Genomic DNA, 71,428 nt, shown 5'->3' with positions numbered 1-71,428 from the left:
AGGAGATGCTGTGGAGCAGATGTGGGTCTGATCTATGGGGCAGGAGCTGCTGTGGGGCAGATGTGGGTCAGATCTATGAGGCAGGAGCTGCTGTGGGGAAGATGTGGGTCAGATCTATGGGGCAGGAGCTGCTGTGGGGCTGACGTTGGTCAGATCTTTGGGGCAGCAGCTGCTGTGGAGCAGATCTGGGTAAGATCTATGTCGCAGGAGCTGCTGTGGGGCAGACGTGGCACATATCTATGGGGCAAAATCTGCTGTGGGGCTCATGAGGGTCAGATCTATGGGGCAGGAGATGCTGTGTGGCAGATGTGGGTCAGATCTATGGGGCAGGAGCTGCTGTGGGTCAGATGTGGGTCAGATCTATAGGTCAGGAGCTGCTGTGGCTGATGTGGGCCAGTTCTATGGGGCAGGAGATGCTGTGAGTCAGATGTATGAGGCAGGAGCTGCTGTGGGGCAGATGCGGGTCAGATCTATGGGGCAGGAGATGCTGTGTAGCAGATGTGGGTCAGATCTATGGGGCAGGAGCTGCTGTGGGGCAGATGTGGGTGAGATCTATGGGCAGGAGCTGCTGTGCTGCACATGTTGGTAGGGTCTATGGGGCAGGAGCTGCTGTGGGGCAGATGTGGGTCAGATCTATGGGGCAGGGGCTGCTGTGGGGCTGATGTTGGTCAGATCTTTGGGGCAGCACCTGCTGTGGAGCAGATCTGGGTAAGATCTATGTCGCAGGAGCTGCTGTGGGGCAGACGTGGCACATATCTATGGGGCAAAATCTGCTGTGGGGCTGATGTGGGTCAGATCTATGGGGCAGGAGATGCTCTGGGGCAGATGTGGGTCAGATCTATGGGGCAAAGGCTGCTGTGTGGCAGATGTGGGTCAGATCTATGGGGCAGGAGCTGCTGTGGGTCAGATGTGGGTCAGATCTATGGGGCAGGAGATGCTGTGGGGCAGATGTGGGTCAGATCTATGGGGCAGGAGCTGCTGTGGAGCAGATCTGGGTAAGATCTATGTCGCAGGAGCTGCTGTGGGGCAGACGTGGCACATATCTATGGGGCAAAATCTGCTGTGGGGCTGATGTGGGTCAGATCTATGGGCAGGAGCTGATGTAGGGAAGATTTGGGTCTAATCGATGGGGCAGGAACTGCTGTGGTTCAGATCTATGGGGCAGGAGCAGCTGTGAGGCACATTTGGGTCAGATCTATGGTTTAGGTGCTGCTTTGGGGAAAATGTGGGTCAGATCTATGTGGCAGGAGATGCTCTGGGTCTGATGTGGGTCAGATCTATGGGGCAGGAGATGCTGTGAGTCAGATCTATGAGGCAGGAGCTGCTGTGGGGCTGATGTGTGTCAGGTCTATGTGGCAGGACCTGCTGTGTGGCTGATGCGGGTCAGATCTATGGGCAGGAGCTGCAGTGGAGATGATGTAGGTCAGATCTGTGGTGTAGGAGCAGCAGTGGGGCAGATGTGTGTCAGATCTTTTGGGAGGATCTGCTGTGGGTCTGATGTGGGTCAGATCTATGGGGCAGGAGCTGTTGTGGCGCAGATGTGGGTCAGATCTATGTTGCAGGAGCTGATGTGGGGCAGATGTAGGGCATATCTATGGGGAGGAGCTGCTGTGGTGCAGATGTGGGTTAGATCTATGGGCAGGAGCTGCTGTGCTGCACATGTTGGTAGGGTCTATGGGGCAGGAGCTGCTGTGGGGCAGATGTGGGTCAGATCTATGGGGCAGGAGCTGCTGTGGGGCTGATGTTGGTCAGATCTTTGGGGCAGCAGCTGCTGTGGGGCACATGTGGGTCAGATCTATGGGGCAGGAGATGCTGTGGGGCAGATGTGGGTCAGATCTATGGGGCAAAGGCTGCTGTGTGGCAGACGTGGCACATATCTATGGGGTAAAATATGCTGTGGGGCTGATGTGGGTCAGATCTATAGGTCAGGAGCTGCTGTGGCTGATGTGGGCCAGTTCTGTGGGGCAGGAGATGCTGTGAGTCAGATGTATGAGGCAGGAGCTGCTGTGGGGCAGATGCGGGTCAGATCTATGGGGCAGGAGATGCTGTGGAGCAGATGTGGGTCTGATCTATGGGGCAGGAGCTGCTGTGGGGCAGATGTGGGTCAGATCTATGGGGCAGGAGCTGCTGTGGGGAAGATGTGGGTCAGATCTATGGGGCAGGAGCTGCTGTGGGGCTGACGTTGGTCAGATCTTTGGGGCAGCAGCTGCTGTGGAGCAGATCTGGGTAAGATCTATGTCGCAGGAGCTGCTGTGGGGCAGACGTGGCACATATCTATGGGGCAAAATCTGCTGTGGGGCTCATGAGGGTCAGATCTATGGGGCAGGAGATGCTGTGTGGCAGATGTGGGTCAGATCTATGGGGCAGGAGCTGCTGTGGGTCAGATGTGGGTCAGATCTATAGGTCAGGAGCTGCTGTGGCTGATGTGGGCCAGTTCTATGGGGCAGGAGATGCTGTGATTCAGATGTATGAGGCAGGAGCTGCTGTGGGGCAGATGCGGGTCAGATCTATGGGGCAGGAGATGCTGTGTAGCAGATGTGGGTCAGATCTATGGGGCAGGAGCTGCTGTGGGGCAGATGTGGGTGAGATCTATGGGCAGGAGCTGCTGTGCTGCACATGTTGGTAGGGTCTATGGGGCAGGAGCTGCTGTGGGGCAGATGTGGGTCAGATCTATGGGGCAGGGGCTGCTGTGGGGCTGATGTTGGTCAGATCTTTGGGGCAGCACCTGCTGTGGAGCAGATCTGGGTAAGATCTATGTCGCAGGAGCTGCTGTGGGGCAGACGTGGCACATATCTATGGGGCAAAATCTGCTGTGGGGCTGATGTGGGTCAGATCTATGGGGCAGGAGATGCTCTGGGGCAGATGTGGGTCAGATCTATGGGGCAAAGGCTGCTGTGTGGCAGATGTGGGTCAGATCTATGGGGCAGGAGCTGCTGTGGGTCAGATGTGGGTCAGATCTATGGGGCAGGAGATGCTGTGGGGCAGATGTGGGTCAGATCTATGGGGCAGGAGCTGCTGTGGAGCAGATCTGGGTAAGATCTATGTCGCAGGAGCTGCTGTGGGGCAGACGTGGCACATATCTATGGGGCAAAATCTGCTGTGGGGCTGATGTGGGTCAGATCTATGGGCAGGAGCTGATGTAGGGAAGATTTGGGTCTAATCGATGGGGCAGGAACTGCTGTGGTTCAGATCTATGGGGCAGGAGCAGCTGTGAGGCACATTTGGGTCAGATCTATGGTTTAGGTGCTGCTTTGGGGAAAATGTGGGTCAGATCTATGTGGCAGGAGATGCTCTGGGTCTGATGTGGGTCAGATCTATGGGGCAGGAGATGCTGTGAGTCAGATCTATGAGGCAGGAGCTGCTGTGGGGCTGATGTGTGTCAGGTCTATGTGGCAGGACCTGCTGTGTGGCTGATGCGGGTCAGATCTATGGGCAGGAGCTGCAGTGGAGATGATGTAGGTCAGATCTGTGGTGTAGGAGCAGCAGTGGGGCAGATGTGTGTCAGATCTTTTGGGAGGATCTGCTGTGGGTCTGATGTGGGTCAGATCTATGGGGCAGGAGCTGTTGTGGCGCAGATGTGGGTCAGATCTATGTTGCAGGAGCTGATGTGGGGCAGATGTAGGGCATATCTATGGGGAGGAGCTGCTGTGGTGCAGATGTGGGTTAGATCTATGGGCAGGAGCTGCTGTGCTGCACATGTTGGTAGGGTCTATGGGGCAGGAGCTGCTGTGGGGCAGATGTGGGTCAGATCTATGGGGCAGGAGCTGCTGTGGGGCTGATGTTGGTCAGATCTTTGGGGCAGCAGCTGCTGTGGAGCAGCTCTGGGTAAGATCTATGTCGCAAGCTGCTGTGGGGCAGACGTGGCACATATCTATGGGGCAAAATCTGCTGTGGGGCTGATGTGGGTCAGATCTATGGGGCAGGAGATGCTGTGAGTCAGATGTATGAGGTAGGAGCTGCTGTGGGGCAGATGGGGGTCAGATCTATGGGGCAGGAGATGCTGTGGAGCAGATGTGGGTCAGATCTATGGGGCAGGAGCTGCTGTGGGGCAGATGTGGGTTAGATCTATGAGACAGGAGCTGCTGTGGTTCAGATCTATGGGGCAGGAGCAGCTCTGGGGCACATGTGGGTCAGATCTATGTGTTAGGAGCTGCTGTGGGGCAGATGTGGGTCAGATCTATGGGGCAGGAGATGCTGTGGGGCAGATGTGGGTCAGATCTATGGGGCAAAGGCTGCTGTGTGGCAGATGTGGGTCAGATCTATGGGGCAGAAGCTGCTGTGGTTCAGATGTGGGTCAGATCTATGGGGCAGGAGCTGCTGTGGCTGATGTGGGCCAGTTCTATGGGGCAGGAGAGCCTGTGAGTCAGATGTATGAGGCAGGAGCTGCTGTGGGGCAAATGGGGGTCAGATCTATGGGGCAGGAGATGCTGTGGAGCAGATGTGGGTCAGATCTATGGGGCAGGAGCTGCTGTGGGGCAGATGTGGGTTAGATCTATGGCCAGGAGCTGCTGTACTGCACATGTTGGTAGGGTCTATGGGGCAGGAGCTGCTGTGGGGCAGATGTGGGTCAGATCTATGGGGCAGGAGCTGCTGTGGGGCTGATGTTGGTCAGACCTTTGGGGCAGAAGCTGCTGTGGAGCAGCTCTGGGTAAGATCTATGTCGCAAGCTGCTGTGGGGCAGACGTGGCACATATCTATGGGGCAAAATCTGCTGTGGGGCTGATGTGGGTCAGATCTATGAGACAGGAGCTGCTGTGGTTCAGATCTATGGGGCAGGAGCAGCTCTGGGGCACATGTGGGTCAGATCTATGTGTTAGGAGCTGCTGTGGGGCACATGTGGGTCAGATCTATGGGGCAGGAGCTGCTGTCGAGATGATGTGGGTCAGATCTTTGGGTAGGAGCTGCTGTGGGGCAGATGGGGGTCAGATCTATGGGGCAGGAGATGCTGTGGAGCAGATGTGGGTCAGATCTATGGGGCAGGAGCTGCTGTGGGGCAGATGTGGGTTAAATCTATGTGACAGGAGCTGCTGTGGTTCAGATCTATGGGGCAGGAGCAACTCTGGGGCACATGTGGGTCAGATCTATGTGTTAGGAGCTGCTGTGGGGCACATGTGGGTCAGATCTATGGGGCAGGAGCTGCTGTCGAGATGATATGGGTGAGATCTTTGGGTGGGAGCTGCTGTGGGGCAGATCTGGGTAAGATGTATGGGGCAGGAGCTGCTGTGGGTCAGATGTGGGTCAGATCTATGGGGCAGGAGCTGCTGTGGGGCAGATGTGGGTCAGATCTATGGGGCAGGATATGCTGTGGGGCAGATCTGGGTCAGATCTATGGGGTAAAGGCTGCTGTGTGGCAGATGTGGGTCAGATCTATGGGGCAGGAGCTGCTGTGGGGCAGATGTGGGTTAAATCTATGTGACAGGAGCTGCTGTGGTTCAGATCTATGGGGCAGGAGCAACTCTGGGGCACATGTGGGTCAGATCTATGTGTTAGGAGCTGCTGTGGGGCACATGTGGGTCAGATCTATGGGGCAGAAGCTGCTGTCGAGATGATGTGGGTCAGATCTTTGGGTGGGAGCTGCTGTGGGGCAGATCTGGGTAAGATGTATGGGGCAGGAGCTGCTGTGGGTCAGATGTGGGTCAGATCTATGGGGCAGGAGCTGCTGTGGGTCAGATGTGGGTCAGATCTATGGGGCAGGATATGCTGTGGTGCAGATCCGGGTCAGATCTATGGGGTAAAGGCTGCTGTGTGGCAGATGTGGGTCAGATCTATGGGGCAGGAGCTGCTGTGGGTCTGATTTGGGTCAGATCTATAGGTCAGGAGCTGCTGTGGCTGATGTGCGCCAGTTCTATGGGGCAGGAGATGCTGTGAGTCAGATGTATGAGGCAGGAGCTGCTGTGGGGCAGATGTGGGTCAGATCTATGGGGCAGGAGCTGCTGTGGGGCAGATGTGGGTTAGATCTATGGGCAGGAGCTGCTGTGCTGCACATGTTGGTAGGGTCTATGGGGCAGGAGCTGCTGTGGGGCTGATGTTGGTCAGATCTTTGGGGCAGCAGCTGCTGTGGAGCAGATCTGGGTAAGATCTAGGTCTCAGGAGCTGATGTGGGGCAGATGTAGGGCATATATATGGGGTGGAGCTGCTGTGGTGCAGATGTGGGTCACATCTATGGGGCGGGAGATGCTGTGTGGCTGATGTGGGTCAAATCTATGGGGCAGGAGCTGCTTTGGGGCTGATGGTGGTTAGATCTATGGGGCAGGAGCTGCTGTGAGGCGCTTGTGGGTCAGACCTATGGGGCAGGAGCTGCTGTTGGGCAGATGTGCGACATAACTATGGGGCAAAATCTGCTGTGGGGCTGATGTGGGTAAGATCTATGAGACAGGAGCTGCTGTGGTTCAGATCTATGGGGCAGGAGCAGCTCTGGGGCACATGTGGGTTAGATCTATGTGTTAGGAGCTGCTGTGGGGCACATGTGGGCCAGATCTATGGGGCAGGAGATGCTGTGGGGCACATGTGGGTCAGATCTATGGGGCAGGAGCTGCTGTCGAGATGATGTGGGTCAGATCTTTTGGTAGGAGCTGCTGTGGTGCAGATCTGGGTAAGATGTAAGGTGCAGGAGCTGCTGTGGGGCAGATTTGGGTCAGATCTATGGGGCAGGAGCTGCTTTGGCTGATGTGGGCCAGTTCTATGGGGCAGGAGATGCTGTGAGTCAGATGTATGAGACAGGAGCTGCTGTGGGGCAGATGGGGGTCAGATCTATGGGGCAGGAGATGCTGTGGAGCAGATGTGGGTCATATCTATGGGGCAGGAGCTGCTGAGGTGCAGATCTGGGTAAGATGTAAGGTGCAGGAGCTGCTGTGGGGCAGATGTGGGTCAGATCTATGTTGCAGGAGCTGATGTGGGGCAGATGGGGGTCATATCTATAAGGCAGGAGCTACTGTGGGGCAGAGGTGGGTCACATCTATGGGGCGGGAGATGCTGTGGGTCAGATGTGGGTCAGATCTATGGGGCAGGAGTTGCTGTGGCTGATGTGGGCCAGTTCTATGGGGCAGGAGATGCTGTGAGTCAGATGTATGAGGCAGGAGCTGCTGTGGGGCAGATGTGGGTCAGATCTATGGGGCAGGAGATACTGTGGAGCAGATGTGGGTCAGATCTATGGGGCAGGAGCTGCTGTGGGGCAGATGTGGGTTAGATCTATGGGACAGGAGCTGCTGTGGTTCAGATCTATGGGGCAGGAGCAGCTCTGGGTCAATGTGGGTCAGATCTATGTGTTAGGAGCTGCTGTGGGGCGCATGTGGGTCAGATCTATGGGGCAGGAGCTGCTGTCGAGATGATGTGGGTCAGATCTTTGGGTAGGAGCTGCTGTGGGGCAGATCTGGGTAAGATGTATGGGGCAGGAGCTGCTGTGGGTCAGATGTGGGTCTGATCTATGGGGCAGGAGCTGCTGTGGGGCACATGTGGGTCAGATCTATGGGGCAGGAGAAGCTGTGGGGCAGATGTGGGTCAGATCTATGGGGCAAAGGCTGCTGTGTGGCAGACGTGGCACATATCTATGGGGCAAAATATGCTGTGGGGCTGATGTGGGTCAGATCTATAGGTCAGGAGCTGCTGTGGCTGATGTGGGCCAGTTCTGTGGGGCAGGAGATGCTGTGAATCAGATGTATGAGGCAGGAGCTGCTGTGGGGCAGATGCGGGTCAGATCTATGGGGCAGGAGATGCTGTGGAGCAGATGTGGGTCTGATCTATGGGGCAGGAGCTGCTGTGGGGCAGATGTGGGTCAGATCTATGGGGCAGGAGCTGCTGTGGGGAAGATGTGGGTCAGATCTATGGGGCAGGAGCTGCTGTGGGGCTGATGTTGGTCAGATCTTTGGGGCAGCAGCTGCTGTGGAGCAGATCTGGGTAAGATCTATGTCGCAGGAGCTGCTGTGGGGCAGACGTGGCACATATCTATGGGGCAAAATCTGCTGTGGGGCTGATGTTTGTCAGATCTATGGGGTAGGAGCTGCTGTGGGGCTGATGTGGGTCAGATCTATGGGCAGGAGCTGATGTAGGGAAGATTTGGGTCTAATCGATGGGGCAGGAACTGCTGTGGTTCAGATCTATGGGGCAGGAGCAGCTGTGAGGCACATTTGGGTCAGATCTATGGTTTAGGTGCTGCTTTGGGGAAAATGTGGGTCAGATCTATGTGGCAGGAGATGCTCTGGGTCTGATGTGGGTCAGATCTATGGGGCAGGAGATGCTGTGAGTCAGATCTATGAGGCAGGAGCTGCTGTGGGGCTGATGTGTGTCAGGTCTATGGGGCAGGACCTGCTGTGTGGCTGATGCGGGTCAGATCTATGGGCAGGAGCTGCAGTGGAGATGATGTAGGTCAGATCTGTGGTGTAGGAGCAGCAGTGGGGCAGATGTGTGTCAGATCTTTGGGGAGGATCTGCTGTGGGTCTGATGTGGGTCAGATCTATGGGGCAGGAGCTGTTGTGGCGCAGATGTGGGTCAGATCTATGTTGCAGGAGCTGATGTGGGGCAGATGTAGGGCATATCTATGGGGACGAGCTGCTGTGGTGCAGATGTGGGTTAGATCTATGGGCAGGAGCTGCTGTGCTGCACATGTTGGTAGGGTCTATGGGGCAGGAGCTGCTGTGGGGCAGATGTGGGTCAGATCTATGGGGCAGGAGCTGCTGTGGGGCTGATGTTGGTCAGATCTTTGGGGCAGCAGCTGCTGTGGAGCAGCTCTGGGTAAGATCTATGTCGCAAGTTGCTGTGGGGCAGACGTGGCACATATCTTTGGGGCAAAATCTGCTGTGGGGCTGATGTGGGTCAGATCTATAGGTCAGGAGCTGCTGTGGCTGATGTGGGCCAGTTCTATGGGGCAGGAGATGCTGTGAGTCAGATGTATGAGGTAGGAGCTGCTGTGGGGCAGATGGGGGTCAGATCTATGGGGCAGGAGATGCTGTGGAGCAGATGTGGGTCAGATCTATGGGGCAGGAGCTGCTGTGGGGCAGATGTGGGTTAGATCTATGAGACAGGAGCTGCTGTGGTTCAGATCTATGGGGCAGGAGCAGCTCTGGGGCACATGTGGGTCAGATCTATGTGTTAGGAGCTGCTGTGGGGCACATGTGGGTCAGATCTATGGGGCAGGAGCTGCTGTCGAGATGATGTGGGTCAGATCTTTGGGGCAGGAGATGCTGTGGGGCAGATGTGGGTCAGATCTATGTTGCAGGAGCTGCTGTGGGGCAGATGTGGGTCAGATCTATGGGGCAGGAGATGCTGTGGGTCAGATGTGGGTCAGATCTATAGGTCAGGAGCTGCTGTGGCTGATGTGGGCCAGTTCTATGGGGCAGGAGATGCTGTGATTCAGATGTATGAGGCAGGAGCTGCTGTGGGGCAGATGCGGGTCAGATCTATGGGGCAGGAGATGCTGTGGAGCAGATGTGGGTCAGATCTATGGGGCAGGAGCTGCTGTGGGGCAGATGTGGGTGAGATCTATGGGCAGGAGCTGCTGTGCTGCACATGTTGGTAGGGTCTATGGGGCAGGAGCTGCTGTGGGGCAGATGTGGGTCAGATCTTTGGGTAGGAGCTGCTGTGGGGCAGATGTGGGTTAGATCTATGGGACAGGAGCTGCTGTGGTTCAGATCTATGGGGCAGGAGCAGCTCTGGGGCAAATGTGGGTCAGATCTATGTGTTAGGAGCTGCTGTGGGGCGCATGTGGGTCAGATCTATGGGGCAGGAGCTGCTGTCGAGATGATGTGGGTCAGATCTTTGGGTAGGAGCTGCTGTGGGGCAGATCTGGGTAAGATGTATGGGGCAGGAGCTGCTGTGGGTCAGATGTGGGTCAGATCTATGGGGCAGGAGCTGCTGTGGGGCACATGAGGGTCAGATCTATGGGGCAGGAGATGCTGTGGGGCAGATGTGGGTCAGATCTATGGGGCAAAGTCTGCTGTGTGGCAGACGTGGCACATATCTATGGGGCAAAATATGCTGTGGGGCTGATGTGGGTCAGATCTATGGGGCAGGAGATGCTGTGGAGCAGATGTGGGTCAGATGTATGGGGCAGGAGATGCTGTGGGGCAGATGTTTGTCAGATCTATGGGGTAGGAGCTGCTGTGGGGCTGATGTGGGTCAGATCTATGGGCAGGAGCTGATGTAGGGAAGATTTGGGTCTGATCTATGGGGCAGGAACTGCTGTTGTTCAGATCTATGGGGCAGGAGCAGCTGTGAGGCACATTTGGTTCAGATCTATGGTTTAGTTGCTGCTTTGGGGAAAATGTGGGTCAGATCTATGTGGCAGGAGATGCTCTGGGTCTGATGTGGGTCAGATCTATGGGGCAGGAGATGCTGTGAGTCAGATCTATGAGGCAGGAGCTGCTGTGGGGCTGATGTGTGTCAGGTCTATGGGGCAGGACCTGCTGTGTGGCTGATGCGGGTCAGATCTATGGGCAGGAGCTGCAGTGGAGATGATGTAGGTCAGATCTGTGGTGTAGGAGCAGCAGTGGGGCAGATGTGTGTCAGATCTTTGGGGAGGATCTGCTGTGGGTCTGATGTGGGTCAGATCTATGGGGCAGGAGCTGTTGTGGCGCAGATGTGGGTCAGATCTATGTTGCAGGAGCTGATGTGGGGCAGATGTAGGGCATATCTATGGGGAGGAGCTGCTGTGGTGCAGATGTGGGTTAGATCTATGGGCAGGAGCTGCTGTGCTGCACATGTTGGTAGGGTCTATGGGGCAGGAGCTGCTGTGGGGCAGATGTGGGTCAGATCTATGGGGCAGGAGCTGCTGTGGGGCTGATGTTGGTCAGATCTTTGGGGCAGCAGCTGCTGTGGAGCAGCTCTGGGTAAGATCTATGTCGCAAGCTGCTGTGGGGCAGACGTGGCACATATCTATGGGGCAAAATCTGCTGTGGGGCTGATGTGGGTCAGATCTATAGGTCAGGAGCTGCTGTGGCTGATGTGGGCCAGTTCTATGGGGCAGGAGATGCTGTGAGTCAGATGTATGAGGTAGGAGCTGCTGTGGGGCAGATGGGGGTCAGATCTATGGGGCAGGAGATGCTGTGGAGCAGATGTGGGTCAGATCTATGGGGCAGGAGCTGCTGTGGGGCAGATGTGGGTTAGATCTATGAGACAGGAGCTGCTGTGGTTCAGATCTATGGGGCAGGAGCAGCTCTGGGGCACATGTGGGTCAGATCTATGTGTTAGGAGCTGCTGTGGGGCACATGTGGGTCAGATCTATGGGGCAGGAGCTGCTGTCGAGATGATGTGGGTCAGATCTTTGGGTAGGAGCTGCTGTGGGGCAGATGTGGGTCAGATCTATGTTGCAGGAGCTGCTGTGGGGCAGCTGTGGGTCAGATCTATGGGGCAGGAGATGCTGTGGGGCAGATGTGGGTCAGATCTATGGGGCAAAGGCTGCTGTGTGGCAGATGTGGGTCAGATCTATGGGGCAGGAGCTGCTGTGGGTCATATGTGGGTCAGATCTATGGGGCAGGAGCTGCTGTGGCTGATGTGGGCCAGTTCTATGGGGCTGGAGATCCTGTGAGTCAGATGTATGAGGCAGGAGCTGCTGTGGGGCAGATGGGGGTCAGATCTATGGGGCAGGAGATGCTGTGGAGCAGATGTGGGTGAGATCTATGGGGCAGGAGCTGCTCTGGGGCACATGTGGGTCAGATCTATGTGTTAGGAGCTGCTGTGGGGCACATGTGGGTCAGATCTATGGGGCAGGAGCTGCTGTCGAGATGTTGTGGGTCAGATATTTGGGTAGGAGCTGCTGTGGGGCAGATGGGGGTCAGATCTATGGGGCAGGAGATGCTGTGGAGCAGATGTGGGTCAGATCTATGGGGCAGGAGCTGCTGTGGGGCAGATGTGGGTTAGATCTATGTGACAGGAGCTGCTGTGGTTCAGATCTATGGGGCAGGAGCAACTCTGGGGCACATGTGGGTCAGATCTATGTGTTAGGAGCTGCTGTGGGGCACATGTGGGTCAGATCTATGGGGCAGGAGCTGCTGTCGAGATGATGTGTGTCAGATCATTGGGTAGGAGCTGCTGTGGAGCAGATCTGGGTAAGATCTATGTCGCAGGAGCTGCTGTGGGTCAGATGTGGGTCAGATCTATGGGGCAGGAGCTGCTGTGGGGCAGATGTGGGTCAGATCTATGGGGCAGGATATGCTGTGGGGCAGATGTGGGTCAGATCTATGGGGTAAAGGCTGCTGTGTGGCAGATGTGGGTCAGATCTATGGGGCAGGAGCTGCTGTGGGTCTGATTTGGGTCAGATCTATAGGTCAGGAGCTGCTGTGGCTGATGTGGGCCAGTTCTATGGGGCAGGAGATGCTGTGAGTCAGATGTATGAGGCAGGAGCTGCTGTGGGGCAGATGTGGGTCAGATCTATGGGGCAGGAGCTGCTGTGGTTCAGATCTATGGGGCAGGAGCAGCTGTGAGGCACATGTGGGTCAGATCTATGGTTTAGGTGCTGCTTTGGGGAAAATGTGGGTCAGATCTATGTGGCAGGAGATACTCTGGGTCTGATGTGGGTCAGATCTATGGGGCAGGAGATGCTGTGAGTCAGATCTATGAGGCAGGAGCTGCTGTGGGGCTGATGTGTGTCAGGTCTATGGGGCAGGACCTGCTGTGTGGCTGATGCGGATCAGATCTATGGGCAGGAGCTGCAGTGGAGATGATGTAGGTCAGATCTGTGGTGTAGGAGCAGCAGTGGGGCAGATGTGTGTCAGATCTTTGGGGAGGATCTGCTGTGGGTCTGATGTGGGTCAGATCTATGGGGCAGGAGCTGTTGTGGCGCAGATGTGGGTCAGATCTATGTTGCAGGAGCTGATGTGGGGCAGATGTAGGGCATATCTATGGGGAGGAGCTGCTGTGGTGCAGATGTGGGTCACATCTATGGGGCGGGAGATGCTGTGTGGCTGATGTGGGTCAAATCTATGGGGCAGGAGCTGCTGTTGGGCAGATGTGGGACATAACTATGGGGCAAAATTTGCTGTGGGGCTGATGTGGGTAAGATCTATGAGACAGGAGCTGCTGTGGTTCAGATCTATGGGGCAGGAGCAGCTCTGGGGCACATGTGGGTCAGATCTATGTGTTAGGAGCTGCTGTGGGGCACATGTGGGTCAGATCTATGGGGCAGGAGCTGCTGTCGAGATGATGTGGGTCAGATCTTTGGGTAGGAGCTGCTGTGGGGCAGATCTGGGTAAGATGTATGGGGCAGGAGCTGCTGTGGGGCAGATGTGGGTCAGATCTATGGGGCAAAGGCTGCTGTGTGGCAGATGTGGGTCAGATCTATGGGGCAGGAGCTGCTGTGGGTCAGATGTGGGTCAGATCTATGGGGCAGGAGATGCTGTGAGTCAGATATATGAGGCAGGAGCTGCTGTGGGGCAGATGGGGGTCAGATCTATGGGCAGGAGCTGCTGTGCTGCACATGTTGGTAGGGTCTATGGGGCAGGAGCTGCTGTGGGGCAGATGTGGGTCAGATCTTTGGGGCAGCAGCTGCTGTGGAGCAGATGTGGGGCAGATCTATGGGGCAGGAGCTGCTGTGGGGCAGATGTGGGGCAGATCTATGGGCAGGAGTTGCTGTGCTGCACATGTTGGTAGGGTCTATGGGGCAGGAGCTGCTGTGGGGCAGATGTGGGTCAGATCTATGGGGCAGGAGCTGCTGTGGGGCTGATGTTGGTTAGATCTTTGGGGCAGCAGCTGCTGTGGAGCAGATCTGGGTAAGATCTATGTCGCAGGAGCTGCTGTGGGGCAGACGTGGGACATATCTATGGGGCAAAATCTGCTGTGGGGCTGATGTGGGTCAGATCTATAGGTCAGGAGCTGCTGTGGCTGATGTGGGCCAGTTCTATGGGGCAGGAGATGCTGTGAGTCAGATGTATGAGGCAGGAGCTGCTGTGGGGCAGATGGGGGTCAGATCTATGGGGCAGGAGATGCTGTGGAGCAGATGTGGATCAGATCTATGGGCAGGAGCTGCTGTGGGGCAGATGTGGGTCAGATCTATGGGGCAGGAGATGCTGTGTGGCAGATGTGGATCAGATCTTTAGGTCAGGAGCTTCTGTGCCTGATGTGGGCCAGTTCTATGGGGCAGGAGATGCTGTGAGTCAGATGTATGAGGCAGGAGATGCTGTGGGGCAGAAGGGGGTCAGATCAATGAGGCAGGAGCTGCTGTGGGGCAGTTGGGGGTCAGATCTATGGGGCAGAAGATTCTGTGGAGCAGATGTGGGTCAGACCTATGGGGCAGGAGCTGCTGTGGGGCAGATGTGGGTCAGATCTATGGGCAGGAGCTTCCGTGATGCACATGTTGGTAGGGTCTATGGGGCAGGAGCTGCTGTGGGGCACATGTGGGTCAGATCTATGGGGCAGGAGCTGCTGTGGGGCTGATGTAGGAAAGATCTATGGGGCAGGAGATGCTTTGGGGCAGATGTGGGTCAGGTCTATTGGGCTGGAGCTGCTGTGGGGCACTTGTAGGTCAGATCTATGAGGCAGGGGCTGCTGTGGGTCAGATCTATGGGGCAGGAACAAATGTGGGCCTGATGTTGGTCAGATTTATGGAGCAGGAGCTGCTGTGTTGCAGATGTGGGTCAGATCTATGTTGCAGGAGCTGATGTGGGGCAGATGTAGGGCATATCTATGGGGCAGGAGCTGCTGTGAGGCTGATGGGTGTTAGATCTATGGGGAGGAGCTGCTGTGGTGCAGATGTGGGTCACGTCTATGGGGCGGGAGATGCTCTGTGGCTGATGTGGGTCAAATCTATGGGGCAGGAGCTGCTTTGCGGCTGATGGTGGTTAGATCTATGGGGCAGGAGCTGCTGTGAGGCGCATGTGGGTCAGACCTATGGGGCAGGAGCTGCTGTGGGGCGCATGTGGGTCAGATCTATGGGGCAGGAGTTGCTGTTGGGCAGATGTGGGACATAACTATGGGGCAAAATCTGCTGTGGGGCTGATGTGGGTAAGATCTATGAGACAGGAGCTGCTGTGGTTCAGATCTATGGGGCAGGAGCAGCTCTGGGGCACATGTGGGTCAGATCTATGTGTTAGGAGCTGCTGTGGGGCACATGTGGGTCAGATCGATGGGGCAGGAGCTGCTGTCGAGATGATGTGGGTCAGATCTTTGGGTAGGAGCTGCTGTGGGGCAGATCTGGGTAAGATGTATGGGGCAGGAGCTGCTGTGGGTCAGATGTGGGTCAGATCTATGGGGCAGGAGCTGCTGTGGGGCAGATGAGGGTCAGATCTTTGGGGCAGGAGATGCTCTGGGGCAGATGTGGGTCAAATCTATGGGGCAGGAGCTGCTGTGTGGCAGATGAGGGTCAGATCTATGGGGCAGGAGCTGCTGTGGGTCAGATGTGGGTCAGATCTATAGGTCAGGGGCTGCTGTGGCTGATGTGGGCCAGTTCTATGGGGCAGGAGATGCTGTGAGTCAGATGTATGATACAGGAGATGCTGTGGAGCAGATGTGGGTCAGATCTATGGGGCAGGAGCAGCTGTGGGGCAGATGTGGGTCAGATCTATGGGCAGGAGCTGCTGTGGGGCAGATGTGGGTCAGATCTATGGGCAGGAGCTGCTGTGCTGCACATGTTGGTAAGGTCTATGGGCAGGAGCTGCTGTGGGGCACATGTGGGTCAGATCTATGGGGCAGGAGCTGCTGTGGGGCTGATGTTGGTCAGATCTTTGGGGCAGGAGCTGCTGTGGAGCAGGTCTGGGTAAGATCTATGTCGCAGGAGCTTCTGTGGGGCAGACGTGGCACATATCTATGGGGCAAAATCTGCTGTGGGGCTGATGTGAGTCAGATCTATGGGGCAGGATCTCCTGTGGCGCTGATGTGGGTCAAATCAATGGGGCAGAGCTGCTCTGGGGCACATGTGGGTCAGATCTATGGAGCAGGAGCTGCTGTGGGGCAGATTTGAATCAGATCTATAGGGCAGGAGCTGCTGTGGGTCAGATCTATGGGCAGGAGCTGCTGCGGGGCACATGTGAGTTAGATCTATGGGGCAGGAGATGGTGTGGGGCAGATTTGGGTCAGATGTATGGGTCAGGAGCTGCTGTGTTGCTGATGAGGGTCAGATCTATGGGGCATGGGCTGCTGTGGTTCAGATCTACGGGACTGGAGCTGCAGTGGAGCACATGTGGGTCAGATCTATGGGGTAGAAGCTGTTGTGGGGCTGATGGGGGTCATATCTATAAGGCCGGAGCTGCTGTGGGGCTGACTTGGGTCAGATCTATGGGGCAGGAGCTGCTTTGGGTCTGATGGTGGTTAGATCTATATGGCAGGAGCTGCTGTGGGGCACATTTGGGTCAGACCTATGGGGCAGGAGCTGCAGAGGGGATGATGTAGGTCAGATCTATGGGGCAGGAGTTGCTGTGGGGAATATGAGGGACATATCTATGGTGCAAAATCTGCTGTTGGACTGATGTGAGTCAGATCTATGAGTTTGGAGCTGCTGTGGGGCACATGTGGGTCAGATCTATGGGGCAGGAGATGCTGTGGGGCTGATTTGGGTCAGATCTATGTGGCAGGAGATGCTGTGGGTCAGATCTATGGGGCAGGAGCTGCTGTGGGGAACATGTGTGTCAGGTCTATGGGGCAGGAGCTGCTGTGGGCACATGTGGGTCCCACTGGGACCCATATGGGGACAAAGGGAGACATCATAGAGACTCATAGGGACCTATTGGGACCAATAGGGACCCAAAGAGAGACATAGAGACCCCATAGAAAGCCATGGAGACCCCGTAGAGGCACAAAGTGACACATAGAGGGACACCAAGACCCATAGAAACCAGATAGAGACTCCATATAGACACATAGGAACACATAGAGACCCACTGGGACAGTGAGACCACATATAGACTCATAGGGACACATTAGGAGCCATTAAGACCCATAGGGACACATAGGACGACTTTGAAACTTATAGATACCCAAAGGAAGACATTTGGGCCCAGAGATAATCATAAGAGACCCCATAGAGACCCCATAGGGGCACATAGCAACCCATAGGGGGGACATTGGGACACATAGGTACACATTGTGACCCGTAGGAAGACACTGGGACCCATAGGGGGACATTGGGACACATAGGGACCCAATGAATTACAGTGGGGGACAGTGAGACCCATAGAGATACATAAGGACCCCGCTGAGACCCATAAGAGACCCCATAGAGGCACCTAGGGACCACATTGAAACTCATAGATACTTGTAGGAAGACATTTGGGCCCAGAGATATCCATAAGAGACCCCTCAGAGACCCCATAGAGGCACATAGCAACCCATAGGGGGGACACTGGGACACGTAGGGAAACATTCTGACCCATAGGGAGACACTGGGACCCATATGGGGACATTGGGACACATAGGGACCCCTTGGACTACAGTGGGGGACAGCCAGACCCATAGAGACACATAGAAACCCCGCTGAGACCCATAAGAGACCCCATAGAGGCACATAGGGACCACATTGAAACCCATAGATAGCTATAGGAAGATATTTGGGCCCAGAGATACCCATAAGAAACCACATACAAGCACATAGCAACCCACAGGGGGGACATTGGGACACATAGTGACCCATAGGGGGACATTGGGACACATAGGTACACATAGGGAGACACTGGGACCCATAGGGGGACATTGGGACACATAGTGACCCCATGGATTAAAGTGGGGGACAGTCAGATCCATCGAGACACATAGGGACCCTGCTGAGACCCATAAGAGACCCCATAGAGGAACATAGCAACCCATAGGGGGGACATAGGGACACATAGGGACACACCGTGACCCATGAGGAGACACTGGATCCCATAGGGGGACAATGGGACACATAAGGACCCCATGGATTACAGTGGGGGACAGTGAGACCCATAGAGACACATAGGGAACCCGCTGAGACCCATAAGAGACCCCATAGAGGCACATAGGGACCTAATGTAACCCATAGATACCCACAGGGAGACATTTGGGCCCAGAGCTATCCATAAGAGAGCCCATTGAGGCACATAGCAACCCATGGGGGGACATTGGGACACATAGGGACACATAGTGACCCATAGGGAGACACTGGGACCCATATGGGGATATTGGGACACATAGGGACCACATGGATTACAGTGGTGGACAGTGAGACCCATAGAGACACATAGGGACTTCGTTGAGACCCATAAGAGACCCCATAGAGGCACATAGGGACCACATTGAAACCCATAGATACCCTTAGGAATACATTTGGGACGATAGTTACCCATAAAAGACCCCATAGAGACCCCATAGAGGCACATAGCAAACCATAGTGGGGACATTGGGACACATAGGGACCCCATAGAGAGACATAGAGACATATAGGGACCCATTTAGAGGCATAATAACCCCATAGAGTCCTATAGGGACACCCAGAGATCCATAGGGAAACATTGGGACCCACAGGGGCTGTGTGGGAGATTGGTAATCACAGCCTGAACCTCTGATTAATCAGCTGAGGCAAGTGTGGGGTCAGCTGCGGGAGCACAGGTGAGAGTCATGGAGCTGTGCTCCCGGGAGGGCTGGAGCTCGACTCCACCTCCTCTGAGACCTCATTTAAGGGCTGACCCTCACTCGAGCCGCTTTCCATTATCTTTCCGAGCTCCCTGTTACCGGGTGAGGTCCCAGAAGACTGGAGGCTTGCCAACGTGACTCCCATTTCCAAGCAAGGTTGTCAGGAGGATCTGGGCAACTCCAGGCCTGTTAGCCTGACCTCGGTGCCAGGGAAGGGAATGGAACGAATTGTCTTGAGGGAGATGACAGATGCGGCAGGTGTGGGATGAGCAGGAGATCAGACCTAGCCAGCATGGGTTCGTGAAGGGCAGCTCCTGCTTGACCAATCTGATCTCCTTCTACGATCCTGTGACCCATCTGATGGATGAAGGAAAGAAAGAAAGGCTGTTGATGTGCTCTACTTGGACTTCAGCGAAGCCTTCACAACTGTCTCCCATGCTATTCTCCTACAAAAGCTGGCAGCCCTTTTCCAACCTTGAGAATTCTGTGATTCTGTGAGGCAGCATCTCTTGGACATCGCTCTGCAGTGAAGACCGCCCCAGCTTCCTCAGCGAAGACATCACCACTGGTGAGTTTCTCTCTCGCTTAGAACCTCTGTACATTTGTTACCATCTTTGTTACCATCTGTATAGTTACCACCTAGACAGGGGGACATAGAGAGACGCTGGGACCCCTAGGGACCCATAGAGATCCAGAGGAAGACATTGGGACCCATAGAGAGACACTGGGACCCATAGGGACACATAGAGAGACACTGGGACCCATAGGGACACATAGAGACCCATAGACAGTCATTGGGAGCCATAAGGATAAATTGAGACCCATAGAGACCCCATTGAGACCCATAGTGCCTCAAAGAAACCCATAGCGACCCCATAGTCACCCATAGCGCCCCATAGGAACACAAAGATACCCCATAGAGCCCCATAGTGACCCATAGGGGCCCAAAGAGACCCCATAGCACCCCATAGCTACTCCATAGTGCCCCATAGCAGCCCATGGAGCCTCATAGACACTCCATTGTGCCCCACAGCACCCCATTGCACACCATAGGGACCCATAGACACAGCATACTGCTCCATAGAGCCCCATAGACACCCCATAGTTCCCCACAGCACCCCATAGCAGCCCACAGTGCCCCATAGACACCACATAAGGCCCTACAGCCACACCATAGAGCCCAATTGAACCAAATAGACACCCCATATCGCCCCATAGTGCCTGTAGACACCCCATAGAGCCCCATAGAAACTCACTGAACCCCATACAGACCCCATGCAGATCCCATAGAGCCCCACAGACAACCCATAGATCCCCAAAGACACCCCATAGACTCCCCATAGAGCCCCATAGGGACCTCATAGCGCCCCATAGAAACCCCATTCTTCCGCATAGAGCCCCATAGCAAACCATAGCACCCCATAGTCACCCATAGCGCCCCATAGGAACCCAAGGATACCCCAAAGCACCCCATAGCCACCCTACAGCACCGCATAGCCACCCCATAGAGCCCCATAGACACCACATAGTGACCCATAGGGGCCCAAAGAGACCCCATAGCACCCCATAGCTACTCCATAGTGCCCCATAGCAGCCCATGGAGCCTCATAGACACTCTCTTGTGCCCCACAGCGCCCCATTGCACCCCATAGAGACCCATAGACACCCTATACTGCTCCATAGAGCCCCATAGCACCCCATAGTGCCTCACAGCACCCCATAGCACAACATAGTGCCACATAGACACAACATAAGGACATATAGCCGCGCCATAGAGCCCCACAGACATCCCATAGAGCCCCGTAGGCAACCCATTGTGCCCCATAGAGCTCCCATAGCCACCCATAGAAACTAATTTACCAAATAGACACACCATAGCGTTCCATAGACACCCCATAGAAACCTCAGAACGCTCCATAGGCACCCCATAGAGCCCCATAGAGAACCCATAGAGAACCCATTGAGGCACATAGCCACCCATAGGGGGGACATTGGGACACATAGGGACACATAGTGACCCATAGGGAGACACTGGGACCCATAGGGTGACATTGGGACACATAGGGACACCATGGATTACATGGTTGGTACAACCCATGTTGTATGTTTTCATGTTTATCAACATGGTTGATGTGGGTCAGATCTATGGGGCAGGAGCTGCTGTGGGGCACATGTGGGTCAGATCTATGTGTTAGGAGCTGCTGTGGGGCACATGTGGGTCAGATCGATGGGGCAGGAGCTGCTGTCGAGATGATGTGGGTCAGATCTTTGGGTAGGAGCTGCTGTGGGGCAGATCTGGGTAAGATGTATGGGGCAGGAGCTGCTGTGGGTCAGATGTGGGTCAGATCTATGGGGCAGGAGCTGCTGTGGGGCAGATGAGGGTCAGATCTTTGGGGCAGGAGATGCTCTGGGGCAGATGTGGGTCAAATCTATGGGGCAGGAGCTGCTGTGTGGCAGATGAGGGTCAGATCTATGGGGCAGGAGCTGCTGTGGGTCAGATGTGGGTCAGATCTATAGGTCAGGGGCTGCTGTGGCTGATGTGGGCCAGTTCTATGGGGCAGGAGATGCTGTGAGTCAGATGTATGATACAGGAGATGCTGTGGAGCAGATGTGGGTCAGATCTATGGGGCAGGAGCAGCTGTGGGGCAGATGTGGGTCAGATCTATGGGCAGGAGCTGCTGTGGGGCAGATGTGGGTCAGATCTATGGGCAGGAGCTGCTGTGCTGCACATGTTGGTAAGGTCTATGGGCAGGAGCTGCTGTGGGGCACATGTGGGTCAGATCTATGGGGCAGGAGCTGCTGTGGGGCTGATGTTGGTCAGATCTTTGGGGCAGGAGCTGCTGTGGAGCAGGTCTGGGTAAGATCTATGTCGCAGGAGCTTCTGTGGGGCAGACGTGGCACATATCTATGGGGCAAAATCTGCTGTGGGGCTGATGTGAGTCAGATCTATGGGGCAGGATCTCCTGTGGCGCTGATGTGGGTCAAATCAATGGGGCAGAGCTGCTCTGGGGCACATGTGGGTCAGATCTATGGAGCAGGAGCTGCTGTGGGGCAGATTTGAATCAGATCTATAGGGCAGGAGCTGCTGTGGGTCAGATCTATGGGCAGGAGCTGCTGCGGGGCACATGTGAGTTAGATCTATGGGGCAGGAGATGGTGTGGGGCAGATTTGGGTCAGATGTATGGGTCAGGAGCTGCTGTGTTGCTGATGAGGGTCAGATCTATGGGGCATGGGCTGCTGTGGTTCAGATCTACGGGACTGGAGCTGCAGTGGAGCACATGTGGGTCAGATCTATGGGGTAGAAGCTGTTGTGGGGCTGATGGGGGTCATATCTATAAGGCCGGAGCTGCTGTGGGGCTGACTTGGGTCAGATCTATGGGGCAGGAGCTGCTTTGGGGCTGATGGTGGTTAGATCTATATGGCAGGAGCTGCTGTGGGGCACATTTGGGTCAGACCTATGGGGCAGGAGCTGCAGAGGGGATGATGTAGGTCAGATCTATGGGGCAGGAGTTGCTGTGGGGAATATGAGGGACATATCTATGGTGCAAAATCTGCTGTTGGACTGATGTGAGTCAGATCTATGAGTTTGGAGCTGCTGTGGGGCACATGTGGGTCAGATCTATGGGGCAGGAGATGCTGTGGGGCTGATTTGGGTCAGATCTATGTGGCAGGAGATGCTGTGGGTCAGATCTATGGGGCAGGAGCTGCTGTGGGGAACATGTGTGTCAGGTCTATGGGGCAGGAGCTGCTGTGGGCACATGTGGGTCCCACTGGGACCCATATGGGGACAAAGGGAGACATCATAGAGACTCATAGGGACCTATTGGGACCAATAGGGACCCAAAGAGAGACATAGAGACCCCATAGAAAGCCATGGAGACCCCGTAGAGGCACAAAGTGACACATAGAGGGACACCAAGACCCATAGAAACCAGATAGAGACTCCATATAGCCACATAGGAACACATAGAGACCCACTGGGACAGTGAGACCACATATAGACTCATAGGGACACATTAGGAGCCATTAAGACCCATAGGGACACATAGGACGACTTTGAAACTTATAGATACCCAAAGGAAGACATTTGGGCCCAGAGATAATCATAAGAGACCCCATAGAGACCCCATAGGGGCACATAGCAACCCATAGGGGGGACATTGGGACACATAGGTACACATTGTGACCCGTAGGAAGACACTGGGACCCATAGGGGGACATTGGGACACATAGGGACCCAATGAATTACAGTGGGGGACAGTGAGACCCATAGAGATACATAAGGACCCCGCTGAGACCCATAAGAGACCCCATAGAGGCACCTAGGGACCACATTGAAACTCATAGATACTTGTAGGAAGACATTTGGGCCCAGAGATATCCATAAGAGACCCCTCAGAGACCCCATAGAGGCACATAGCAACCCATAGGGGGGACACTGGGACACGTAGGGAAACATTCTGACCCATAGGGAGACACTGGGACCCATATGGGGACATTGGGACACATAGGGACCCCTTGGACTACAGTGGGGGACAGCCAGACCCATAGAGACACATAGAAACCCCGCTGAGACCCATAAGAGACCCCATAGAGGCACATAGGGACCACACTGAAACCCATAGATAGCTATAGGAAGATATTTGGGCCCAGAGATACCCATAAGAAACCACATACAAGCACATAGCAACCCACAGGGGGGACATTGGGACACATAGTGACCCATAGGGGGACATTGGGACACATAGGTACACATAGGGAGACACTGGGACCCATAGGGGGACATTGGGACACATAGTGACCCCATGGATTAAAGTGGGGGACAGTCAGATCCATCGAGACACATAGGGACCCTGCTGAGACCCATAAGAGACCCCATAGAGGAACATAGCAACCCATAGGGGGGACATAGGGACACATAGGGACACACCGTGACCCATGAGGAGACACTGGATCCCATAGGGGGACAATGGGACACATAAGGACCCCATGGATTACAGTGGGGGACAGTGAGACCCATAGAGACACATAGGGAACCCGCTGAGACCCATAAGAGACCCCATAGAGGCACATAGGGACCTAATGTAACCCATAGATACCCACAGGGAGACATTTGGGCCCAGAGCTATCCATAAGAGAGCCCATTGAGGCACATAGCAACCCATGGGGGGACATTGGGACACATAGGGACACATAGTGACCCATAGGGAGACACTGGGACCCATATGGGGATATTGGGACACATAGGGACCACATGGATTACAGTGGTGGACAGTGAGACCCATAGAGACACATAGGGACTTCGTTGAGACCCATAAGAGACCCCATAGAGGCACATAGGGACCACATTGAAACCCATAGATACCCTTAGGAATACATTTGGGACGATAGTTACCCATAAAAGACCCCATAGAGACCCCATAGAGGCACATAGCAAACCATAGTGGGGACATTGGGACACATAGGGACCCCATAGAGAGACATAGAGACATATAGGGACCCATTTAGAGGCATAATAACCCCATAGAGTCCTATAGGGACACCCAGAGATCCATAGGGAAACATTGGGACCCACAGGGGCTGTGTGGGAGATTGGTAATCACAGCCTGAACCTCTGATTAATCAGCTGAGGCAAGTGTGGGGTCAGCTGCGGGAGCACAGGTGAGAGTCATGGAGCTGTGCTCCCGGGAGGGCTGGAGCTCGACTCCACCTCCTCTGAGACCTCATTTAAGGGCTGACCCTCACTCGAGCCGCTTTCCATTATCTTTCCGAGCTCCCTGTTACCGGGTGAGGTCCCAGAAGACTGGAGGCTTGCCAACGTGACTCCCATTTCCAAGCAAGGTTGTCAGGAGGATCTGGGCAACTCCAGGCCTGTTAGCCTGACCTCGGTGCCAGGGAAGGGAATGGAACGAATTGTCTTGAGGGAGATGACAGATGCGGCAGGTGTGGGATGAGCAGGAGATCAGACCTAGCCAGCATGGGTTCGTGAAGGGCAGCTCCTGCTTGACCAATCTGATCTCCTTCTACGATCCTGTGACCCATCTGATGGATGAAGGAAAGAAAGAAAGGCTGTTGATGTGCTCTACTTGGACTTCAGCAAAGCCTTCACAACTGTCTCCCATGCTATTCTCCTACAAAAGCTGGCAGCCCTTTTCCAACCTTGAGAATTCTGTGATTCTGTGAGGCAGCATCTCTTGGACATCGCTCTGCAGTGAAGACCGCCCCAGCTTCCTCAGCGAAGGCATCACCACTGGTGAGTTTCTCTCTCGCTTAGAACCTCTGTACATTTGTTACCATCTTTGTTACCATCTGTATAGTTACCACCTAGACAGGGGGACATAGAGAGACGCTGGGACCCCTAGGGACCCATAGAGATCCAGAGGAAGACATTGGGACCCATAGAGAGACACTGGGACCCATAGGGACACATAGAGAGACACTGGGACCCATAGGGACACATAGAGACCCATAGACAGTCATTGGGAGCCATAAGGATAAATTGAGACCCATAGAGACCCCATTGAGACCCATAGTGCCTCAAAGAAACCCATAGCGACCCCATAGTCACCCATAGCGCCCCATAGGAACACAAAGATACCCCATAGAGCCCCATAGTGACCCATAGGGGCCCAAAGAGACCCCATAGCACCCCATAGCTACTCCATAGTGCCCCATAGCAGCCCATGGAGCCTCATAGACACTCCATTGTGCCCCACAGCACCCCATTGCACCCCATAGGGACCCATAGACACAGCATACTGCTCCATAGAGCCCCATAGACACCCCATAGTTCCCCACAGCACCCCATAGCAGCCCACAGTGCCCCATAGACACCACATAAGGCCCTACAGCCACACCATAGAGCCCAATTGAACCAAATAGACACCCCATATCGCCCCATAGTGCCTGTAGACACCCCATAGAGCCCCATAGAAACTCACTGAACCCCATACAGACCCCATGCAGATCCCATAGAGCCCCACAGACAACCCATAGATCCCCAAAGACACCCCATAGACTCCCCATAGAGCCCCATAGGGACCTCATAGCGCCCCATAGAAACCCCATTCTTCCGCATAGAGCCCCATAGCAAACCATAGCACCCCATAGTCACCCATAGCGCCCCATAGGAACCCAAGGATACCCCAAAGCACCCCATAGCCACCCTACAGCACCGCATAGCCACCCCATAGAGCCCCATAGACACCACATAGTGACCCATAGGGGCCCAAAGAGACCCCATAGCACCCCATAGCTACTCCATAGTGCCCCATAGCAGCCCATGGAGCCTCATAGACACTCTCTTGTGCCCCACAGCGCCCCATTGCACCCCATAGAGACCCATAGACACCCTATACTGCTCCATAGAGCCCCATAGCACCCCATAGTGCCTCACAGCACCCCATAGCACAACATAGTGCCACATAGACACAACATAAGGACATATAGCCGCGCCATAGAGCCCCACAGACATCCCATAGAGCCCCGTAGGCAACCCATTGTGCCCCATAGAGCTCCCATAGCCACCCATAGAAACTAATTTACCAAATAGACACACCATAGCGTTCCATAGACACCCCATAGAAACCTCAGAACGCTCCATAGGCACCCCATAGAGCCCCATAGAGAACCCATAGAGAACCCATTGAGGCACATAGCCACCCATAGGGGGGACATTGGGACACATAGGGACACATAGTGACCCATAGGGAGACACTGGGACCCATAGGGTGACATTGGGACACATAGGGACACCATGGATTACATGGTTGGTACAACCCATGTTGTATGTTTTCATGTTTATCAACATGGTTGATGTGGGTCAGATCTATGGGGCAGGAGCTGCTGTGGGGCACATGTGGGTCAGATCTATTGGGCCGGAGGTGCTGTGGGGCTGATGTAGGAAAGATCTATGGGGCAGGAGATGCTTTGGGGCAGATGTGGGTCAGGTCTATTGGGCTGGAGCTGCTGTGGGGCACTTGTGGGTCAGATCTATGAGGCAGGGGCTGCTGTGGGTCAGATCTATGGGGCAGGAACAAATGTGGGCCTGATGTTGGTCAGATTTATGGAGCAGGAGCTGCTGTGTTGCAGATGTGGGTCAGATCTATGTTGCAGGAGCTGCTGTGGGGCAGATGTAGGGCATATCTATGGGGCAGGAGCTGCTGTGAGGCTGCTGGGTGTTAGATCTATGGGGAGGAGCTGCTGTGGTGCAGATGTGGGTCACATCTATGGGGCAAGAGATGCTGTGTTGCTGATGTGGGTCAAATCTATGGGGCAGGAGCTGCTTTGGGGCTGATGGTGGTTAGATCTATGGGGCAGGAGCTGCTGTGAGGCGCATGTGAGTCAGACCTATGGGGCAGGAGCAGCTCAGGGGCACATGTGGGTCAGATCTATGGGGCAGGAGTTGCTGTTGAGCAGATGTGGGACATAACTATGGGGCAAAATGTGCTGTGGGGCTGATGTGGGTAAGATCTATGAGACAGGAGCTGCTGTGGTTCAGATCTATGGGGCAGGAGCAGCTCTGGGGCACATGTGGGTCAGATCTATGTGTTAGGAGCTGCTGTGGGGCACATGTGGGTCAGATCTATGGGGAAGGAGCTGCTGTCGAGATGATGTGGGTCAGATCTTTGGGTAGGAACTGCTGTGGGGCAGATCTGAGTAAGATGTATGGGGCAGGAGCTGCTGTGGGTCAGATGTGGGTCAGATCTATGGGGCAGGAGCTGCTGTGGGGCAGATGTGGGTCAGATCTATGGGGCAGGAGATGCTGTGGGGCAGATGTGGGTCAAATCTATGGGGCAGGGGCTGCTGTGTGGCAGATGTGGGTCAGATGTATGAGGCAGGAGCTGCTGTGGGTCAGATGTGGGTCAGATCTATAGGTCAGGAGCTGCTGTGGCTGATGTGGGCCAGTTCTATGGGGCAGGAGATGCTGTGAGTCAGATGTATGAGGCAGGAGCTGCCGTGGGGCAGATGGGGGTCATATCTATGGGGCAGGAGATGCTGTGGAGCTGATGTGGGTCAGATCTATGGGGCAGGAGCTGCTGTGGGGCAGATGTGGGTCAGATCTATGGGCAGGAGCTGCTGTGCTGCACATGTTGGTAGGGTCTATGGGGCAGGAGCTGCTGTGGGGCAGATCTGTGTCAGATCTATGGGGCAGGAGCTGCTGTGGGGCTGATGTTGGTCAGATCTTTGGGGCAGCAGCTGCTGTGGAGCAGATCTGGGTAAGATCTATGTCGCAGGAGCTGCTGTGGGGCAGACGTGGCACATATCTATGGGGCAAAATCTGCTGTGGGGCTGATGTGGGTCAGATCTATGGGGCAGGATCTCCTGTGGGGCTGATGTGGGTCAAATCAATGGGGCAGAGCTGCTCTGGGGCACATGTGGGTCAGATCTATGGAGCAGGAGCTGCTGTGGGGCAGATTTGAATCAGATCTATAGGGCAGGAGCTGCTGTGGGTCAGATCTATGGGCAGGAGCTGCTGTGGGGCACATGTGAGTTAGATCTATGGGGCAGGAGATGGTGTGGGGCAGATTTGGGTCAGATGTATGGGTCAGGAGCTGCTGTGTTGCTGATGAGGGTCAGATCTATGGGGCATGGGCTGCTGTGGTTCAGATCTACGGGACTGGAGCTGCAGTGGAGCACATGTGGGTCAGATCTATGGGGTAGAAGCTGTCGTGGGGCTGATGGTGGTTAGATCTATATGGCAGGAGCTGCTGTGGGGCTGACTTGGGTCAGATCTATTGGGCAGGAGCTGCTTTGGGGCTGATGGTGGTTAGATCTATATGGCAGGAGCTGCTGTGGGGCACATGTGGGTCAGACCTATGGGGCAGGAGCTGCTGTGGGGAATATGAGGGACATATCTATGGTGCAAAATCTGCTGTTGGACTGATGTGAGTCAGATCTATGAGTTTGGAGCTGCTGTGGGGCACATGTGGGTCAGATCTATGGGGCAGGAGATGCTGTGGGGCTGATTTGGGTCAGATCTATGTGGCAGGAGATGCTGTGGGTCAGATCTATGGGGCAGGAGCTGCTGTGGGGAACATGTTGGTCAGGTCTATGGGGCAGGAGCTGCTGTGGGCACATGTGGGTCCCACTGGGAACCATATGGCGACAAAGGGAGACATCATAGAGACTCATAGGGACCTATTGGGACCAATAGGGACCCAAAGAGAGACATAGAGACCCCATAGAAAGCCATGGAGACCCCGTAGAGGCACAAAGTGACACATAGAGGGACACCAAGACCCATAGAAACCAGATAGAGACTCCATATAGACACATAGGAACACATAGAGACCCACTGGGACAGTGAGACCACATATAGACTCATAGGGACACATTAGGAGCCATTAAGACCCATAGGGACACATAGGACGACTTTGAAACTTATAGATACCCAAAGGAAGACATTTGGGCCCAGAGATAATCATAAGAGACCCCATAGAGACCCCATAGGGGCACATAGCCACCCATAGGGGGGACATTGGGACACATAGGTACACATTGTGACCCGTAGGAAGACACTGGGACCCACAGGGGGACATTGGGACACATAGGGACCCAATGAATTACAGTGGGGGACAGTGAGACCCATAGAGATACATAAGGACCCCGCTGAGACCCATAAGAGACCCCATAGAGGCACCTAGGGACCACATTGAAACTCATAGATACTTGTAGGAAGACATTTGGGCCCAGAGATATCCATAAGAGACCCCACAGAGACCCCATAGAGGCACATAGCAACCCATAGGGGGGACACTGGGACACGTAGGGAAACATTCTGACCCATAGGGAGACACTGGGACCCATATGGGGACATTGGGACACATAGGGACCCCTTGGACTACAGTGGGGGACAGCCAGACCCATAGAGACACATAGAAACCCCGCTGAGACCCATAAGAGACCCCATAGAGGCACATAGGGACCACACTGAAACCCATAGATAGCTATAGGAAGATATTTGGGCCCAGAGATACCCATAAGAAACCACATACAAGCACATAGCAACCCACAGGGGGGACATTGGGACACATAGTGACCCATAGGGGGACATTGGGACACATAGGTACACATAGGGAGACACTGGGACCCATAGGGGGACATTGGGACACATAGTGACCCCATGGATTAAAGTGGGGGACAGTCAGATCCATCGAGACACATAGGGACCCTGCTGAGACCCATAAGAGACCCCATAGAGGAACATAGCAACCCATAGGGGGGACATAGGGACACATAGGGACACACCGTGACCCATGAGGAGACACTGGATCCCATAGGGGGACAATGGGACACATAAGGACCCCATGGATTACAGTGGGGGACAGTGAGACCCATAGAGACACATAGGGAACCCGCTGAGACCCGTAAGAGACCCCATAGAGGCACATAGGGACCTAATGTAACCCATAGATACCCACAGGGAGACATTTGGGCCCAGAGCTATCCATAAGAGAGCCCATTGAGGCACATAGCAACCCATAGGGGGGACATTGGGACACATAGGGACACATAGTGACCCATAGGGAGACACTGGGACCCATATGGGGATATTGGGACACATAGGGACCACATGGATTACAGTGGTGGACAGTGAGACCCATAGAGACACATAGGGACTTCGTTGAGACCCATAAGAGACCCCATAGAGGCACATAGGGACCACATTGAAACCCATAGATACCCTTAGGAATACATTTGGGACGATAGTTACCCATAAAAGACCCCATAGAGACCCCATAGAGGCACATAGCAAACCATAGTGGGGACATTGGGACACATAGGGACCCCATAGAGAGACATAGAGACATATAGGGACCCATTTAGAGGCATAATAACCCCATAGAGTCCTATAGGGACACCCAGAGATCCATAGGGAAACATTGGGACCCACAGGGGCTGTGTGGGAGATTGGTAATCACAGCCTGAACCTCTGATTAATCAGCTGAGGCAAGTGTGGGGTCAGCTGCGGGAGCACAGGTGAGAGTCATGGAGCTGTGCTCCCGGGAGGGCTGGAGCTCGACTCCACCTCCTCTGAGACCTCATTTAAGGGCTGACCCTCACTCGAGCCGCTTTCCATTATCTTTCCGAGCTCCCTGTTACCGGGTGAGGTCCCAGAAGACTGGAGGCTTGCCAACGTGACTCCCATTTCCAAGCAAGGTTGTCAGGAGGATGCGGGCAACTCCAGGCCTGTTAGCCTGACCTCGGTGCCAGGGAAGGGAATGGAACGAATTGTCTTGAGGGAGATGACAGATGCGGCAGGTGTGGGATGAGCAGGAGATCAGACCTAGCCAGCATGGGTTCGTGAAGGGCAGCTCCTGCTTGACCAATCTGATCTCCTTCTACGATCCTGTGACCCATCTGATGGATGAAGGAAAGAAAGAAAGGCTGTTGATGTGCTCTACTTGGACTTCAGCAAAGCCTTCACAACTGTCTCCCATGCTATTCTCCTACAAAAGCTGGCAGCCCTTTTCCAACCTTGAGAATTCTGTGATTCTGTGAGGCAGCATCTCTTGGACATCGCTCTGCAGTGAAGACCGCCCCAGCTTCCTCAGCGAAGGCATCACCACTGGTGAGTTTCTCTCTCGCTTAGAACCTCTGTACATTTGTTACCATCTTTGTTACCATCTGTATAGTTACCACCTAGACAGGGGGACATAGAGAGACACTGGGACCCCTAGGGACCCATAGAGATCCAGAGGAAGACATTGGGACCCATAGAGAGACACTGGGACCCATAGGGACACATAGAGACCCATAGACAGTCATTGGGAGCCATAAGGATAAATTGAGACCCATAGAGACCCCATTGAGACCCATAGTGCCTCAAAGAAACCCATAGCGACCCCATAGTCACCCATAGCGCCCCATAGGAACACAAAGATACCCCATAGAGCCCCATAGTGACCCATAGGGGCCCAAAGAGACCCCATAGCACCCCATTGCTACTCCATAGTGCCCCATAGCAGCCCATGGAGCCTCATAGACACTCCATTGTGCCCCACAGCACCCCATTGCACCCCATAGGGACCCATAGACACAGCATACTGCTCCATAGAGCCCCATAGACACCCCATAGTTCCCCACAGCACCCCATAGCAGCCCACAGTGCCCCATAGACACCACATAAGGCCCTACAGCCACACCATAGAGCCCAATTGAACCACATAGACACCCCATATCGCCCCATAGTGCCTGTAGACACCCCATAGAGCCCCATAGAAACTCACTGAACCCCATACAGACCCCATGCAGACCCCATAGAGCCCCACAGACAACCCATAGATCCCCATAGACTCCCCATAGAGCCCCATAGGGACCTCATAGCGCCCCATAGAGACCCCATTCTTCCGCATAGAGCCCCATAGCAAACCATAGCACCCCATAGTCACCCATAGCGCCCCATAGGAACCCAAGGATACCCCAAAGCACCCCATAGCCACCCTACAGCACCGCATAGCCACCCCATAGAGCCACATAGACACCACATAGTGACCCATAGTGACCCATAGTGGTACAAAGAGACCCCAAATCATCCCATAGCTACTCCATAGTGCCCCATAGCAGCCCATGGAGCCTCATAGACACTCTCTTGTGCCCCACAGCGCCCCATTGCACCCCATAGAGACCCATAGACACCCTATACTGCTCCATAGAGCCCCATAGCACCCCATAGTGCCTCACAGCACCCCATAGCACAACATAGTGCCACATAGACACCACATAAGGACATATAGCCGCGCCATAGAGCCCCACAGACATCCCATAGAGCCCCGTAGGCAACCCATTGTGCCCCATAGAGCTCCCATAGCCACCCATAGAAACTAATTTACCAAATAGACACACCATAGCGTTCCATAGACACCCCATAGAAACCTCAGAACGCCCAATAGAGCTCCATAGGCACCCCATAGAGCCACATAGAGAACCCATAGAGGTACATAGCCACCCATAGGGGGGACATTGGGACACATAGGGACACATAGTGACCCATAGGGAGACACTGGGACCCATAGGGTGACATTGGGACACATAGGGACACCATGGATTACATGGTTGATACAACCCATGTTGTATGTTTTCATGTTTATCAACATGGTTGATGTGGGTCAGATCTATGGGGCAGGAGCTGCTGTGGGGCACATGTGGGTCAGATCTATTGGGCCGGAGGTGCTGTGGGGCTGACGTAGGAAAGATCTATGGGGCAGGAGATGCTTTGGGGCAGATGTGGGTCAGGTCTATTGGGCTGGAGCTGCTGTGGGGCACTTGTGGGTCAGATCTATGAGGCAGGGGCTGCTGTGGGTCAGATCTATGGGGCAGGAACAAATGTGGGCCTGATGTTGGTCAGATTTATGGAGCAGGAGCTGCTGTGTTGCAGATGTGGGTCAGATCTATGTTGCAGGAGCTGATGTGGGGCAGATGTAGGGCATATCTATGGGGCAGGAGCTGCTGTGAGGCTGATGGGTGTTAGATCTATGGGGAGGAGCTGCTGTGGTGCAGATGTGGGTCACATCTATGGGGCGGGAGATGCTGTGTGGCTGATGTGGGTCAAATCTATGGGGCAGGAGTTGCTGTTGGGCAGATGTGGGGCATAACTATGGGGCAAAATCTGCTGTGCGGCTGATGTGGGTAAGATCTATGAGTTTGGAGCTGCTGTGGTTCAGATCTATGGGGCAGGAGCTGCTGTGGGTCAGATGTGGGTCAGATCTATGGGGCAGGCGCTGCTGTGTGGCAGATGTGGGTCAGATCTATGGGGCAGGAGCTGCTGTCGAGATGATGTGGGTCAGATCTTTGGGTAGGAGCTGCTGTGGGGCAGATCTGGGTAAGATGTATGGGGCAGGAGCTGCTGTGGGTCAGATGTGGGTCAGATCTATGGGGCAGGAGATGCTGTGGGGCAGATGTGGGTCAGATCTATGGGGCAAAGGCTACTGTGTGGCAGATGTGGGTCAGATCTATGGGTCAGGAGCTGCTGTGGGTCTGATGTGGGTCAGATCTATGGGGCAGGAGCTGCTGTGGCTGATGTGGGCCAGTTCTATGGGGCAGGAGATGCTGTGAGTCAGATGTATGAGGCAGGAGCTGCTGTGGGGCAGATGGGGTTCAGATCTATTGGCCAGGAGATGCTGTGGGGCAGATGGGAGTCAGATCTATGGGGCAGGAGATGCTGTGGGGCAGATGTGGGTCAGATCTATGGGCAGGAGCTGCTGTGCTGCACATGTTGGTAGGGTCTATTGGGCAGGAGATGCTGTGGGGCAGATGTGGGTCAGATCTACCGGGCAGGAGCTGCTGTGGGGCTGATGTTGGTCAGATCTTTGGGGCAGCAGCTGCTGTGGAGCAGATCTGGGTAAGATCTATGTCGCAGGAGCTGCTGTGGGGCAGACGTGGCACATATCTATGGGGCAAAATCTGCTGTGGGTCAGATGTGGGTCAGATCTATAGGTCAGGAGCTGCTGTGGCTGATGTGGGCCAGTTCTATGGGGCAGGAGATGCTGTGAGTCAGATGTATGAGGCAGGAGCTGCTGTGGGGCAGATGGGGGTCAGATCTATGGGGCAGGAGATGCTGTGGAGCAGATGTGGATCAGATCTATGGGGCAGGAGCTGCTGTGGGGCAGATGTGGGTCAGATCTATGGGGCAGGAGCTGCTGTGGGCCAGATGTGGGTCAGATCTATAGGTCAGGAGCTGCTGTGGCTGATGTGGGCCAGTTCTATGGGGCAGGAGATGCTGTGAGTCAGATGTATGAGGCAGGAGCTGCTGTGGGGCAGATGGGGGTCAGATCTATGGGGCAGGAGCTGCTGTGGGGCAGGTGAGGTTTAGATCTATGGGCAGGAGCTGCTGTGCTGCACATGTTGGTAGGGTCTATTGGGCAGGAGCTGCTGTGGGGCAGATGTGGGTCAGATCTATGGGGCAGGAGCTGCTGTGGGGCTGATGTGGGTCAGATGTATGGGGCAGGAGCTGCTGTGGGGCAGATGAAGGGCATATCTATGGGGCAGGAGATGCTGTGGGGCAGATGTGGGTCAGATCTACGGGGCAAAGGCTGCTGTGTGGCAGATGTGGGTCAGATCTATGGGGCAGGAGCTGCTGTGGGTCAGATGTGGGTCAGATCTATGGGGCAGGAGCTGCTGTGGCTGATGTGGGCCAGTTCTATGGGGCAGGAGATGCTGTGAGTCAGATGTATGAGGCAGGAGCTGCTGTGGGGCAGATGGGGGTCAGATCTATGGGGCAGGAGCTGCTGTGGGGTAGGTGTGGGTTAGATCTATGAGACAGGAGCTGCTGTGGTTCAGGTCTATGGGGCAGGAGCAGCTCTGGGGCACATGTGGGTCAGATCTATGTGTTAGGAGCTGCTGTGGGGCACATGTGGGTCAGATCTATGGGGCAGGAGCTGCTGTCGAGATGATGTGGGTCATATCTTTGGGTAGGAGCTGCTGTGGGGCAGATCTGGATAAGATGTATGGGGCAGGACCTGCTGTGGGTCAGATGTGGGTCAGATCTATGGGGCAGGAGCTGCTGTGGGGCTGATGTGGGTCAGTTCTATAGGTCAGGAGTTGCTGTGGCTGATGTGGGCCATTTCTACGGGGCAGGAGATGCTGTGAGTCAGATGTATGAGGCAGGAGCTGCTGTGGGGCAGATGGGGGTCAGATCTATGGGGCAGGAGATGCTGTGGAGCAGATGTGGTTCAGATCTATGGGGCAGGAGCTGCTGTGGGACAGATGTGGGTTAGATCTATGAGACAGGAGCTGCTGTGGTTCAGATCTATGGGGCAGGAGCAGCTCTGGGGCACATGTGGGTCAGATCTATGTGTTAGGAGCTGCTGTGGGGCACATGTGGGTCAGATCGATGGGGCAGGAGCTGCTGTCGAGATGATGTGGGTCAGATCTTTGGGTAGGAGCTGCTGTGGGGCAGATCTGGGTAAGATTTATGGGGCAGGAGCTGCTGTGGGTCAGATGTGGGTCAGATCTATGGGGCAGGAGCTGCTGTGGGGCAGATGTGGGTCAGATCTATGGGGCAGGTGATGCTGTGGAGCAGATGTGGGTCAGATCTATGGGGCAGGAGCTGCTGTGTGGCAGATGTGGGTCAGATCTATGGGGCAGGAGCTGCTGTGGGTCAGATGTGGGTCAGATCTACAGGTCAGGAGCTGCTGTGACTTTTGTGGGCCAGTTCTATGGAACAGGACATGCTGTGATTCAGATGTATGAGGCAGGAGCTGCTGTGGGGCAGATGGGGGTCAGATCTATGGGGCAGGAGATGCTGTGGGGCAGATGTGGGTTAGATCTATGGGCAGGAGCTGCTGTGCTGCACATGTTGGTAGGGTCTATTGGGCAGGAGCTGCTGTGGGGCAGATGTGGGTCAGATCTATGGGGCAGGAGCTGCTGTGGGGCTGATGTTGGTCCGATCTTTGGGGCAGCAGCTGCTGTGGAGCAGATCTGGGTAAGATCTATGTCGCAGGAGCTGCTGTGGGGCAGACGTGGCACATATCTATGGGGCAAAATCTGCTGTGGGGCTGATGTGGGTCAGATCTATGGGGCAGGATCTCCTGTGGGGCTGATGTGGGTCAAATCAATGGGGCAGAGCTGCTCTGGGGCACATGTGGGTCAGATCTATGGAGCAGGAGCTGCTGTGGGGCAGATTTGAATCAGATCTATAGGGCAGGAGCTGCTGTGGGTCAGATCTATGGGCAGGAGCTGCTGTGGGGCACATGTGAGTTAGATCTATGGGGCAGGAGATGGTGTGGGGCAGATTTGGGTCAGATGTATGGGTCAGGAGCTGCTGTGTTGCTGATGAGGGTCAGATCTATGGGGCATGGGCTGCTGTGGTTCAGATCTACGGGACTGGAGCTGCAGTGGAGCACATGTGGGTCAGATCTATGGGGTAGAAGCTGTTGTGGGGCTGATGGTGGTTAGATCTATAAGGCAGGAGCTGCTGTGGGGCTGACTTGGGTCAGATCTATGGGGCAGGAGCTGCTTTGGGGCTGATGGTGGTTAGATCTATATGGCAGGAGCTGCTGTGGGGCACATGTGGGTCAGACCTATGGGGCAGGAGCTGCAGAGGGGATGATGTAGGTCAGATCTATGGGGCAGGAGTTGCTGTGGGGAATATGAGGGACATATCTATGGTGCAAAATCTGCTGTTGGACTGATGTGAGTCAGATCTATGAGTTTGGAGCTGCTGTGGGGCACATGTGGGTCAGATCTATGGGGCAGGAGATGCTGTGGGGCTGATTTGGGTCAGATCTATGTGGCAGGAGATGCTGTGGGTCAGATCTATGGGGCAGGAGCTGCTGTGGGGAACATGTGGGTCAGGTCTATGGGGCAGGAGCTGCTGTGGGCACATGTGGGTCAGATCTATGGGGCAGGAGTTGCTGTTGGGCAGATGTGGGGCAGAACTATGGGGCAAAATCTGCTGTGGGGCTGATGTGGGTAAGATCTATGAGACAGGAGCTGCTGTGGTTCAGTTCTATGGGGCAGGAGCAGCTCTGGGGCACATGTGGGTCAGATCTATGTGTTAGGAGCTGCTGTGGGGCACATGTGGGTCACATCTATGGGGCAGGAGAAACTGTGGGGCACATGTGGGTCAGATCTATGGGACAGGAGCTGCTGTGTGGCAGATGTGGGTCAGATCTATGGGGCAGGAGCTGCTGTTGGTCAGATGTGGGTCAGATCTATAGGTCAGTAGCTGCTGTGCCTGATGTGGGTCAGATCTATGGGGCTGGAGCTGCTGTGGGGAACATGTGGGTCAGGTCTATGGGGCAGGAGCTGCTGTGGACACATGTGGGTCAGATCTATGGGGCAGGAGATGCTGTGGGTCAGATGTGGGTCAGATCTAAAGGTCAGGAGCTGCTGTGGCTGATGTGGGCCAGTTCTATGGGTCAGGAGATGCTGTGAGTCAGATGTATGAGGCAGGAGCTGCTGTGGGGCAGATGGGGGTCAGATCTATGGGGCAGGAGATGCTGTGGAGCAGATGTGGGTCAGATCTATGGGGCAGGAGCTGCTGTGGGGCAGATGTGGGTCAGATCTATGGGGCAGGAGCTGCTGTGGGGCAGATGTGGGTCAGATCTATGGGCAGGAGCTGCTGTGCTGCACATGTTGGTAGGGTCAGATCTATAGGTCAGGAGCTGCTGTGGGGCAGATGTGGGTCAGATCTATGGGGCAAAGGCTGCTGTGTGGCAGATGTGAGTCAGATCTATGGGGCAGGAGCTGCTGTGGGTCAGATGTGGGTCAGATCTATAGGTCAGGAGCTGCTGTGGCTGATGTGGGCCAGTTCTATGGGGCAGGAGATGCTGTGAGTCAGATGTATGAGGCAGGAGCTGCTGTGGGGCAGATGTGGGTCAGATCTATGGGTCAGGAGATGCTGTGGGGCTGATGTGGGCCAGTTCTATGGGGCAGGAGATGCTGTGAGTCAGATGTATGAGGCAGGAGCTGCTGTGGGGCAGATGGGGGTCAGATCTATGGGGCAGGAGATGCTGTGGAGCAGATGTGGGTCAGATCTATGGGGCAGGAGCTGCTGTGTGGCAGATGTGGGTCAGATCTATAGGTCAGGAGCTGCTGTGGGGCTGATGTGGGCCAGTTCTATGGGGCAGGAGATGCTGTGAGTCAGATGTATGAGGCAGGAGCTGCTGTGGGGCAGATGGGGGTCAGATCTATGGGGCAGGAGATGCTGTGGAGCAGATGTGGGTCAGATCTATGGGGCAGGAGCTGCTGTGGGGCAGATGTGGGTCAGATCTATGGGCAGGAGCTGCTGTGCTGCACATGTTGGTAGGGTCTATGGGGCAGGAGCTGCTGTGGGGCAGATGTGGGTCAGATCTATGGGGCAGGAGCTGCTGTGGGGCAGATGGGGGTCAGATCTTTGGGGCAGCAGCTGCTGTGGAGCAGATCTGGGTAAGATCTATGTCGCAGGAGCTGCTGTGGGGCAGACGTGGCACATATCTATGGGGCAAAATCTGCTGTGGGGCTGATGTGGGTCAGATCTATGGGGCAGGATCTCCTGTGGGGCTGATGTGGGTCAAATCAATGGGGCAGATCTGCTCTGGGGCACATGTGGGTCAGATCTATGGGCAGGAGCTGCTGCGGGGCACATGTGAGTTAGATCTATGGGGTAGGAGCTGCTGTGGGTCAGATGTGGGTCAGATCTATGGGGCAGGAGCTGCTGTGGGGCAGATGTGGGTCAGATCTATGGGCAGGAGCTGATGTAGGGAAGATATGGGTCTAATCTATGGGGCAGGAGCTGCTGTGGGGCAGATGTTGGTCAGATCTATGGGGCAGGAGCTGCTGTGGGGCTGATGTTGGTCAGATCTTTGGGGCAGCAGCTGCTGTGGAGCAGATCTGGGTCAGATCTATGTCGCAGGAGCTGCTGTGGGGCAGACGTGGCAAATATCTATGAAGCAAAATCTGCTGTGGGGCAGATGTGGGTCAGATCTATGGGGTAGGAGCTGCTGTGGGTCAGATGTGGGTCAGATCTATAGGTCAGGAGCTGCTGTGGCTGATGTGGGCCAGTTCTATGGGGCAGGAGCTGCTGTGTGGCAGATGTGGGTCAGATCTATGGGGCAGGAGATGCTGTGGAGCAGATGTGGGGCAGATCTATAGGTCAGGAGCTGCTGTGGCTGATGTGGGCCAGTTCTATGGGGCAGGAGATGCTGTGAGTCAGATGTATGAGGCAGGAGCTGCTGTGGGGCAGATGGGGGTCAGATCTATGGGGCAGGAGCTGCTGTGGGGCAGATGTGGGTCAGATCTATGAGACAGGAGCTGCTGTGGTTCAGATCTATGGGGCAGGAGCAGCTCTGGGGCAGATGTGTGTCAGATCTTTGGGGAGGATCAGCTGTGGGTCTGATGTGGGTCAGATCTATGGGGCAGGAGCTGTTGTGGCGCAGATGTGGATCAGATCTATGTTTCAGGAGCTGATGTGGGGCAGATGTGGGTCACATCTATGGGGCGGGAGATGCTGTGGGGCAGATGTGGGTCAGATCTATGGGGCAGGAGATGCTGTGGGGCAGATGTGGGTCAGATCTATGGGGCAGGAGATGCTGTGTGTCAGATGTATGAGGCAGGAGCTGCTGTGGGGCCGATGGGGGTCAGATCTATGGGGCACGATATGCTGTGGAGCAGATGTGGGTCAGATCTATGGGGCAGGAGCTGCTGTGGGGCAGATGTGGGTCAGATCTATGGGGCAGGAGCTGCTGTGGGGCTGATGTTGGTCAGATCTTTGGGGAAGCAGCTGCTGTGGCGCAGATCTGGGTAAGATCTATGTCGCAGGAGCTGCTGTGGGGCAGACGTGGCAAATATCTATGGGGCAAAATCTGCTCTGGGGCTGATGTGGGTCAGATCTGTGGGGTAGGAGCTGCTGTGGGTCAGATGTGGGTCAGATCTATAGGTCAGGAGCTGCTGTGGCTGATGTGGGCCAGTTCTATGGGGCAGGAGCTGCTGTGGGTCAGATGTGGGTCAGATCTATGGGGCAGGAGATGCTGTGGGGCAGATGTGGGTCAGATCTATGGAGCAAAGGCTGCTGTGTGGCAGATGTGGGTCAGATCTAAAGGTCAGGAGCTGCTGTGGCTGATGTGGGCCAGTTCTATGGGTCAGGAGATGCTGTGAGTCAGATGTATGAGGCAGGAGCTGCTGTGGGGCAGATGGGGGTCAGATCTATGGGGCAGGAGATGCTGTGGAGCAGATGTGGGTCAGATCTATGGGCAGGAGCTGCTGTGGGGCAGATGTGGGTCAGATCTATGGGGCAGGAGCTGCTGTGGGGCAGATGTGGGTCAGATCTATGGGCAGGAGCTGCTGTGCTGCACATGTTGGTAGGGTCAGATCTATAGGTCAGGAGCTGCTGTGGGGCAGATGTGGGTCAGATCTATGGGGCAAAGGCTGCTGTGTGGCAGATGTGAGTCAGATCTATGGGGCAGGAGCTGCTGTGGGTCAGATGTGGGTCAGATCTATAGGTCAGGAGCTGCTGTGGCTGATGTGGGCCAGTTCTATGGGGCAGGAGATGCTGTGAGTCAGATGTATGAGGCAGGAGCTGCTGTGGGGCAGATGTGGGTCAGATCTATGGGGCAGGAGATGCTGTGGAGCAGATGTGGGTCAGATCTATGGGGCAGGAGCTGCTGTGTGGCAGATGTGGGTCAGATCTATAGGTCAGGAGCTGCTGTGGGGCTGATGTGGGCCAGTTCTATGGGGCAGGAGATGCTGTGAGTCAGATGTATGAGGCAGGAGCTGCTGTGGGGCAGATGGGGGTCAGATCTATGGGGCAGGAGATGCTGTGGAGCAGATGTGGGTCAGATCTATGGGGCAGGAGCTGCTGTGGGGCAGATGTGGGTCAGATCTATGGGCAGGAGCTGCTGTGCTGCACATGTTGGTAGGGTCTATGGGGCAGGAGCTGCTGTGGGGCAGATGTGGGTCAGATCTATGGGGCAGGAGCTGCTGTGGGGCTGATGTTGGTCAGATCTTTGGGGCAGCAGCTGCTGTGGAGCAGATCTGGGTAAGATCTATGTCGCAGGAGCTGCTGTGGGGCAGACGTGGCACATATCTATGGGGCAAAATCTGCTGTGGGGCTGATGTGGGTCAGATCTATGGGGCAGGATCTCCTGTGGGGCTGATGTGGGTCAAATCAATGGGGCAGATCTGCTCTGGGGCACATGTGGGTCAGATCTATGGGCAGGAGCTGCTGCGGGGCACATGTGAGTTAGATCTATGGGGTAGGAGCTGCTGTGGGTCAGATGTGGGTCAGATCTATGGGGCAGGAGCTGCTGTGGGGCAGATGTGGGTCAGATCTATGGGCAGGAGCTGATGTAGGGAAGATATGGGTCTAATCTATGGGGCAGGAGCTGCTGTGGGGCAGATGTTGGTCAGATCTATGGGGCAGGAGCTGCTGTGGGGCTGATGTTGGTCAGATCTTTGGGGCAGCAGCTGCTGTGGAGCAGATCTGGGTCAGATCTATGTCGCAGGAGCTGCTGTGGGGCAGACGTGGCAAATATCTATGAAGCAAAATCTGCTGTGGGGCAGATGTGGGTCAGATCTATGGGGTAGGAGCTGCTGTGGGTCAGATGTGGGTCAGATCTATAGGTCAGGAGCTGCTGTGGCTGATGTGGGCCAGTTCTATGGGGCAGGAGCTGCTGTGGGTCAGATGTGGGTCAGATCTATGGGGCAGGAGATGCTGTGGGGCAGATGTGGGTCAGATCTATGGAGCAAAGGCTGCTGTGTGGCAGATGTGGGTCAGATCTATGGGGCAGGAGATGCTGTGGAGCAGATGTGGGTCAGATCTATAGGTCAGGAGCTGCTGTGGCTGATGTGGGCCAGTTCTATGGGGCAGGAGATGCTGTGAGTCAGATGTATGAGGCAGGAGCTGCTGTGGGGCAGATGGGGGTCAGATCTATGGGGCAGGAGCTGCTGTGGGGCAGATGTGGGTTAGATCTATGAGACAGGAGCTGCTGTGGTTCAGATCTATGGGGCAGGAGCAGCTCTGGGGCAGATGTGTGTCAGATCTTGGGGGAGGATCAACTGTGGGTCTGATGTGGGTCAGATCTATGGGGCAGAAGCTGTTGTGGCGCAGATGTGGATCAGATCTATGTTTCAGGAGCTGATGTGGGGCAGATGTAGGGCATATCTATGGGGCAGGAGCTGCTGTGGGGCAGATGTGGGTCAGATCTATGGGGCAAAGGCTGCTGTGTGGCAGATGTGGGTCAGATCTATGGGGCAGGAGCTGCTGTGGGTCAGATGTGGGTCAGATCTATAGGTCAGGAGCTGCTGTGGCTGATGTGGGCCAGTTCTATGGGGCAGGAGATGCTGTGAGTCAGATGTATGAGGCAGGAGCTGCTGTGGGGCAGATGTGGGTCAGATCTATGGGGCAGGAGATGCTGTGGAGCAGATGTGGGTCAGATCTATGGGGCAGGAGCTGCTGTGTGGCAGATGTGGGTCAGATCTATAGGTCAGGAGCTGCTGTGGGGCTGATGTGGGCCAGTTCTATGGGGCAGGAGATGCTGTGAGTCAGATGTATGAGGCAGGAGCTGCTGTGGGGCAGATGGGGGTCAGATCTATGGGGCAGGAGATGCTGTGGAGCAGATGTGGGTCAGATCTATGGGGCAGGAGCTGCTGTGGGGCAGATGTGGGTCAGATCTATGGGCAGGAGCTGCTGTGCTGCACATGTTGGTAGGGTCTATGGGGCAGGAGCTGCTGTGGGGCAGATGTGGGTCAGATCTATGGGGCAGGAGCTGCTGTGGGGCTGATGTTGGTCAGATCTTTGGGGCAGCAGCTGCTGTGGAGCAGATCTGGGTAAGATCTATGTCGCAGGAGCTGCTGTGGGGCAGACGTGGCACATATCTATGGGGCAAAATCTGCTGTGGGGCTGATGTGGGTCAGATCTATGGGGCAGGATCTCCTGTGGGGCTGATGTGGGTCAAATCAATGGGGCAGATCTGCTCTGGGGCACATGTGGGTCAGATCTATGGGCAGGAGCTGCTGCGGGGCACATGTGAGTTAGATCTATGGGGTAGGAGCTGCTGTGGGTCAGATGTGGGTCAGATCTATGGGGCAGGAGCTGCTGTGGGGCAGATGTGGGTCAGATCTATGGGCAGGAGCTGATGTAGGGAAGATATGGGTCTAATCTATGGGGCAGGAGCTGCTGTGGGGCAGATGTGGGTCAGATCTATGGGGCAGGAGCTGCTGTGGGGCTGATGTTGGTCAGATCTTTGGGGCAGCAGCTGCTGTGGAGCAGATCTGGGTCAGATCTATGTCGCAGGAGCTGCTGTGGGGCAGACGTGGCAAATATCTATGAAGCAAAATCTGCTGTGGGGCAGATGTGGGTCAGATCTATGGGGTAGGAGCTGCTGTGGGTCAGATTTGGGTCAGATCTATAGGTCAGGAGCTGCTGTGGCTGATGTGGGCCAGTTCTATGGGGCAGGAGCTGCTGTGTGGCAGATGTGGGTCAGATCTATGGGGCAGGAGATGCTGTGGAGCAGATGTGGGTCAGATCTATAGGTCAGGAGCTGCTGTGGCTGATGTGGGCCAGTTCTATGGGGCAGGAGATGCTGTGAGTCAGATGTATGAGGCAGGAGCTGCTGTGGGGCAGATGGGGGTCAGATCTACGGGGCAGGAGGTGCTGTGGAGCAGATGTGGGTCAGATCTATGGGGCAGGAGCTGCTGTGGTTCAGTTCTATGGGGCAGGAGCAGCTCTGGGGCAGATGTGTGTCAGATCTTTGGGGAGGATCAGCTGTGGGTCTGATGTGGGTCAGATCTATGGGGCAGGAGCTGTTGTGGCGCAGATGTGGATCAGATCTATGTTTCAGGAGCTGATGTGGGGCAGATGTGGGTCACATCTATGGGGCGGGAGATGCTGTGGGGCAGATGTGGGTCAGATCTATGGGGCAGGAGATGCTGTGGGGCAGATGTGGGTCGGATCTATGGGGCAGGAGATGCTGTGAGTCAGATGTATAAGGCAGGAGCTGCTGTGGGGCCGATGGGGGTCAGATCTATGGGGCAGGATATGCTGTGGAGCAGATGTTGGTCAGATCTTTGGGGAAGCAGCTGCTGTGGCGCAGATCTGGGTAAGATCTATGTCGCAGGAGCTGCTGTGGGGCAGACGTGGCAAATATCTATGGGGCAAAATCTGCTCTGGGGCTGATGTGGGTCAGATCTGTGGGGTAGGAGCTGCTGTGGGTCAGATGTGGGTCAGATCTATAGGTCAGGAGCTGCTGTGGCTGATGTGGGCCAGTTCTATGGGGCAGGAGCTGCTGTGGGTCAGATGTGGGTCAGATCTATGTGGCAGGAGATGCTGTGGGGCAGATGTGGGTCAGATCTATGGAGCAAAGGCTGCTGTGTGGCAGATGTGGGTCAGATCTATGGGGCAGGAGATGCTGTGGAGCAGATGTGGGTCAGATCTATAGGTCAGGAGCTGCTGTGGCTGATGTGGGCCAGTTCTATGGGGCAGGAGATGCTGTGAGTCAGATGTATGAGGCAGGAGCTGCTGTGGGGCAGATGGGGGTCAGATCTATGGGGCAGGAGCTGCTGTGGGGCAGATGTGGGTTAGATCTATGAGACAGGAGCTGCTGTGGTTCAGATCTATGGGGCAGGAGCAGCTCTGGGGCAGATGTGTGTCAGATCTTGGGGGAGGATCAACTGTGGGTCTGATGTGGGTCAGATCTATGGGGCAGGAGCTGTTGTGGCGCAGATGTGGATCAGATCTATGTTTCAGGAGCTGATGTGGGGCAGATGTAGGGCATATCTATGGGGAGGAGCTGCTGTGGTGCAGATGTGGGTCACATCTATGGGGCGGGAGATGCTGTGTGGCTGATGTGGGTCAGATCTATGGGGCAGGAGCGGCTGTGGGGCACATGTGGGTCAGATCTATGGGGCAGGAGATGCTGTGTGGCATATGTGGGTAAGATCTATGGGGCAGGAGCTGCTGTGGGTCAGATGTGGGTCAGATCTATGGGGCAGGAGCTGCTGTGGCTGATGTGGGCCAGTTCTATGGGGCAGGAGATGCTGTGAGTCAGATGTATGAGGCAGGAGCTGCTGTGGGGCAGATGGGGGTCAGATCTATGGGGCAGGAGCTGCTGTGGGGCTGATGTTGGTCAGATCTTTGGGGCAGCAGCTGCTGTGGGGCAGATCTGGGTAAGATCTATGTCGCAGGCGCTGCTGTGGGGCAGACGTGGCACATATCTATGGGGCAAAATCTGCTGTGGGGCTGATGTGGGTCAGATCTATGGGCAGGAGCTGATGTAGGGAAGATTTGGGTCTGATCTAAGGGGCAGGAACTGCTGTGGTTCAGATCTATGGGGCAGGAGCAGCTGTGAGGCACATGTGGGTCAGATCTATGGTTTAGGTGCTGCTTTGGGGAAAATGTGGGTCAGATCTATGTGGCAGGAGATGCTCTGGGTCTGATGTGGGTCAGATCTATGGGCAGGAGCTGCAGTGGAGATGATGTAGGTCAGATCTGTGGTGTAGGAGCAACAGTGGAACAGATGTGTGTCAGATCTTTGGGGAGGATCTGCTGTGGGTCTGATGTGGGTCAGATCTATGGGGAGGAGCTGCTGTGGTGCAGATGTGGGTCACATCTATGGGGCAGGAGCTGCTGTGGGCACATGTGGGTCAGATCTATGGGGCAGGAGTTGCTGTTGGGCAGATGTGGGACATAACTATGGGGCAAAATCTGCTGTGGGGCTGATGTGGTAAGATCTATGAGACAGGAGCTGCTGTGGTTCACATCTATGGGGCAGGAGCAGCTCTGGGGTACATGTGGGTCAGATCTATGTGTTAGGAGCTGCTGTGGGGCACATGTGGGTCAGATCTATGGGGCAGGAGCTGCTGTGGGGCACATGTGGGTCAGATCTATGGGGCAGGAGCTGCTGTCGAGATGATGTGGGTCAGATCTATGGGGCAGGAGCTGCTGTGGGGCAGATGTGGGTCAGATCTATGGGGCAGGAGCTGCTGTGTGGCAGATGTGGGTTAGATCTATGGGCAGGAGCTGCTGTGCTGCTCATGTTGGTAGGGTCTATGGGGCAGGAGCTGCTGTGGGGCACATGTGGGTCAGATCTATGGGGCAGGAGCTGCTGTGGGGCTGATGTTGGCCAGATCTTTGGGGCAGCAGCTGCTGAGGAGCAGATCTGGGTAAGATCTATGTCGCAGGAGCTGCTGTGTGGCAGACGTGGCACATATCTATGGGGCAAAATCTGCTGTGGGGCTGATGTGGGTCAGATCTATGGGGCAGGAGATGCTGTGAGTCAGATGTATGAGGCAGGAGCTGCTGTGGGGCACATGTGGGTCAGATCTATGGGGCAGGAGATGCTGTGGAGCAGATGTGGGTCAGATCTATGGGGCAGGAGCTGCTGTGGGGCAGATGTGGGTCAGATCTATAGGTCAGGAGCTGCTGTGGCTGATGTGGGCCAGTTCTATGGGGCAGGAGATGCTGTGAGTCAGATGTATGAGGCAGGAGCTGCTGTGGGGCAGATGGGGGTCAGATCTATGGGGCAGGAGCTGCTGTGGGGCAGGTGAGGTTTAGATCTATGGGCAGGAGCTGCTGTGCTGCACATGTTGGTAGGGTCTATTGGGCAGGAGCTGCTGTGGGGCAGATGTGGGTCAGATCTATGGGGCAGGAGCTGCTGTGGAGCAGATGTGGGTCAGATCTATGGGGCAGGAGCTGCTGTGGGGCAGATGTGGGTCAGATCTATGGGCAGGAGCTGCTGTGGGGCAGATGTGGGTCAGATCTATGGGGCAGGAGCTGCTGTGGGGCAGATGTGGGTCAGATCTATGGGCAGGAGCTGCTGTGCTGCACATGTTGGTAGGGTCTATGGAGCAGGAGCTGCTGTGGGGCAGATGTGGGTCAGATCTATGGGGCAGGAGCTGCTGTGGAGCAGATGTGGGTCAGATCTATGGGGCAGGAGCTGCTGTGGGGCAGATGTGGGTCAGATCTATGGGCAGGAGCTGCTGTGCTGCACATGTTGGTAGGGTCTATGGAGCAGGAGCTGCTGTGGGGCTGATGTGGGTCAGATCTATGGGGCAGGATCTCCTGTGGGGCTGATGTGGGTCAAATCAATGGGGCAGAGCTCCTCTGGGGCACATGTGGGTCAGATCTATGGAGCAGGAGCTGCTGTGGGGCAGATTTGAATCAGATCTATAGGGCAGGAGCTGCTGTGGGTCAGATCTATGGGCAGGAGCTGCTGTGGGGCACATGTGAGTTAGATCTATGGGGCAGGAGATGGTGTGGGGCAGATTTGGGTCAGATGTATGGGTCAGGAGCTGCTGTGTTGCTGATGAGGGTCAGATCTATGGGGCATGGGGTGCTGTGGTTCAGATCTACGGGACTGGAGCTGCAGTGGAGCACATGTGGGTCAGATCTATGGGGTAGAAGCTGTTGTGGGGCTGATGGTGGTTAGATCTATAAGGCAGGAGCTGCTGTGGGGCTGACTTGGGTCAGATCTATGGGGCAGGAGCTGCTTTGGGGCTGATGGTGGTTAGATCTATATGGCAGGAGCTGCTGTGGGGCACATGTGGGTCAGACCTATGGGGCAGGAGCTGCAGAGGGGATGATGTAGGTCAGATCTATGGGGCAGGAGTTGCTGTGGGGAATATGAGGGACATATCTATGGTGCAAAATCTGCTGTTGGACTGATGTGAGTCAGATCTATGAGTTTTGAGCTGCTGTGGGGCACATGTGGGTCAGATCTATGGGGCAGGAGATGCTGTGGGGCTGATTTGGGTCAGATCTGTGTGGCAGGAGATGCTGTGGGTCAGATCTATGGGGCAGGAGCTGCTGTGGGCACATGTGGGTCACACTGGGACCCATATGGGGACAAAGGGAGACATCATAGAGACTCATAGGGACCTATTGGGACCAATAGGGACCCAAAGAGAGACATAGAGACTCCATAGAAACCCATGGAGACCCCATAGAGGCACAAAGTGACACATAGAGGGACACCAAGACCCATAGAAACCAGATAGAGACTCCATATAGCCACATAGGAACACATAGAGACCCACTGGGACAGTGAGACCACATATAGACTCATAGGGACACATTAGGAGCCATTAAGACCCATAGGGACACATAGGACGACTTTGAAACTTATAGATACCCAAAGGAAGACATTTGGGCCCAGAGATAACCATAAGAGACCCCATAGAGACCCCATAGGGGCACATAGCAACCCATAGGGGGGACATTGGGACACATAGGTACACATTGTGACCCGTAGGAAGACACTGGGACCCATAGGGGGACATTGGGACACATAGGGACCCAATGAATTACAGTGGGGGACAGTGAGACCCATAGAGATACATAAGGACCCCGCTGAGACCCATAAGAGACCCCATAGAGGCACCTAGGGACCACATTGAAACTCATAGATACTTGTAGGAAGACATTTGGGCCCAGAGATACCCATAAGAGACCCCACAGAGACCCCATAGAGGCACATAGCAACCCATAGGGGGGACATTGGGACACGTAGGGAAACATTCTGACCCATAGGGAGACACTGGGACCCATATGGGGACATTGGGACACATAGGGACCCCTTGGACTACAGTGGGGGACAGCCAGACCCATAGAGACACATAGAAACCCCGCTGAGACCCATAAGAGACCCCATAGAGGCACATAGGGACCACATTGAAACCCATAGATAGCTATAGGAAGATATTTGGGCCCAGAGATACCCATAAGAAACCACATACAAGCACATAGCAACCCATAGGGGGGACATTGGGACACATAGTGACCCATAGGTGGCCATTGGGACACATAGGTACAGATAGGGAGACACTGGGACCCATAGGGGGACATTGGGACACATAGTGACTCCATGGATTAAAGTGGGGGACAGTCAGATCCATCGAGACACATAGGGACCCTGCTGAGACCCATAAGAGACCCCATAGAGGAACATAGCAACCCATAGGGGGGACATAGGGACACATAGGGACACACCGTGACCCATGAGGAGACACTGGATCCCATAGGGGGACAATGGGACACATAAGGACCCCATGGATTACAGTGGGGGACAGTGAGACCCATAGAGACACATAGGGAACCCGCTGAGACCCATAAGAGACCCCATAGAGGCACACAGGGACCTAATGTAACCCATAGATACTCACAGGGAGACATTTGGGCCCAGAGCTATCCATAAGAGAGCCCATTGAGGCACATAGCAACCCATAGGGGGGACATTGGGACACATAGGGACACATAGTGACCCATAGGGAGACACTGGGACCCATATGGGGATATTGGGACACATAGGGACCCAATGAATTACAGTGGGGGACAGTGAGACCCATAGAGATACATAAGGACCTTGCTGAGACCCATAAGAGACCCCATAGAGGCATTTAGGGACCACATTGAAACTCATAGATACTTGTAGGAAGACATTTGGGCCCTGAGATATCCATAAGAGACCCCACAGAGACCCCATAGAGGCACATAGCAAACCATAGTGGGGACATTGGGACACATAGGGACCCCATAGAGAGACATAGAGACATATAGGGACTTATTTAGAGGCATAATAACCCCATAGAGTCCTATAGGGACACCCAGAGATCCATAGGGAAACATTGGGACCCACAGGGGCTGTGTGGGAGATTGGTAATCACAGCCTGAACCTCTGATTAATCAGCTGAGGCAAGTGTGGGGTCAGCTGCGGGAGCACAGGTGAGAGTAATGGAGCTGTGCTCCCGGGAGGGCTGGAGCTCGACTCCACCTCCTCTGAGACCTCATTTAAGGGCTGACCCTCACTCGAGCCGCTTTCCATTATCTTTCCGAGCTCCCTGTTACCGGGTGAGGTCCCAGAAGACTGGAGGCTTGCCAACGTGACTCCCATTTCCAAGCAAGGTTGTCAGGAGGATCCGGGCAACTCCAGGCCTGTTAGCCTGACCTCGGTGCCAGGGAAGGGAATGGAACGAATTGTCTTGAGGGAGATGACAGATGCGGCAGGTGTGGGATGAGCAGGAGATCAGACCTAGCCAGCATGGGTTCGTGAAGGGCAGCTCCTGCTTGACCAATCTGATCTCCTTCTACGATCCTGTGACCCATCTGATGGATGAAGGAAAGAAAGAAAGGCTGTTGATGTGCTCTACTTGGACTTCAGCAAAGCCTTCACAACTGTCTCCCATGCTATTCTCCTACAAAAGCTGGCAGCCCTTTTCCAACCTTGAGAATTCTGTGATTCTGTGAGGCAGCATCTCTTGGACATCGCTCTGCAGTGAAGACCGCCCCAGCTTCCTCAGCGAAGGCATCACCACTGGTGAGTTTCTCTCTCGCTTAGAACCTCTGTACATTTGTTACCATCTTTGTTACCATCTGTATAGTTACCACCTAGACAGGGGGACATAGAGAGACACTGGGACCCCTAGGGACCCATAGAGATCCAGAGGAAGACATTTGGACCCATAGAGAGACACTGGGACCCATAGGGACACATAGAGAGACACTGGGACCCATAGGGACACATAGAGACCCATAGACAGTCATTGGGAGCCATAAGGATAAATTGAGACCCATAGAGACCCCATTGAGACCCATAGTGCCTCAAAGAAACCCATAGCGACCCCATAGTCACCCATAGCGCCCCATAGGAACACAAAGATACCCCATAGAGACCCATAGACACCCCATAGTGACCCATAGAGGCCCAAAGAGACCCCATAGCACCCCATAGCTACTCCATAGTGCCCCATAGCAGCCCATGGAGCCTCATAGACACTCCATTGTGCTCCACAGCACCCCATTGCACCCCATAGGGACCCATAGACACAGCATACTGCTCCATAGAGCCCCATAGACACCCCATAGTTCCCCACAGCACCCCATAGCAGCCCACAGTGCCCCATAGACACCACATAAGGCCCTACAGCCACACCATAGAGCCCAATTGAAGCATGAGCTGGCACTTGTGGGGCAGGAATTGGCACTTGTGCGGCAGGAGGTGGCACTTGTTGGATGGGAGGTGGTTGAAATGGGGAAGGAGGTGGCAATTGTGTGGTTCGAGGTGGCACTTGTGGAGCAGGAGGTGGACGTTGCGTGGCAGGATTTGGCACTTGTGGGGTGGGAGGTGGCACTTGTGGGGCAGGAGGTTGCACTTGTGGGGCAGGATTTGGAACTTGTGGGGCAGGATGTGGCACACGTTGGGCAGAAGGTGGCACTTGTATGGCGGGTTGTTGAAGTTGTGGGGCGGGAGGTGGCGTTTGTGGGGCTGGAACTGGCTCTTGTGGGGCAGGAGGTGGAAGTTGTAGGGCAGGAAATGGCACTTGTGGGGCAAAAGGTGGCACTTGTGGGGCAAGAAATGGCACTTGTGGGGCAGGAGTTTGCACTTGTGGGTCAGGTGGTGGCACTTGTGGTGTGGGAGGTGGCACTTGTGGAATTGGAGTTGGCACTAGTGCGGCAGAAGGTGGAAGTTGTGGGGAAGTATTTGGCACTTGTGGGGCAAGAGGTGGCACTTGTGGGGCAGGAGGTGGTCCTTGTGGGACGAGAGGTGGCACTTGTTGGGCAGGAGGTGGAACTTATGGGGCGTTACGTGGAAGTTGTGGGGCGGGAGGTGGCACCTGTGGAAATGGAGATGGCACTAGTGGGGCAGGTAGTGGCACTTGTGGGGCGGGATATGGAACTTATGGGGCAGGAGTTGACACTTTTGGGGCAGGAGGTGGAAGTTGTGGGGCTGGACGTGGCTCTTGTGGGGCGGGAGTTGGCATTTTGGGGAGGGTGGTGGCACTTGTTGGGCAGGAGGTGGCACTTGTGGGGCAGGAGGTGGTCCTTGTGGGACGAGAGGTGGCACTTGTTGGGCAGGAGGTGGAACTTATGGGGCGTTACGTGGAAGTTGTGGGGCGGGAGGTGGCTCTTTTGAGCCAGGAGGTGGCTCTTGTGGGGCAGGAGGTGGCACTTGTGGGTCGGGAGGTGGCACTACTGGGGCAGGAGGTGGAAGTTGTGGAGTGGGAGGTGGAAGTTGTGGAGCGGGAGGTGGCACTTGTGGGGCGAAAGGTGGCATTTGTGGGGCAGGAGGTTGCACTTGTGGGGCAGGAGGTGGCACTTGTGGGGCGGAAATTGGAACTTGTTGGGAGGGAAGAGGTACTTGTTGGGCAGGAAGTGGCTCTTGTCGGGCATGAGCTGGCACTTGTAGGGCAGGAGGTTGCACTTGTGGGTCAGGAGGAGGAAGTTGGGCGGTCAGTGACACTTGTGGGGCAGGAGGTGGATTATTTTGGCGGGGAGGTGGCAGTGGTGTGGACAAATGTGGCACTTGTGGGGCAGGAGCTGGCACTTCAGGGGAATGAGCTGGCACTTGTAGGGCAGGAATTGGCACTTGTAAGGCAGGAGGTGGAACTTGTGGGGGGGGATGTGGCACTTGTGGGGTGGGAGGTGGCACTTGTGGGATGCGAGGTGGCACTTGTGGGGCAGGAGGTGGCTGTTGTTGGGCGGGAGGTGGGACTTGTGTAACAAGAGGTGGAAATTGTGCGGTGGGATGTGGCACTTGTGGGGCAAGGGGTGGCACTTGCGGGGCTGGGGGCGGCACTTGTGGGGCAGTGTGTGGCACTTGAGGGGCGGGAGGTGGCACTTGTGGGGCGGGATGTGGCAGTTGTGGGGCAGATGATGACACCTGTGGGGCGGGAGGTGGATGTTTTGGGGAAGGAGTTTGAAGTTGTGGGGAGGGTGGTGGCACTTGTGGGGCGGGAGGTGGCACTTGTGGGGCATGAGGTGGAAGATGTGGGGCGGCAGGTGGCAATTGTGGGTCAGGAGGAGGCATTTGTGAGGCAGGAGGTGGATGATGTGGGGCAGGAGGTGGATGATGTAGGGCAGGAGGTGGCACTTGTGGGGAAGTAGGTGGCACTTGTGGGGCAGGAGGTGGCACTTGTGTGGCAGGAGGAGGCACTTGTGGGGCAGAAGGTGGCACTTGTGGGGCAAGAGGTGGAAGTTGTGGGTCAGGAGGTGACATTTGTGGAACAGGAGGTGGATGATGTGGGGAAGGAGGTGGATGATGTGGAACAGTAGGTGGCACCTGTGGGGCAGGAGATGGCACTTATGGGGCAGGAGATGGTATTTGTTGTGCAGTAGGTGGCACTTGTGGAGTGGGAGATGGAAGTTGTGGGGCAGGAGGTGGCAATTGTGGGCCGGGAGCTGGCACTATTGGGGCAGGAGCTGGAAGTTGTGGGTCAGGAGGTGGCACTTGTGGTGCAGGAGGTTGCACTTGTGGGGCAGTTGGTGGATGATGTGGGGCAGGAGTTGGCACTTGTGGGGTAAGGGTTGGCACTTGTGGGTGGGAGGAGGCACTTGTGGGGCGGGGGGTGGCAATTGCTGGGTGGGAAGTGGCAGTTGTGGGGCAGTAGGTTGAAGGTTTGGGGCAGGAGGTGGCACTTGTGGGGTGGAAGGTAAGAAGATTTAGGGTGTGACGTGGAAGTAGTGGGGCGGGAGGTGGCACTTGTTGGGCAGGAGTTGGCACTTGTGTGGCTGGAGGTTGAAGCTGTGGGGCGAGAGGTAACACTTGTGGGGCAGGAGGTGACACTTGTGGGGCAGGATGTGGCACTTGTGCGTGGGAGGTGGAGTTTGTGGAGAGGGAGGTGGCGCTTGTGGGGCGGGAGGTGGCACTTGTGGGGAGGAGGTGGAACTTGTGGGGCGGGAGGTGGAAGTTGTGATGCAGGAGGTGGTACATGTGGGGCGGGATGTGGCACTCGTGAGCAGGGAGGTGGCACTTGTGGGGCAGGAGGTGGATGATGAGGGGCAGGAGCTGGCACTTGTGAAGCATGAGCTGGCACTTGTGGGGCAGGAATTGGCACTTGTGGGGCAGGAGGTGGCACTTGTTGGATGGGAGGTGGTTGATATGGGGAAGGAGGTGGCAATTGTGCGGTTCGAGGTGGCACTTGTGGAGCAGGTAATGGAAGTTGCGGGGCAGGAGTTGGCACTTGTGGGTCGGGAGGTGGCACTTGTGGGGCAGGAGGTGAATGATGTGGGGCAGGAATTGGCACTTGTGGGTCGGGAGGTGGCACTTGTGGAGCGGGAGGTGGCACTTGTGGGGCAAAATGCAACACTTGTGGGGCAGGAGTTATAACTTGTGGGGCAGGAGGTGGAAGTTGTGGAACAGAAGGTGGCACTTGTAGGGCAGGAGGTGGCACTTGTGGGGCAGGAGGTGTCAGTCGTTTTGCGGGAGGTGGCACTTGTGGGGCAGGAGGTGGCTCTTGTGGGGCAGGATGTGGCACTTGTGGGGCAGGAACTGGCACTTGTGGGGCATGAACTGGCACTTGTGGGGCAGGAATTGGCACTTGTGGGCAGGAAGTGGATGATGTGGTGCAGGAGCTGGCACTTGTGAAGCATGAGCTGGCACATGTGGGGCAGGAATTGGCAGTTGTGGGGCAGGAGCCTACACTTGTGGGGCAGAACGTGGCACTTGTGGGGCAGGAGGTTGAAGTTGTGGTGCAGGATGTAGCACTTTTGGGGCAGGAGCTGTAAATTGTCTGGCGAGATAAGGCACTTGTGGGGCAGGAGGTTGCACTAGTTTGGCAGGAGGTGGCACTTGTGGGGCGGGATGTGGCACTTGTGGGGCAGGAGGTGGATGATGTGGGGCAGGAGCTGGCAATTGTGAAGCATGAGCTGTCACTTTTGGGGCAGGAATTGTCAGTTGTGCGGCAGGAGTTGGCACTTGTGGGGCAGGATGTGGCACACGGGCAGGAGTTGGCACTTGTGTGGTGGGATGTTGAAGTTGTTGGGCGGGAGGTGGCACTTGTGGGGCTGGAAGTGGCAGTTGTAGGGCTGGAGGTGGCATTTGTGGAATTGGAGTTGGCACTAGTGGGGCAGAAGGTGGAAGTTGTGGGGAAGTATTTGGCACTTGTGGGGCAAGAGGTGGAACTTGTGGGGCAGGAGGTGGCATTTGTGGAGCATGAGTTGACACTTGTGGGGCAGGAGGTGGCACTTGTGGGGCAGGAGGTTGCACTTGTGGGACGAGAGGTGGCACTTGTTGGGCGGGAGGTGGAACTTATGGGGCGTTACGTGGAAGTTGTGGGGTGGGAGGTGGCTCTTTTGAGGCAGGAGGTGGCACTTGTGGACCAGGAGATGGAAGTTGTAGGGCGGGAGGTGGCACTTGTGGGGCAGGAGGTGGAAGTTGTGGAGCGGGAGGTGGCATTTGTGGGGCGAAAGGTGGCATTTGTGGGCAGGAGGTTGCACTTGTGGGGCAGGAGGTGGCACTTGTGGGGCGGAAATTGGAACTTGTTGGGAGGGAAGAGGTACTTGTGGGGCAGGAAGTGGCTCTTGTCGGGCAGGAGCTGGCACTTGTGGGGCAGGAGGTTGCACTTGTGCGTCAGGAGGAGGAAGTTGGGCGGTCAGTGACACTTGTGGGGCAGGAGGTGGATTATTTGGGGGGGAGGTGGCAGTGGTGTGGCAAAATGTGGCACTTGTGGGGCAGGAGCTGGCACTTCAGGGGAATGAGCTGGCACTTGTAGGGCAGGAATTGGCACTTGTGGGGCAGGAGGTGGATGATGTGGGGCAGGAAGTGGATGATGTGGGGCAGGAGGTGGTCATTGTGGGGCAGGAGGTGGTCATTTTGGGGCAGGAGGTGGAATTTGTGGCGTGGTAGGTGGCACTTGTGGGACAGGAACTGGCACTTCTGGGGCGGGAGGTGGAAGATGTGGGGCAGGAAATGGCATATGTGGGGCAGGAGTTGGCACATGTGGGACAGGAGGTGGCACTTGTGGGGCAGGAAATGGCACCTGTGGGACAGGAGTTGGAACCTGTGGGGTAAGAAATGGCAATTGTTGGGCAGGAGGTGGCACTTGTGGGGCGGGAAGTGGATGATGTGGTGCAGGAGCTGGCACTTGTGAAGCCTGAGCTGGCACATGTGGGGCAGGAAGTGGAACTTGTAAGACAGGAGGTGGAAATTGTGGGGCGGAATGTAAAGTTGTGGGGCAGGAGGTGGCACTTGTGGGTCAGGTGTTGGCACTTGTGGGGCAGGAGATGTAACTTGAGGGGAGGGGGTGGCACTTGTGGGGCGGGAGGTGGCACTTGTGGGGCAGGAGGTGGCACTTGTGGGGAGGGATGTGGACCTTGTGGGGCTGGAGGTGGCACTTGTGGGGCAGGAGGTGGATGATGTGGGGCAGGAGTTGGCACTTGTGGAGCAGGAGGTAAAAGTTGCGGGGCAGGAGTTGGCACTTGTGGGGCAGGAGGTGGAACTTATGGGACGTTACGTTGAAGTTGTGGGGCAGGATGTGGCTCTTTTTAGGCAGGAGGTGGAAGTTGTGGAGCGAGAGGTGGCATTTGTAGGGCGGGAGGTGGCACTTGTGGGGCAGGAGGTTGCAGTTGTGTGTCAGGAGGAGGAAGTTGGGCGGTCAGTGACACTTGTGGGGCAGGAGCTGGCACTTCAGGGGAATGAACTGGCACTTGTAGGGCAGGAATTGGCACTTGTGGTGCAGGGGAAGGATGATGTGGGGCAGGAGGTGGTCATTGTGGGGCAGGAGGTGGCACTTGTGGAGCAGGAGGTGGATGATGAGGGGCTGGAGCTGGCACTTGTGAAGCATGAGCTGGCACTTGGGGGGCAGGAATTGGCACTTGTGGGGCAGGAGGTGGCACTTGTTTGATGGGAGGTGGTTGATATGGGGAAGGAGGTGGCAATTGTGCGGTTCGAGGTGGCACTTGTGGAGCAGGAGATGGAAGTTGCGGGGCAGGAGTTGGCACTTGTGGGTCGGGAGGTGGCACTTGTGGGGCAAGAGGTGAATGATGTGGGGCAGGAATTGGCACTTGTGGGTCGGGAGGTGGCACTTGTGAGACGGGAGGTGGCACTTGTGGGGCAAAATGCAACACTTGTGGGGCAGGAGTTATAACTTGTGGGGCAGGAGCTGGAAGTTGTGGAACAGAAGGTGGCACTTGTGGGGCGGGATGTGGCATTTGTGGGGCGGGAGGTGGGGCTTGTGGGGCGGGAGGTGGGACTTGTGGGGCCAGAGGTTGAGGTTGTGGTTCGGGAGGTGGCACTTGTGGAGCAGGAGCCTACACTTGTGGGGCAGAATGTGGCACTTGTAAGGCAGGACGTTGAAATTGTGGAGCAGGTTGTGGCACTTGTGGGGCAGGAGGTGGAAATTGTGGGGCAGGAGGTGGTAATGGTGGGGCAGGAGGTCGCACTTGTGGGCCAGGAGTTGGAAGTTGTGGGGCGGGATGTGGAACTTGTGAGGCAGGAGGTGGAAGTTGTGGTGCGGGAGGTGGAAGTTGTAGGGCGGGAGGTGGCACTTGTGGGGCGGGAGTTGGAAGTTGAGTGACGGGAGGTGGCACTTGTGGGGCAGGTTGTGGAAGTTGTGGGGCGGGAGGTTGCACTTGTGAGACAGGAGGTGGCACTTGTGGGGCAGGAGTTTGGACCTGTGGTTTAAGAAATGGCATTTGTTTGCAGGAGGTGGTACTTGTGGGGCAGGTGGTGGTACCTGTGGGGTGGGGGTGTAACTTGTGGGGCAGGAGGTGGTGATAGAGGGACGGGAGGTGGCATTTTATGGCAAGAGGTGGCACTTGTAGGGCAGGATGTGGAAGTTGTGAAGCGGGAGGTGGCACTTGTGTGGCGGGAGGTGGAATTTGTGGGGTGGTATGCAACAGATGTGGGGCAGGAAATGGCACTTGTGGGGCAGGAGTTGGTAAATGTGAGACAGGAGGTGGTACTTGTGGGGCAGGAAATGGCACCTGTGGGGCAGGAGTTGGAACATGTGGGGTAAGAAATGGCACTTGTTGGGCAGGAGGTGGCACTTGTGGAGCGGGAGGTGGTAAATGTTGGGCAGGAGGTGGCACTTGTGGGGCACGAGAGTTGGAACTTGTGGGGCAGGAGGTGGCACTTGTGGGGTGGGAGGTGGCACTTGTGGGGCGGGATATGGAACTTATGGGGCAGGAGTTGACACTTTTGGGGCAGGAGGCAGATGTTGTGGGGCTGGACATGGCACTTGTGGGGCGGGAGTTGGATGATGTGGAGCAGCAGCTGGCACTTGTGGGGCAGGAGGTGGAACTTATGGGACATTACGTGGAAGTTGTGAGGTGGGAGGTGGCTCTTTTGAGGCAGGAAGTGGCACTTGTGGGCCAGGAGATGGAAGTTGTGGGGTGGGAGGTGGTAGATGTTGGGCGTGAGGTGGCACTTGTGGGTCGGGAGGTGGCACTTGTGGGGCAGGAGGTGGAAGTTGTGGAGTGGGAGGTGGCATTTGTGGGGTGAAAGGTGGCATTTGTGGGGCAGGAGGTTGCATTTGTGGGGCAGGAGGTGGCACTTGTGGGGCAGAAATTGGAACTTGTTGTGAGGGAAGAGGTACTTGTGGGGCAGGAAGTGGCTCTTGTTGGGCAGGAGCTGGCACTTGTGGGGCAGGAATTGGCACTTTTGGTGCAGGGGGTGGTCGTTGTGGGGCAGGAGGTGGCACTTGTGGGGCAGGGGGTGGATGATGTGGGGCAGGAGGTGGCACTTGTGGGGCAGGGGGTGGATGATGTGGGGCAGGAGGTGGTCTTTGTTGGACAGGAGGTGGCACATGTGAGCAGGAAGTGGATGATGTGGGGCAGGAGCTGGCACTTGTGAAGCATGAGCTGGAACTTGTGGGGCAGGAATTGGCACTTGTGGGGCAGGAGTTGGAAGTTGCAGGGCAGGATTTGGCATTTGTGGGGCAGGAGGTGGCACCTGTTGGGCAAGAGGTGGCACTTGTGGGGCAGGTGCTGGCACTTGTGGGGCATGAGCTGGCAATTGTGGGGCAGGAATTGGCACTTGTGGGGCAGGAGGTGGATGATGTGGGGCAGGAGGCTGTCTTTGTGGGGTTGGAGGTGGCACTTGTGGGGCAGGAAGTTGATGATGTGGGGCAGGAGCTGGCACTTGTGAAGCATGAGCTGGCACTTGTGGGGCGAGAGGAGCTGGACTTGCAGGGTGACAGGTGGCACTTTTGGGGCGGGAGGTGGAACTTGTGGGGCAGGAGGTGGCACTTGTGGGGCAGGAGTTGGCACTTGTGGGGCAGGAGGTGGAAGTTGTGGGGCAGTAGGTTGCACTTGTGCGTGGGAGGTGGATGTTTTGGGGCAGGAAATGGCACCCGTGGGGCAGGAGGTGGCACTTTTGGGGGAGGTGGTGGCATTTGTTGGGCGAGAGGTGAAACTTATGGGGCAGGAGGTGGCACTTGTGGGGCAGGAGGTGTCAGTTGTTTGGCAGGAGGTGGCACTTGTGGGGCAGGAGGTGGCACCTGTGAGGCAAGAGCTGGCACTTGTGGGGCAGGAGCTGGCACTTGTGGGGCATGAGCTGGCACTTGTGGGGCAGGAATTGGCACTTGTGGGGCAGGAGGTGGATGATGTGGGGCAGGAGGCTGTCTTTGTGGGGTTGGAGGTGGCACTTGTGGGGCAGGAAGGTGATGATGTGGGGCATGAGCTGGCATTTGTGAAGCATGAGCTGGCACTTGTGAAGCAGGAATTGGCACTTGTAAGGCAGGAGGTAGCACTTGTGGGGCGGGATGTGGCACTTGTGGGGCAGGAGTTGGCACTTGTGGGTCAGGTGGTGGTACTTCTGGGGCAGGATCGGGCACTTGTGGGGCAGGATGTGGAAGCTGTGGGACGGGAGGTGGAAGTTATGGGGTGGGAGGTGGAAGTTGTGGGGCAAGAATTGGCAATTGTGGGGCAAGAAGTGGCAATTGTGGGGCAGAGGGTGGCACTTGTACGGCAGGAGGTGGCACTTGTGGGGCAGGACGTGGCAATTGGGAAGGACGTGGCACTTGTGGGGTGGGAGGTGGCACTTGTGGGGCAGGAGGTAGCACTTGTGGGGCAGGAGGAGACTGTTGTTGGGCAGGAGGTGGCACTTTTGGGGCATAAGGTGAAAATTGAGGGACATGAGGTGGCACTTGTGGGGCAGGAGTTGGCACTTGTGTGGTAGGAGGTGGCAATTGTGGGGCAGGAGCTTGCAGTTGTGAGGCGGGATGTGGAAGTTGTGGGGCGGGTTGTGGCAGCTGTGGGGCTGGAGGTGTCACTTGTGCAGCGGGAAGTGGCACTTGTAAGGCAGGAAGTAGCACTTGTGGGGCAGGAGGTGGCACTTTTGGAGCGTGAGGTGGATGTTGTGGGGCAGGAGTTGGCACTTGCGGGGCAGGAGGTTGCACTTGTGGGGTGGGATGTGGTACTTGTGGGGCGGGAGGTGGCACTTGTTGGGGGGGTGGTGGCAATTGTGGGGCAGGAGGTGGCACTTGTTGGGCGAGAGTTGCAATTGTGAGACGGGAGGTGGCAATTGTGGGTCACGTAGTGGCACTTGTGGGTCAGGAGGTGGTACTTGTGGGGCGGGCGGTGGAACTGGTGGGGCTGGAGGTGGCACTTGTGGTGCAGGAGGTGGCACTTGTGGGGCGGTTGGTGGATGATGTGGGGCAGGAGTTGGCACTTGTGGGGTAAGGGTTGGCACTTGTGGGGTGGGAGGAGGCACTTGTGTGGCGGGGGGTGGCAATTGCTGGGTGGGAAGTGGCAGTTGTGGGGCAGTAGGTTGAAGGTTTGGGGCAGGAGGTGGCACTTGTGGGGTGGAAGGTAAGAAGATTTGGGGTGTGACGTGGAAGTAGTGGGGCGGGAGCCGGCACTTGTGGGGCAGGAGTTGGCACTTGTGGGTCAGGTGGTGGCACATGTGGGGCAGGGGTCGACGTTGTGGGGCAAGAGGTGTAACTTGTGGGGCAAGAGGTGTAACTTGTGGGGCAGGAGGTGGCTATAGAGGGGCGGGAGGTGGCACTTGTGGGGCAGGAGATGGCACTTGTGGAGCAGGAGGTGGAAGTTGCACGTCAGGATTTGGCACTTGTGGGGCGGGAGATGGCACTTGTGTGTCTGGAGGTTAAACTTGTGGGGTGGGAGGTGGCACTTGTGGGGCAGGAGGTGGCAAATGTGGTGCAGGAAATGGCACTTGTGGGGCAGGAGTTGGCACATGTGGGTTAGGAGGTGGCACTTGTGGGGCAGGAGGTGGATGATGTGGGGCAGGAGCTGGCAATTGTGAAGCATGAGCTGGCACTTTTAGGGCTGGAATTGGCACTTGTGGGGTGGGAGGTGGATGATGTGGGGCAGGAGGTGGATGTTGCGTGGCAGGATTTGGCCCTTGTGGGGCAGGACGTGGCACTTGTGGAGCGGGAGGGGGCACTTGTGGGGCCTGAGGTGGCACTTGTAGGGCAGGAGGTGGCATTTGTGGGGCAGGAGGTGGCATTTGTGGGGCGGGAGGTGGAAGTTGTGAGGCAGGGGGTGGCACTTGTAAGGCAGGAGGTAGAACTTGTGGGGAAGGAGTTGGCACTTGTGGGGCACGAGTTGGCACTTGTGGGGCACGTAGTTGCATTAGTGGGTCAGGTGGTGGCACTTGTGGGTCAGGTGGTGGCACTTGTGGGGCGGGATGTGGAAGTTGTGGGGCGTGAGGTGTCACTTGTGGGGCGGAAGTTGACTCTGTTGGGGTGTGAGGTGGCACTTGTGCGTGGGAGGTGGCACTTGTGGGGCAGGATGTGGCACTTGTGCGTGGGAGGTGGCACTTGTGGGGGGGGGTGGCACTTGTGAGGCACAAGGTGGCACTTGTGGGGCAGGATGTGGCATTCTTGGGGCGGGAGGTGTAAGTTGTGATGCAGGAGGTGGTACATGTGGGGCGGGAGGTGGAAGTTGTGATGCAGGAGGTGGTACATGTGGGGCGGGAGGTGGAAGTTGTGATGCAGGAGGTGGTACATGTGGGGCGGGATGTGGCACTCGTGAGCAGGGAGGTGGCACTTGTGGAACTTGTAGCAGGTGTAACTTGTCGGGAAGGAGGCGGCTCTTGTGGGGCTGGAGATTGATGTTGTGGGTCAGGAGGTGGCACTTGTGGGGCAGGAGGTGGATGATGAGGGGCAGGAGCTGGCAATTGTGGAGCATGAGCTGGCACTTGGGGGGCAGGAATTGGCACTTGTGGGGCAGGAGGTGGCACTTGTTGGATGGTAGGTGGACGATGTGGGGCAGGAGTTGACACTTGTGGGGCAGGGTGTGGCACACGTTGCCAGGAGTCGGCACTTGTGTGGCGGGATGTTGAAGTTGTGGGGCTGGAGGTTGCACTTGTCTAACAGGTATTGTCACTTGTGGGGCAGGAGGTGGATGATGTGGGGCAGGAGGCTGTCTTTGTGGGGTTAGAGGTGGCACTTGTGGGGCAGGAAGTTGATGTGGGGCATGAGCTGGCATTTGTGAAGCATGAGCTGGCACTTGTGAAGCAGGAATTGGCACTTTTGGGGCAGGAGGTGGAACTTGTGGGGTGGGGGGTGGAATTTGTAAGGCGGGAAGTGGCACTTGTGGGGCAGAAATTGGCACTTATGGGGCAGGAGGTGGCACTTGTGGGGCGGGAGGTGGAAGTTGTGAGGCAGGAGGTGGCACTTGGGCAGATTGGGTCACTCGTGGGCAGGGAGGTTGCACTTGTGGGGCAGGAGGTGAAAGTTGTGGGGCAGGAGGTGGCATTTGTAAGGCGGGAAGTGGCACTTGTGGGGCAGAAATTGGCACTTATGGGGCAGGAGGTGGCACTTGTGGTGCGGGAGGTGGCACTGATGGGGCAGGAAATTGAGCTTTTGGGGCAGCAGATGGCACTTGTGGGGCGTAAGGTGGAACTTATGGGGCAGGAGGTGGAACTTGTGGAGCAGGAGGTGGTACTTGTGGGGCGGGAGGTTGGAGTTGTTGGGCAGGAGGTGGCATTTTGAGGCAGAAGGTGGCATTTGTGTGGCAGGAGGTGGCAATTGTGGGGCACGAGTTGGAAATTGTTGGGCAGGAGGTGGAAGTTTTGGGGCAGGGTTTGGCAGTTGTAGGGCGGGAGGTGGCACTTGTGGGCCAGGAGGTGGAAGTTGTAGGGCAGGAGGTGGCACTTGTGGGGCGGGAGGTGGCACTTGTGGGGCAGGAAATGGAGCTTTTAGGGCAGGAGGTGGAACTTGTGCAGAAGGAGGTGGTACTTGTTGGGCGGAAATTGGAACTTGTTGGGAGGGAAGAGGTACTTGTGGGGCAGGAGCTGGCACTTGTGGGTCAGTAGGAGGAAGTTGGTCAGTCAGTGACACTTGTGGGGCAGGAGGTGGATTATTTGGGGGGGAGGAGGCTGTGGTGTGGACAAATGTGGCACTTCAGGGGAATGAGCTGGCACTTGTGGGGCAGAAATTGGCACTTATGGGGCAGGAGGATGTCTTTGTCGGTCAGGAGGTGGCACTTGTGGGGCAGGAAGTGGATGACGTAGTGCAGGAGCTGGCACTTGTGAAGCATGAGCTGGCACATGTGGGGCAGGAATTGGCACTTGTGGGGCAGGAGGTGGCACTTGTTGGGTGGGAGGTGGATGATGTGGGGCAGGAGGTGGCACTTGTGGGGCAGGAGGTGGAAGTTGCATTGCAGGATTTGGCATTTGTGGGTTGGGAGTTGGCACTTGTGGGGCATGAGGTGGAATTTGTGGGGTGGTAGGTGGAACATGTGGGGCAGGAGCTGGCACTTGTGGGGCAGGATGTGGCACACGTTGCCAGGAGTCGGCACTTGTGTGGCGGGATGTTGAAGTTGTGGGGCGGGAGGTGGCACTTGTGGAACAGGTATTGTCACTTGTGGGGGAGGAGGTGGATGATGTGGGGCAGGAGGTGGCCCCTGTGGGGCAAGAGGTGGCACTTGTGGGGCAGGAATTGGCACTTGTGGGGCAGGAGGTTGATGATTTGGGGCATGAGCTGGCATTTGTGAAGCATGAGCTGGCACTTGTGAAGCAGGAATTGGCACTTTTGGGGCAGGAGGTGGAACTTGTGGGGTGGGAGGTGGAATTTGTGGGGTGGTAGGTGAAACTTGTAAGGCAGGAGTTGGCACATGTGGGGGGGGAAATGGCACTTGTGGGGCAGGAAATGGCACCAGTGGGGTAGGATTTGGAACCTGTGGGGTAAGAAATGGCACTTGTTGGGCAGGAGGTGGCACTTGTGGGGCAGGAGGTGGCAATTGTGGGGCGGGAGGTGGATGATGTGGGGCAGGAGGTGGTCGTTGTGGGGCAGGAGGTGGCACTTGTGGGGCAGGAGGTGGAAGTTGAAGGACAGGACCTTGCACTTGTGGGGCATGAACTGGCACTTGTGGGGCGGAAGTGGAACTTGTAAAACAGGAGGTGGAAATTGTGGGGCTGTAGGTGTAACTTGTGGTGCAGGAAGTGGAACTTCTGGGGCGGGAGTTGGCACTTGTGGGGCAGGAGGCTGCACTAATATGGCAGGAGGTGGCATTGTGGGGAGGGAGGTGGCAGATTTTGGGCAGGAGGTGGCACTTGTGGGGCAGGAGGTGGATGATGAGGGGCAGGAGCTGGCACTTGTGAAGCATGAGCTGGCACTTGTGGGGCTGGAATTTGCAGTTGTGCGGCAGGAGTTGGCACTTGTGGGGCGGGAGTTGGCACTTGTGGGGCGGGAGTTGGCACTTGTGGGGCGGGAGTTGGCACTTGTGGGGCGGGAGTTGGCACTTGTGGGGCGGGAGTTAGAACTTGTGGGGCGGGAGGTGGCACTTGTGGGGAGCGATGTAGCACTTGTGGGCGGGAGGCTGAATTTGTGGAGAGGGAGGTGGCACTTATGGGGCGGGAGGTGGCACTAGTGGGGCAGGAGGTGGCACTTGTTGGGCAGGAGTTGGCACTTGTGAGGCAGGAGGTGTCAGTTGTTTGGCGGGAGTTCGCACTTGTGGGTCGCAAGGTGGAAGTTGTGGGGCAGGAGGTGGCACTTGTGGGTCGGGAGGTGGAAGTTGTGAAGCAGGAGGTGGCACTTGTGGGGAAGGAGGAGGCACTTGTATGGCAGGAATTGGAACTTGTGGTCTGGAATGGGGTACTTGTGGGGAAGGAAGTGGCTCTTGTGGGGCGGGATGTGGCACTTGTGGGGCAGGAGGTGGATGATGTTAGGCTGGAGCTGGCGCTTGTGAAGCATGTGCTGGCACTTGTGGGGCAGGAATTGGCACTTGTTGTGCAGGAGGTGGCATTATGGGTTTGGAGGTGGATGATGTGCGGCAGGAGGTGACACGTGGGGCAGGAGATGACACTTCTGGGGCAGGAGGTGGAAGTTGTGGGGCAGGATTTGGTACTTGTGGGGCTGGAGTTGGCACTTGTGGGGCGGGAGGTGGCACTAGTGGGGCAGGAGGTGGCACTTGTGGGGAGCGATGTGGCACTTGTGGGCGGGAGGTGGAATTTGTGGAGAGGGAGGTGGCACTTATGGGGCGGGAGCTGGAACTTGTGGGGCGAGAGGTGGCACATGTGGAGCAGGAGCTGGCACTTTCGGGGCAGGAGCTGGCACTTGCACGGCAGGAGGTGGCACTTGTGGGTCGGGAGGTGGCACTTGTGGGGCAGGAGGTGGCACTTGTGGGGCAGGAGGTGGCACTTGTTGGGCAGGAGGTGGCACTTGTGGGGCAGGAGTTGGATGATGTGGAGCCGGAAATGGTATTTGTAGGGCACAGGTGGATGTTGTGGGGCAGGATTTGGCACTTATGGGGCTGGAGGTTACACTTGTGGGGCAGAAGGTGGAACTTGTGCGACAGGAGATGGCACTTCTGGGGCAGGAGGTGGAAGTTGTGGGGCAGGATTTGGTACTTGTGGGGTGGGAGATGGCACTTGTGGGGCTGGAGGTGGCACTTGTGGGGCAGGAGGTGGCACTTGTGGTGCGGGAGGTGGAACTTGTGGGGTGGGAGGTGGCACTTGTGGGTCAGGAGTTGGATTTGTGGGGCGGGTTGTGGCACTTCTGGGGCGGGAGGTGGCACTTGTGGGGCGTGAGGTGGAAGTTGTGGGGCGGCAGGTGGCAATTGTGGGTCAGGAGGAGTCATTTGTGAGGCAGGAGGTGGATGATGTGGGGCAGGAGGTGGCACTTGTGGGTAAGTAGGTAGCACTTGTGGGGCAGGAAGTGGCACTTGTGGGGCAGGAGGTGGCACTTGTGTGGCAGGAGGAGGCACTTGTGGGGCAGGAGGAGGCACTTGTGGGGCAGGAGGAGGCACTTGTGGGGCAGGAGGAGGCACTTGTGGGGAAGTAGGTAGCACTTGTGAGGCAGGAGGAGGCACTTGAGGGGCAGGAGGAGGCACTTGTGGTGCGGAAGGTGGAACTTGTGGGGTGGGAGGTGGCACTTGTGGGTCAGGAGTTGGATTTGTGGGGCGGGTTGTGACACTTCTGGGGCGGGAGATGGCACTTGTGGGGTGTGAGGTGGAAGTTGTGGGGCGGCAGGTGGCAATTGTGGGTCAGGAGGAGGCATTTGTGAGGCAGGAGGTGGATGATGTGGGGCAGGAGGTGGCACTTGTGCGGCAGGAGGTGGCACTTGTGGGGAAGTAGGTAGCACTTGTGGGGCAGGAGGTGGCACTTGTGTGGCTGGAGGAGGCACTTGTGGGCCAGGAGGAGGCACTTGTGGGGCAGGAGGAGGCTGTTGTTGGGCGGGAAGTGGAAGTTGTGGGGTGGGAGGTGGCACTTGTGGGGCTGGATGTGGAAGTTGTGTGGCAGGATTTGACACTTCTGGGGCTGCAGGTGGCACTTGTGGGGTGGGTGGTAGAACTTGTGGGGGGTGAGGTGTAACTTGTGGAGCGGGAGGTGACAACTGTGGGACAGGAGGAGGCACTTGTGGGTCGGGAGGTGGCACTTTTAAGGCGGGAGGTGGCAGTTGTGGGGCGGGAGGTGGCAGTTGTGGGGCGGGAGGTGGAAGTTGTGCGGCACGATTTAGCACTTGTTGGGCGGGATTTGGCACTTGTGGGGCGGGATTTGGCACTTGTGGGGCGGGAAATGGAAATTGTGGGGCAGCACGTGGCACTAGTTGAGCAGGAGGTGGAAATTGTGGGGCGGGAGGTGAATGATATGAGGCAGGAGGTAGCGGTTGTGGGGCAGGAGGTGGCACTTATGGGGCAGGAGATGGTATTTGTTGTGCAGTAGGTGGCACTTGTGGAGTGGGAGATGGAAGTTGTGGGGCAGGAGGTGGCAATTGTGGGCCGGGAGCTGGCACTATTGGGGCGGGAGCTGGAAGTTGTGGGGCGGGAGGTGGCACTTGTGGTGCAGGAGGTGGCACTTGTGGGGCGGTTGGTGGATGATGTGGGGCAGGAGTTGGCACTTGTGGGGTAAGGGTTGGCACTTGTGGGGTGGGAGGAGGCACTTGTGGGGTGGGAGGAGGCACTTGTGGGGCGGGGGGTGGCAATTGCTGGGTGGGAAGTGGCAGTTGTGGGGCAGTAGGTTGAAGGTTTGGGGCAGGAGGTGGCACTTGTGGGGTGGAAGGTAAGAAGATTTGGGGTGTGAAGTGGAAGTAGTGGGGCGGGAGGTGGCACTTGTGGGGCGGGAGGTGGCACTTGTGGGGCAGGAGTTGGCACTTGTGGGGCGAGAGGTAGCACTTGTGGGGCAGGAGCCGGCAATTGTGGGGCAGGACGCGACAAATGTGGTGCAGGAAATGGCACTTGTGGGGCAGGAGTTGGCACTTGTGGGTCAGGTGGTGGCACATGTGGGGCGGGGGTCGACGTTGTGGGGCAAGAGGTGTAACTTGTGGGGCAGGAGGTAGCCATGGAGGGGCGGGAGGTGGCACTTGTGGGGCAGGACGTGGCACTTGTGGAGCGGGAGGGGGCACTTGTGGGGCCTGAGGTGGCACTTGTAGGGCAGGAGGTGGCATTTGTGGGGCGGGAGGTGGAAGCTGTGAGGCAGGGGGTGGCACTTGTAAGGCAGGAGGTAGAACTTGTGGGGAAGGAGTGGGCACTTGTGGGGCACGAGTTGGCACTTGTGGGGCAGGTAGTTGCATTAGTGGGTCAGGTGGTGGCACTTCTGGGTCAGGTGGTGGCACCTGTGGGGCGGGATGTGGAAGTTATGGGGCGGGATGTGGAAGTTGTGGGGCGTGAGGTGACACTTGTGGGGCAGGATGTGGCACTTGTGCGTGGGAGGTGGCACTTGTGGGGCGGTAGGTCGCACTTGTGAGTGGGGATGGCACTTGTGAGGCATGAGGTGGCACTTGTGGGGCAGGATGTGGCATTCTTGGGGCGGGATGTGGAAGTTGTGATGCAGGAGGTGGTACATGTGGGGCGGGAGGTGTAAGTTGTGATGCAGGAGGTGGTACATGTGGGGCGGGAGGTGGAAGTTGTGATGCAGGAGGTGGTACATGTGGGGCGGGATGTGGCACTCGTGAGCAGGGAGGTGGCACTTGTGGAACTTGTAGCAGGTGTAACTTGTCGGGCAGGAGGCGGCTCTTGTGGGGCTGGAGATTGATGTTGTGGGTCAGGAGGTGGCACTTGCAAGGCAGGAGGTGGATGATGAGGGGCAGGAGCTGGCACTTGTGGAGCATGAGCTGGCACTTGTGGGGCAGGAATTGGTACTTGTGGGGCAGGAGGTGGCACTTGTTGGATGGGAGGTGGTTGATATGGGGAAGGAGGTGGCAATTGTGCGGTTCGAGATGGCACTTGTGGAGCAGGAGATGGAAGTTGCGGGGCAGGAGTTGGCACTTGTGGGTCGGGAGGTGTCACTTGTGAGGCGGGAGGTGAATGATGTGGGGCAAAATGCAACACTTGTGGGGCAGGAGTTATAACTTGTGGTGCAGGAGCTGGAAGTTGTGGAACAGAAGGTGGCACTTGTGGGGCGGGTGGTGGCACTTGTGGGGCGGGATGTGGCACTTGTGGGGCGGGAGGTGGGACTTGTGGGGCCAGAGGTTGAGGTTGTGGTTCGGGAGGTGGCACTTGTGGAGCAGGAGCCTACACTTGTGGGGCAGAATGTGGCACTTGTAAGGCAGGACGTTGAAATTGTGGAGCAGGTTGTGGCACTTGTGGGGCAGGAGGTGGAAATTGTGGGGCAGGAGGTGGTAATGGTGGGGCAGGAGGTCGCACTTGTGGGCCAGGAGTTGGAAGTTGTGGGGCGGGAGAATGTGGAACTTGTGAGGCAGGAGGTGGAAGTTGTGGTGCGGGAGGTGGAAGTTGTAGGGCGGGAGGTGGCACTTGTGGGGCGGGAGTTGGAAGTTGAGTGACGGGAGGTGGCACTTGTGGGGCAGGTTGTGGAAGTTGTGGGGCGGGAGGTTGCACTTGTGAGACAGGAGGTGGCACTTGTGGGGCAGGAAGTGGATGACGTAGTGCAGGAGCTGGCACTTGTGAAGCATGAGCTGGCACATGTGGGGCAGGAATTGGCACTTGTGGGGCAGGTGGTGGCACTTGTTGGGTGGGAGGTGGATGATGTGGGGCAGGAGGTGGCACTTGTGGAGCAGGAGGTGGAAGTTGCATTGCAGGATTTGGCTTTTGTGGGTTGGGAGTTGGCACTTGTGGGGCATGAGGTGGAATTTGTGGGATGGTAGGTGGAACATGTGGGGCAGGAGCTGGCACTTGTGGGGCAGGATGTGGCACACGTTGCCAGGAGTCGGCACTTGTGTGGCGGGATGTTGAAGAGTTGGGGCGGGAGGTGGCACTTGTGGAACAGGTATTGTCACTTGTGGGGGAGGAGGTGGATGATGTGGGGCAGGAGGTGGCACCTGTGGGGTAGGAGGTGGCACCTGTGGGGCAAGAGGTGGCACTTGTGGGGCATGAGCTGGCACTTGTGGGGCAGGAATTGACACTTGTGGGGCAGGAGGTGGATGATGTGGGGCAGGAGGTTGTCTTTGTGGGGTAGGAGGTGGCACCTGTGGGGCAAGAGGTGGCACTTGTGGGGCATGAGCTGGCACTTGTGGGGCAGGAGGTGGATGATGTGGGGCAGGAGGCTGTCTTTGTGGGGTTAGAGGTGGCACTTGTGGGGCAGGAAGTTGATGATGTGGGGCATGAGCTGGCATTTGTGAAGCATGAACTGGCACTTGTGAAGCAGGAATTGGCACTTTTGGGGCAGGAGGTGGAACTTGTGGGGTGGGAGGTGGAATTTGTGGGGTGGTAGGTGAAACTTGTAAGGCAGGAGTTGGCACATGTGGGGGGGGAAATGGCACTTGTGGGGCAGGAAATGGCACCAGTGGGGTAGGATTTGTAACCTGTGGGGTAAGAAATGGCACTTGATGGGCAGGAGGTGGCACTTGTGGGGCGGAAGTGGAACTTGTTTGTCATGTGGCCACAATTGTTGGGCGGGAGGTGGCACTTGTGGGGCAGGAGGTGGCAATTGTGGGGCGGGAGGTGGAAGTTGTGGGGCAGGAGGTGGCACTTGTGGGGCAGGAGGTAGAACTTGTGGGGCGGAAATTGGAACTTGTTGGGAGGGAAGAGGTACTTGTGGGGCAGGAAGTGGCTCTTGCCGGGCAGGAGCTGGCACTTGTGGGGCAGGAGGTTGCACTTGTGTGTCAGGAGGAGGAAGTTGGGCGGTCAGTGACACTTGTGGGGCAGGAGGTGGATTATTTGGGGGGGAGGTGGCAGTGGTGTGGCAAAATGTGGCACTTGTGGGGCAGGAGCTGGCACTTCAGGGGAATGAGCTGGCACTTGTAGGGCAGGAATTGGCACTTGTGGTGCAGGGGGTGGTCGTTGTGGGGCAGGAGGTGGCACTTGTATGGCAGGAATTGAAACTTGTGTGGTGGGATGGGGTACCTGTGGTGAAGGAAGTGGCTCTTGTGGGGCAGGAGCTGGCACTTGTGGGGCATGAAATGGCACTTGTGGGGCATGAGCTGGCACTTTTGGGCAGGAAGTGGATGATGTGGTGCAGGAGCTGGCACTTGTGAAGCATGAGCTGGCACATGTGGTTCAGGATGTAGCACTTGTGGGGCAGGAGCTGTAAATTGTCTGGTGAGGTATGGCACTTGTGGGGCAGGAGTTGGCACTTGTGGGGCAGGAGGTGTCAGTTGTTTGGTGGGAGGTGGCACTTGTAGGGCAGGAGGTGGCACTTGTGGGGCAGGAGGTGTCAGTTGTTTGGCAGGAGGTGGCACTTGTGGGGAAGGAGGTGGATTATTTGGGGGGCAGGAGGTGACACTTGTGGGGAAGGAGGTGTCACTTGTATGGCAGGAATTGAAACTTGTGGGGTGGGATGGGGTACCTGTGGTGAAGGAGCTGGCACCTGTGGGGCATGAACTGGCACTTGTGGGCAGGAAGTGGATGATGTGGTGCAGGAGCTGGCACTTGTGAAGCATGAGCTGGCACATGTGGGGCAGGAATTGGCAGTTGTGGGGCAGGAGCCTACACTTGTGGGGCAGAACGTGGCACTTGTGGGGCAGGATTTGAAGTTGTGGTGCAGGATGTAGCACTTGTGGGGCAGGAGCTGTAAATTGTCTGGCGAGATAAGGCACTTGTGGGGCAGGAGGTTGCACTAGTTTGGCAGGAGGTGGCACTTGTGGGGCGGGATGTGGCACTTGTGGGGCGAGAGGTGGCACTTGTGGGGCAGAAGGTGGATGATGTGGGGCAGGAGCTGGCAATTGTGAAGCATGAGCTGTCACTTTTGGGGCAGGAATTGTCAGTTGTGCGGCAGGAGTTGGCACTTGTGGGGCAGGATGTGGCACACGGGCAGGAGTTGGCACTTGTGTGGTGGGATGTTGAAGTTGTTGGGCGGGAGGTGGCACTTGTGGGGCTGGAAGTGGCAGTTGTAGGGCTGGAGGTGGCACTTGTGGAATTGGAGTTGGCACTAGTGGGGCAGAAGGTGGAAGTTGTGGGGAAGTATTTGGCACTTGTGGGGCAAGAGGTGGA

This window comes from Coturnix japonica, unplaced genomic scaffold, assembly GCF_054131305.1.
Source record: "Coturnix japonica strain WE unplaced genomic scaffold, WE-NBRP24 Scf042, whole genome shotgun sequence".
In the NCBI taxonomy this organism is placed as follows: Eukaryota; Metazoa; Chordata; class Aves; order Galliformes; family Phasianidae; genus Coturnix; species Coturnix japonica.
Note: the sequence above shows the minus strand (reverse complement) of the source record.